Consider the following 72089-nt stretch of genomic DNA (forward strand, 5'->3'; position numbering starts at 1 on the left):
GTTGAAATAATTTGGAGCCTATCAGTTCATCCTCTCATTTAGAGTCATCTTACACCAAAACCAGCATTTAATGTGTTAAGATGACTACTCAGGAATAATGGATTTACTTAAAATATGCAGTCTATTCTGCAATATCCAGACATTTTGTTTTTTCTACCTTATATCAAGGAAGTCCAAAAGTCAAGTTTATCCAGAGGGAAAAAAGTGCTGTAACATGACACAAAGGCAAACAAAGACAACACTTACTGCTTTCACCTTCCAGACATGCCTTTGTAGAATTAGTATCTAGAAGAAAGGAGAGCAGGTATTAATCAATTGTATTGTCAGTCATTCATATATATTATTAGACAGTGGCACAAATGTGATTAACTATGTGTGCGTTAATATGATAGAAGATCTGCTAACACAGACAGGAGAGATACTCTGATTAAATGTATGAACACCAGAGTTTCAGGAATAATTGACTTTTTCTTAACATTAACCAAGGAAGTTCAAGAGGTAATTGATAGGTAAAAATTCATGCTTTCTGCTGCTGTTGTTAAGTGGCTTCAGTCATGTCTGATTCTGTGCGACCCCAGAGACGGCAGCCCACCAGACTCCCCCGTCCCTGGGATTCTCCAGGCAAGAACACTGGAGTGGGTTGCCATTTCCTTCTCCAATGCATGAAAGTGAAAAGTGGAAGTGAAGTCGCTCAGTCGTGTCCGACTCATGCTTTCTAATATATATATATTATACATATTATTTCTGTATATGTATACAATAACTTTTCTACTATGCTTGATACAGGCTTGATAAAGAACATCAAAAAAAAAAAAAGAAGAAGAGATGGAGAAACTGGAAAACATAAACTAAATGAAATGGGAGCACTGAATAGAAAATAGAAAAAGTGAAACAAACTATATAAAAGTAAAAGATTCTCATATAGTCCAGTTGCTTTTAAACATGGTTGCTTATTAGAAACATATCTGGAGCTCTGGCAAAAAAAAAAGCAATACCTGGGCATTTGTATTTTTCAAAAAATTCCAAGTTAATTCTAATACACATCTGGATTTTAACAAGTGTTTACAGGTTTTTCTATTAAACGGTAGTTTTGGTGATACAGAATTCTATTATTTTTCTGTTGACCAGTCATGAGTCAATGGTATTAAGTGAGTACTAGTTAATGTTAATGTTAGTCACTCAGTCATGTCTGACTCTTTGTGACCCCATGGACTGTATAGCCTGCCATGTTCCTCTGTCCATAGGATTTTCCAGGCAAGAACACTGGAGTGGGTTGCCATTTCATAATCACAATAGTGAAAGATGCTTTTCAGTTTTCACAATCAATAGTCAAACAAAAATTAAAAGAGAATTACAATTGCAAGCCATAATGGGAACATGATTAACCTAACAATATAAAACAATTACATACAGTTTGGGGGGTCAAGCAGAGTGACATGGGAAATGGGAGTGCATACATGCACATGTTTTCATCTGTCCAGCCAATCTGAATTATGACATTTTGATTTCATTTGTTTGACTTAGTTTGAATAGGATGCTAGATTTCTAATTTAAAAAAAAATAGATATGCAACAAGAAACAAATGTTTACTATTTAGCACAAGGAGCTATAGTCACTATCTTGTAATAACCTATAACAGAAAATAATTTCAAAACTAATATATGTGTATACGTGATTGACAAAAAAATTCTACATTTAGAAATTTGGTAATTTTTATCTTTGTCAGTTTTTCTAAATGGCCTATGAGTATCTAATAACAATGTATGAGATACAAAATGTTAAATATATTTGTATAGGATATAAGATTAAGATCAGATCAGATCAGATCAGTCGCTCAGTCGTGTCCGACTCTTTTCGACCACATGAATCCCAGCACGCCAGGACTCCCTGTCCATCACCAACTCCCGGAGTTGACTCAGACTTACGTCCATCAAGTCAGTGATGCCACCCAGCCATCTTATCCTCTGTTGTCCCCTTCTCCTCCTGCTCCCAATCCCTCCCAGCATCAGAGTCTTTTCCAATGAGTCAACTCTTCGCATGAGGTGGCCAAAGTACTGAAGTTTCAGCTTCAGGATCATTCCTTCCAAAGAAATCCCAGGGCCGATCTCCTTCAGAATGGACTGGTTGGATCTCCTTGCAGTCCAAGGGATTCTCAAGAGTCTTCTCCAACACCACAGTGCAAACGCGTCAATTCTTCGGCGCTCAGCCTTCTTCACAGTCCAACTCTCACATCCATACATGACCATAGGAAGAACCATAGCCTTGACTAGACAAACCTTTGTTTGGCAAAGTAATGTCTGCTTTTGAATATGCTATCTAGGTTGGTCATAACTTTCCTTCCAAGGAGTAGGTGTCTTTTAATTTCATGGCTGCAGTCACCATCTGTAGTGATTTTGGAGCCCAGAAAAATAAAGTCTGACACTGTTTCCACTGTTTCCCCATCTATTTCCCATGAAGTGATGGGACCGGATGCCATGATCTTCGTTTTCTGAATGTTGAGCTTTAAGCCCACTTTTTCACTCTCCACTTTCACTTTCATCAAGAGGCTTCTTAGTTCCTCTTCACTTTCTGCCATAAGGGTGGTGTCATCTGCATATCTGAGGTTATTGATATTTCTCCCGGCAATCTTGATTCCAGCTTGTGCTTCTTCCAGTCCAGCATTTCTCATGATGTACTCTGCATATAAGTTAAATAAACAGGGTGACAATATACAGCCTTGACGTACTCCTTTTCCTATTTGGAACCAGTCTGTTGTTCCATGTCCAGTTCTAACTGTTGCTTCCTGACCTGCATACAAATTTCTCAAGAGGCAGATCAGGCGGTCTGGTATTCCCAGCTCTTGAAGAATTTTCCACAGTTTATTGTGATCCACACAGTCAAAGGCTTTGGCATAGTCAATAAAGCAGAAATAGATGTTTTTCTGGAACTCTCTTGCTTTTTCTATGATCCAGCGGATGTTGGCAATTTGGTCTCTGGTTCCTCTGCCTTTTCTAAAACCAGCTTGAACATCAGGAAGTTCATGGTTCACAGATAAATTAATATAAATAGAAATCTATTATATTTAAATTATTAATAACATCATTCAAGATGCTCCCATTTTTATTTTTTCTGCGCTTGATAAAATATTCTCAGAGAAATGTTAATATGTCTCATTATGATTATATGTTTTTTTATTTTCCCATATATTTCTTCCGATTTTTGCTTAAGGTATCTTTGTTTCTTTGTTGTTAGGTGTCTAACTGTTTATGATGTTTATTTCTTTGTGAATTGTACCTTTTTTGGTATCATTTTTTTGAATTGTACTTGTTTTTTGAATTGCATCATTCAAAAGTTTCATCTTTGTTACATTTAAAAATAAATAATATTTTTTAGAAAGAAAATTGATCAGGAAGGGAAAAGTGCTATGCTGCTGCTGCTGCTAAGTCGCTTCAGTAGTGTCCGACTCTGTGCGACCCCATAGAAAGCAGCCCACTAGGCTCCTCTGTCCGTGGGATTCTCCAGGCAAGAATACTGGAGTGGGTTGCCGTTTCCTTCTCCAATGCATGAAAGTGAAAAGTGAAAGTGAAGTTGCTGAGTCGTGCCGGACTCTTAGCGACCCCATGGACTGCAGCCTACCAGGCTCCTCCGTCCATGGGATTTTCCAGGCAAGAGTACTGGAGTGGGTTGCCATTGCCTTCTAAGATTTAGAGCTATTTTTGTAATTTATTTTTAATTAGTTTTAGAAGAGGATATAAATGGATATGATGAATATATGAATAAGTACAGCCATGTCATGTTTTGGAAACCAAGTGTTTTCTCTGATGTTATTTCATTTGTTCTTCATTGCAGCCCCAGGACAAAACCAAGACTAGTGTTCAAACCTGATTTGATCATTGGATAAACTAAGAATCAGAGAAGATAAAGACTTACTTCAGAAATTCGGACTGGTGCATAGCAAACATCTATGCACATTCTATGTGCTTGGTTCCCACTGCTTTAAAAAGGTTCCTAGCCACAGGGAAAAGCACAAAATGATTCCTTCTGATGGGCGCTTTGGAGCCTTTGGTCTGTTAGGTGAACATGCAGGACATTAAATCCTGAGTCCAGTGAGTTACAGGACCACTGCCAGGGCCAAGGCACATCCCAGCTCTCTGCCCACACTGCATGGACATGTCTAGCATCAGCTCATGGGGGCTGCTTTGAGATGTCATGCCTGGATCACAAGTGACCCTAAGTCATCAAGGAAAGTGTATATTCTCTTGACTGTAATGCATCCTCCTTGGGCAGTAATTCACCCCAGTGTGTCCATCCGTACATCCCTCCAGACCTGGCATGTGCTAGGGCTGCAATAAAAATATCTTGAAAGACCTTTTCTAATAGCAAGAAATGTATTCATTATGTAGAATGGGAGTAAGTTTGTACACTTTAGCATCACCCAATCTTTGATTACAAATTTTATCTTATAGTGGTATGTAAAATACAAATTTCAAAAACCTAAGCCCTTAAAAAACCACCTGGTCAAATTATTCTTTTTGCTGAGCTGCAATTTGGCTCCCTTATACTAACACCATTTTGTCATTTAATAACTCATTGCTTTGGAATTGTAAAGGAGAACTGAATTGAGAATGACTTTGCCTGCTTAAGGACATTCCTGAAAGATGTATAAGTGTTGTTATTTCCTGACCAACCAAGATCCCAACAGTGAAGATCTGTTGTGTGCTAAGTTGCTCGATGCTTTCACATATGTTGTTTCATTTAATCCATACAACAACTCTAACACTTAAACATCATATGATCTTAATATTTTGGAAGATGAAACTGAGGGTGAGAAAGTAAGATTTTTTCTTTTCTATGTTTCAAAGCCTATCCTATTTTAATCCTATGGGGAGATAGCACCATTAAATGAAACATCATTTTATCAAGACATATTTGTTTGTTTTTCATTAACACTTAGCCGGAAAGGTGGGTATTGCCTTTGAAAAACAGTATTTGGGGAGGTTATATTTACATTTATATTCACTCACCTTCTTTTATTGAAGGAAAAATAATCTCTTGATCAATTCCTCCTATATTTTTCTTGTGTTTGACAACACATACATGTTGTTTATCCATAGAGTTTTTGGTCACGGTCAGCCAGCTGAACTTCATGTATGTGTCCTTGGTCTTCATGGTATTTCCCTGCTGGGATGGCAGAGCTCTTCTGTCATTTTTTGCTCTCCAAGAAACTGTAATAACATCAGGGAAAAACTTCTCCAGGAGACAAAGATATGTTCCAGCATTATCATGGTTGATTTCAGCAACTGAAGGAAGAAAAACAGTGGGCTTGGGGGAAGTGTCTGCCTCGAGGTTTCTCTCTGTAGGGCAATATGGAATAGTAATTAAAAAGAATGGTTAAAGAAACACCAACATGTTGTGGCTTGGAAAAACCTAGTGAGTAGTAAAAGAACAGAAGGCTACCGCTCACTATGGCCTTTCATCCACAGTACGTTGGTAGGTGCTTAGTACTGATTTATTTTTAATGGCTAGAGAAATTCAAGACTTCATGGAACTTTCCCAAAGTCACAGCTGTTAAGTAGCAGAGCTGGATTATAACTCGACCTTCACTTTTTCTCCATATGCAGAGATGGGGTGCATCTTGTGTGTGTGCCAAGTCGCTTAGGTCGTGTCTGACTCTTTATGACCTAATGACTATAGCCTGCCAGTCTCCTTTGTCCATGGGATTATGACTTTTAAATATCCCATATAAATACTCCACATCAAGACTTCCAACATTCATGAACATGTTTATTGATTGAACCCATGCTTCCTACAGTGGAAATGTGGAGTCCCAATCACTGGACTGCCAGGGAAGTCCCCAGTTATCTTTTCAAAAATCTCTTTTGTTCTATAATACTGGAGCCTGTTTTGAAGTGGATGGGTGGGTGGTGCGAATAGGGGTGGCGGGGGCAATGGGTAACTGATGGTTTCTGTATTGGTGAAAATCTTTGCTAGCTTCTAAACTACTTCCCTTTCCCATCCTGTGTTTTGCAATTTATGCTCTCTTTGTCCAAATAACACATTCTCATATTCTGCAACTCTGTGGAATCTCACTCTTCATTTAACTGATTCTGGAGTGAACCATAAAAATACCCAGTGAAAATTTATTGGTTTTTACAAAGCAATATAGTTACTTTTGAGAATGGGAATCAACACCCATGTGTACTTGACATGTGTACTGCGAAGTTGAACTTTGAGCTCCAGATGTGGATCCCATGCCCAATTCTGAAGTGATGAAATTCTCTTTATTTCTAATTTTACATGACCTTTCAATTTTATACCTGAACCACTCCAGATTTTGGAGTAGAGCAGCATGTTATTTATAGTGCCTTGATTGTATAATGTTATTTCCAAAACTTCTATTAAAAATGTATTATTAATCCCAAGCTCCTAATTTGGGATTAGCAGATACACATTACTGCATATAAAATAGATAAACAATGAGAACCTACTATGTAGAACAGAGAAGTATATTAAATATCTTGTAATAACCTTAAATGGAAAAGAATCTGAAAAATAATATACACACACACGAAAAAAAACTGAATCACTTTGCTGTACACCTGAAAATAACCCAACATTGTGAACTAACTATGCTTTCATGTAAAAAAAATGTATATTCAGAAAGGCTCTTATACTAAACTTATCAAGTAATCTACTTAGAATTTTTCCAAATTCAGAAAATGTTCACCAAAAGCACATTTTATTTTGGAATTTCATCTGAAATTTTAGCTTGAGTAATAATACACAATATTCTGGCTCTCGGTGTTTTCCCTATAATTTGAATTTGCCCCCTAAGGCTGCTGAACTGCTTTACTGCCACTATTTTCTTTTTTTTCACCAGCTGCATGAAGTATATATCTTGACAAGGGATCGAACCTGTGCCATCTGCATTGGAAGGTGGAGTCTTAACCACTGGACCCCTGGGAAAGTCCTTCACGGGGAAGTATCTTAAGAAGGGAGAAACTGGACTTCTCATCTGAGAAGAAAAGACATTTCTTGGGAACTTCTGCCTGTGCAGCAAAGTTCCTGGTTTTTCTTCTAAATCAGTAAGCAGACAGGGTTGATTTTTCACTCATGTTGTAAATAAAGTTGGGTTGTAATGTGCTATTTTAATTTTATACATCTTGCTTTTAGTACAAGTGGTATTTTACACATTATAAAAGCAAGACACTGTGATTTCTCCAACCATATACTTTGTTGATAGTGATTTAGGTCCTCCCTCTTTTTACCCCCTCTCATTTTTCTTTTACAAACTAAATAATTGAAGCTCTTTCATACTTAAATAAGAATTTTTAATTCATGAGATTTCTATCTATATTTAATTGACTTCACTTCTTGATCATTTTCTTTATAAATTAAAACTTTTTTCTGATAAGTATGAGCACGAAGCCCAAGCTTACTGGTTATATATTTTAAGCCAATAAATGTTGTTGTTAGAAATGATATCATTTAAATTAAAGGATTAAGATTTAAAGCACATAGAACAACAGGACATATTAAAAAAAAACATATTTTAATCTCATTTTTTCTTGCCACGTAAACCAAAGTCCACTAAAGAGAGACAGATACCTTCCAATTCAATTTTATGTGTGTGAGGGAACCATAAGATAACTTTCCATTTGTTAATAGTACAGCTGCATCCTCTGAAGAATTTCAATTCATCAACAGTTTAGCTACCAACACTCTGCCTCTTGGATGCAACTTTCCCTTTACATTTGAATAAACACCTATCCAACACATATGACGTGTTAGCCAACAAAACGTACGGTGCTCAGTCGTGTCCAACTTTTTGCAACCCCATGGAGTGTAGCCCGCCTGGCTCCTCTGTCCACGGGCTTATCCAGACACGAATACTGATGCATTAGACAACGTGCTAAATACTTCATCACAATGTCTCATTTAATTCTCATACAACCCCTGCTGGATAATACTGTTATACTATTTTACAGATTAGGAGACTGATTCCAGAGAATAACGTACATGTTCACATACGTAGTTAGTGGTGGATCGGAAGTTCCAGGTCAGCCTGACTCCAAAGCCCACTTTCTTTGGAAATACCCCTTCAGCATCAGGAAAGGAGACATGTTAACTCATAAAACTTACCTGTAATGACAAACTTCAACCCTGGGCCAAATACTTACATGATGATTATGTACATTATACATGAGCCTTTTATAGAAGTCCACACAGACAAGAAGCCAAATTTTTTATAATATTTGTACAGTGTTGTCTATGCTCTCCTTTACTATGTGAATTTGTGGTAAAATCTCTCCTAAATCTCTACATCTAATTCCCATCCACATTCCCATTTGGGGGGAATATCATTCCTATTTAATTATTTCTTACCTTCCCTCTACTACCTTGAAAAAAAAATTATATTCTTCTGATACCTACCTGTGACAATGAGTTTTGCTCCAACATTGAAGTTTTTTATGTAATTATTCCACAGTGATTCAAGTCATATCAAAATCTTTAGACTAATTAGCTTCTCTGATTTCTTCAAATTCTAGTAGAACTATGATGACTTGGAATTCAAGACACTAGGCTTCTGGTCCTGGTTCATTTCGCTCCTAACAAGCTCTGTGGTTGAGCAAATCAAGTAAACTAACGCCTTGGGTACCTTATTTATTTGAAAATGACCGTGCTACTGTTAAGTCAAATGACCATCCTTATTAGTGTTTTGGTGAGCTCAAAATGAAACAAGATCTGAAAAGTCATTTGAATAAAAATTATATAGAGGTAAGAGATTGTAAATATTACTACATTATCATTGATATTATTAGTAGTATTTTTATTTGTGATAGTTGTGTGGTCCAACATGACATTTTAATATCATGGGAGCAAAGCTTGCCTCTCTGATGGGAATTCAGTATCTGGGGTTTACAAGTAGATCCATAGCAACGGATGACTTGTTGGCATCCCTCTGTGTTTTGATATGTCTGGGATTCTCCAAGCCTGTATCACAGCTTTTCACACACCCAGTTAATAGGCAGTCATTTGTTCTGTCGTATTTGCTGCATTTCCAGGGTGAACAAAATCAAAGGGAACATTGGCTAAAGCCTAACGTATGCAGCCAGTATATGGAACTTCACTTCTGCTGTCCACAACAAATGGCTTTTTCCCCAACAACAGCACAATCTATGGGTAGCTCAAGATTTTACCAGAAATTTCAGCTTCAAAAAATCTATCCAGTTCATGTCCAAAGTTCAGCTTGCAGCTCCAGGTATGGGCCTTATGTCAAATGACCACAAAAGTGGCAGGATGCCTGGTACTCAAATTCTCCTTTGTTAAGTCGGATTGCTTCATTGGCTGCCTCATCTTATCAGCTGAGGGTCACCATTCATGAATGACATTACATTTTGGTGTCCATTGCATTGATGCATTGGGAGCACAAACATATTTGTTTGAAGACCATTTCCTCCATTTTATAAACTGGATATTGAAGGCAGTGTCCCCTTTTTACTTCATTTTCATACTAAAGACTTCCACATTGAAGTTCTTTTTTCTAATTTTGTGGTGGGAAAACATTTGAAAATTTGGTGTGCTTATTTTCGTCGGTTAATATAGGGTAGCTATTCCACTACATTTTTTTTCTTGCTTTCTCATTTCTTGTTTTTAATTCACTTCTTTTGGATTGAGATAGAACTGACACATATTCTGAATGTTTAATAAATGCACATTCATGTGACTTACATGCATGATCTTTGTGAGGGAAAGAGACGTCATTTCAGTGCTATGATTAAAAGCAAGAGCATTGCTTTCACATGTGAGCAGCAATACAAAGTATGAGCTATTACTAATAGTTAGTTACAGAATCCAGGTCAGGCTACAGAAGGGTAAATATTCAGGATATAAAGACATGACTTAATGTTTCAAATATCACATAATGATCCAGTCCTCTTACTTTGACAAGTCTCTACTGGATCCCAAACTATGCCACAGTAGCTAGTCATGTGACTTTAGGCAAGTAACTAAACTTCTCTAAACCTCAGTTTCTTTATCTATAAAATGGGAATGACAGGATTACTGGTGAGGAAAGTATAAGGCATTGAAACTACATATCATGGTGTCTGCTGCGAAGTCACTCCAGTCGTGTCCGACTCTGTGCAACCCCATAGACGGCAGCCCACCAGGCTCCCCCATCCCTGGGATTCTCCAGGCAAGAACACTGGAGTGGGTTGCCATTTCCTTCTCCAATGCATGAAAGTGAAAAGTGAAAGTGACGTCTCTCAGTCATGTCCGCCTCTTCGTGACCCCATGGACTGCAGCCCTCCAGGCTCCTCCATCCATGGGATTTTCCAGGCCAAGAGTACTGGAGTGGGGTGCCATTGCCTTCTCTGATCATGATGTCTATCCTTCAGTAAATGTTAATTAACATTAAAATTCTCTTTAATGGCATGGTTTGAGGCCATTTCATCAAAATCTTCCAAAACAAAACATACGTTTTTTTATAAGCAATAACTGTTGCACCAAGCTCAACAATCCAAGACGTCCTACTTCTGCATCCATGGACCATAGAAGACAGGTCTCAATTAAGCCAGAATCTAGAATGCGTTTCCACTAGAATAGAAGCTGTTTGGTGTTGAGACTTGTTCTGTGTCTTGTTCACTCTTCTGTCTGCAGCTCCCAGCACAGAAACTGTCCTCAATAAATATTTGCTGAGAGAATGAAAGAGCAAAGGAGAATGCCCAGCCATGAAGACACTTTCATGAACTTTGGAGCTGAAATGGCTCATTGAGCTCACAAACTGGTCCATGTCCAGACAATTTCACAAGAGATGAGATAGTTTAAATATCAAATAATCTCAGCCTCCTTCTAAGAAGCTAGAGTAATAAGAAGTGAGATTTATCAATGTTGTATAATCATTTACTGTAAGAATTTCCTTCCACTGCTCTTAGGGATGAGATGAAAATCAGGAATGTTGGTTTTGCAGGAGATTCAGGAGCACAGTATTTTATCTCACAATATAGAGAAGAGATAGTAAGAAAAGTGTTTCTCACTTAATAGACTGCTTACAAGAAAAGGAACTTGAACTATTAACTTATACCAATGTGATGATATAATATGCTATTTTGTTAGAATATAGAAAATAAACGAAGCAATAAGACAGACATGGTCTTCAGAATACTTTACTATCTAGCCTGAGTCTATTTCGTGTGTGTTTTCTAGAACACAAATTTCAACTGCTTACAAGCAGGGACAAGAATAAACCATTTACAAGGTGATTTAGTTTCCATATACAGTGACCAATAGCTGTAAAACTACTGTTTAGATTCTGAGACCAAGAATGTGGCAGCCATATCAGGGAGATCCCAGGTTTTTTCTACAAAGCATCTCTCAGTATTTTATGAATACAGTAAGAATAGAAAAATGATACTTACCAGGAGGAGTTACTATGATGTTAGCTCCTTCTCCAAATATCTTCCTCCAGCCTGAGCTATCACAATGGTAAAACCTCCTGCAATAATCCAGCCTTTTTCTACCTTTATAAAGTGACTAGAAGTCAAAAAACTTCATACTGGCAGTTTGTTCTGAATTCTTTTGGAAGTCCTTGGATATAGGTTTCACGGCATCCAATGTTTTATAAGTTTTCCTCTGATTTGTTGTTATTATTCAGTCACTAGGATGTATCCGCCTCCTTTGCAACCCTTGGACTGTAGCCCGCCATGGGATTTCCCAGGGAAGAATATGGAAGTGGGTTGCCATTTCCTTCTCCAGGGAATCTTTCTGACTCAGAGATCCACTGGGGAAGCCACTTTCCTCAGATAAATGGACCCAAATATCTGCTTTCCAAGGAGTAGTAATCACTGAAAACATTGGTGAAGATGAAAAGGATAAAAACAGGAAAAGAACACTTCACTGACACCAACTGGTTAACCACCTGGGTTTCTCAATTTCCAGGAACGGTATTCAAAGAATCAAGACTTTTTTTTTTTATTTCCTGGTGTTCAGTTCTGTTGAAACTGCTCAGAGTTTGCATCAGTTGAAAGGCAATTCTCTTTTCACAAACACAAGGGCTATTTAGTGATTTGGGAATGTATTGCTAAAAGGAGAAAAACCTTCAGTAACTGAAAATGCAAATACCCCATCAGCCATCACACGTGTACATGAGAAATGTGAACAAACTCTCCATTCATTGGGCAGCACAATTCTTTACCAAGGTAAAGGAAAATGAGAAAATAAGTCCTATGATGACTTATTTAATATTATTTTTCCTAGGATAAAGGAAGAAATTTGCAGAATTCTCTCTCCGTTGAAATAATACTTTCTTTAAACTAATACGTGAAAACAATATCCATTTCTCTGATAGTCAAAAGAAGTCTCTTCGTGGCTATTCTGTAATTTCAAGCCACTCATCTTGGGGCAGGGGGAAAGAAATTGCCAGGAGCAGCTGAGTACTCCTCTGAGCACAGATGAGCTGCCCATCTGCCAGGACCAGACAGGACAGGCTCTTACTGCCTCCATGTCTACTCCAGATGCACTTGTTCATGGTCTAAGTCCCGTGAGCAATCAGTTCCTCTGCCCCAAGGATGAAAGTATGAGGGTCAGGTTGGGCAACTGTCCATTCACAGGAGCTCAGCTCACAGTCCCAACACAATGGGAGGGGATGAGAAATTCATATGCTAATTATATTTAGATAGATTTTTTTTTTTTTAATTGAGAGTTCATGGGAATTTCCTGGCAGTACAGTGGTTAGGACTCTGCACTTTTACTGCTTTTACTGGGCTCAATCTCTGGTTGGGGAAATAAGATCTCATGATCCACAGAATGTCCACAGAAAAAACTGAGAATTCTAAGTTGTTAGTACTTCGGGCTGTCATATACCCTTTACATCTATTGTAGTCATGAATGATGTCCCCTCAGTTCCTTTCTGAAAACTTGTCCTGTGATTTTCCTTATTCCAAGACCATGAGCAGAATTATCGGGAGCTTTAGGAATTGTTTGTTTTTCAAAATGCATGAAAGATTTAAGCAATAAAATGCAAAAGAGTAACTAAAGAGTTATGTAATTAATAAGTTTTATTAAATATAAGAACAGTAAGAAGACAGAGTATAAGGTTTTACTAAAGGGCATAAAAGTAAACCTGCATAAATGGAGAGACATATCATATTCATGAAGGAAAAGCTCAATGTCATAAACATGCAAACTCTTCTTAAAATCATGTGTATAAATAGACTAATTCCAATGAGACTTAAGGTAGCATTTTATTTTTTTGTTCCATGTTGTAAAGATTGGGGCTGAGCTAGTTATATTTATTTTAAATTGATATAAAAAGTAAAATGAAATAATTTAAAAATTTTTATTAAAATAATGATTTTTAATAACTAATTTGGCATAGCAGCTCTTAACCCTTATTGCAAAGTTACTGACATAACATGATAATGGAGTAAGAATACTGAGACATGAATAAAACACAAATCCTCCAAGCATATGTTAATATAAAAATATAATTAAGACATTTTTAATTTTAGGGAAATGATGGATTGTCTTAAAATTAGTTATGAACTATTAATTATATGTTGGAAGAAAAATAGCTCTCTATCAAATACCATAAAGGTTAGGTTTGTATTAAAAGGCATCTAAAAGTGTGAGTTATAAAGAACAATGAATGAAGGTCACTCAGTGGGGTCCGACTCTTGCGACCCCATGGACTGTAGCACACAAGGTTCCTCTGTCCATAGGATTCTCCAGGCAAGAATACTGGAGCGGGTTGCCATTTCCTTCTCCAGGGGATCTTCCTGATCTAGGAATCAAACCTGAGTCTCCTGCATTGCAGGCAGATTCTTGACTGAGCTATGAGTAGGGGACTAACTGAGTCCTTGGGCAGAAAATCTTGGAATGGGAAGAGGACAGGAGACACCTTTACTTAATGTTTAATTTTTAAGAAGGAGAAATTCGGAGAATTTTTTCTCTTTTTTTTAAAATTGAAGCATAGTTGATTTACAATTTGTGCCAATCTCTGCTGTATAGCAAAGTGACTCGGTTTTACACATATATATGTTCTTTTTTTTTTCAACATTGTTTTCCATTATGATTCATCCCAGGATGTTAGATGTAGTTCCTTGTGCAATACAGTAGGATCTTGTTGTTTATCCATTCTAAATGTAATAGTTTACATCTGCCAACTCCAACAGAGAAGGCAATGGCAACCCACTCCAGTACTCTTGCCTGGAAAATCCCATGGGCGGAGGAGCCTGGTAGGCTGCAGTCAGACACGACTGAGCGACTTCACTTTCATTTTCCCTTTCCACTTTCATGCATTGGAGAAGGAAATGGCAACCCAATCCAGTGTTCTTGCCTGGAGAATCCCAGGGACGGGGGAGCCTGGTGGGCTGCCATCTATGGTGTTGCACAGAGTCTGACACGACTGAAGCGACTTAGCAGCAGCAGCAGCAGCCAACTCCAAATTCCTAGTCCATCCCTGTTCTCCTCTTCCTCCCTCTTGGCTACCACAAGTCTGATCTCTATGTCTTTGAGTCTGTTTCTGTTTCAAAGATAGATTCATTTGTGTCATATTTTAGATTCCACATATAAGTAATATCATATGGGATTTGTCTTTCTTTTTCTGACTTACTTCACTCAATATGATAATCTCTAGTTGTATCCATGTTGCTGCAAATTGCAGTGTTTTGTTCTTTTTATGGCTAAGTAGTATTCCATTATAGATATGTACCACATCTTCCTCATCCATTCATCTGTCAATGGATATTTAGGCTGTTTCCATGTTCTGGTTGTTGTGGATAGTGCTGCTATGAACATAGGGGTGCAGGCACTATTCAAATGACTGTTCTGTCCTGGTATATGGCCTGGAGTGGGGTTGCTGGGTCATACGGTAATTCTATTTTTAATTTTCTGAGAGACCTCCATACTGTTTTCCATACTGGTTGCACCAATTTACATTCCCACTGACAGTGTATTAAGATTCCCTTTTCTTCACACCCTTTCCAGCATTTGTTATTTGTAGACATTTTAACGATAGCCATTCTGACTGGCATGAAGTTACACCTTGTCGTAGATTCGATTTGCATTTCTCTAATAGTTAGTGATGTTGGGCATCTTTTCATGTGCCTAGTGGCCATCTGTATGTCTTCTTTGAGGAAATGTCTATTAAGGTGTTCAGCTCACTTTGCCTCTGGGTTGTTTGTTTTTTGTTTTTGTTGTATGATCTGTTCACATATTTTGGAAATTAAGCCCTTGTTGGTCACATCATTTATAAATAGTTTCTCCAGTTCTATTGGTTGTCTTTTTTTTTTTAGTGGTTTATTTTGATGTGAAAAAGCTTGTAAGTTTGACTAGGTCCCATTTGTTTATTTTTGTTTTTATTTCTATTGCCTTCAGAGACTGACCTAAGAAAACATTGGTATGAGTTATGTCAGAGAATGTCTTGCCTATGCTTTCTTCTAGGCAAGTTATGGTGTCAAGTTTTATGTTTAAATCTTTAAGCCATTATGAGTTTATTTTTGTGTATGGTGTGAGAGTGTGTTCTAATTTCATTGATTTATGTGCATCTGTCCAACTTTCCCAGCACCACTTGCAGAAGAGACTTTTTCCCCCCTGTTTTTATATTCTTGCTGGAGAACTTGTACTTTTTAGAACATTTCTAGGAATGTATCCATTTCTTCTAGGCAGTCTATTTTCTTGCCATGTATTGAGTAATTATTTGTAGTAATGAGTTATTGCTGTTTGCATTTTGGTGGTATCAGCTGTTAACTTCTTCTAATTTCATGTCTAATTTTGTATCTTTGAGTTCCCTCTCTCTCTCTCTTTTTTTTTCCCTGATGAGTTTGGCTAAAGGTTTACCAGTTTGTTTGTCTTTTCAAATAACCAGCTCTTGGTGTATTGATCTTTTCTATGATGTTTTTAGTCTCTATTTTACTTTACTCTGATTTTTATTCTCTTTCATTTACCTTTGTTTTTATTTGTTCTTTTTCCTAGTTCTTTTAGGTGTAAGAATAGGCTGTTTGTTTGAGGTTTTTCTTGTATCTTGAGGTAGGCTTGTATCACTATAAACTTCTCTCTTAGAATAGCTTTTGCTGTATACCACAGATTTTTTTTTATGGTGTTTTCCCGTTTTCATTGTCTTCAAGCATTTTTTATTCCCTCTGATTTCTTCAATCACACCTGGGTTGTGTATCGCAAACTGCTTATCCTACATATTTTTTTGTTTCTCGAACATACAGTGTCTCTACCTATAGCTGTGTCCTTAGAGAAACTGACCTGTATAAACAGAGACAGAGAATGGAAACTGAGGGAGAGATCATAAGGGTTCTGTGAGTACATGGAAAAGTAGTTATCACAAAGTGTAAAGAAAAACAGTGATATAATATGCATTAGTCAGTAATTGGGGGAGAAATTGGATCTCCACATTAAGATTGCTACCTTACACCCATACACAAAAATTCAAATTAAAGTTCATCAAGGAATCAAAAGGGCAAAACAAAGTCTTAACACCATTGGAAAAGTATAAATGAAAATATATTTATGCTTCAGGCTTTCCTAAAGCTGCAAATAGTTACAGTGTGGTTGCTGATGCAGTAGAGCAAGCTAAAGGCAGTGCATTTACTATGCAATTCCTTGCTGTCTGCAGTCACGGAGCTAAGAAGAATCTGAAGCTTTGACTTGTAGTGTGAGACTGTTTTTTTTTTTTTTTTTTTTTTTTTTATTTAATTCCGAGATTCTGATAGAGAAATGTGATGACCTGGAGAGCAGCAGCGCCCAGGATGCAACAAGACAGATGGGGCTTCGGGGTGGGGATAAGACCATGAACACTATTCTAGTAGGCATTCCTGTGCTAGTGCAGCAAGACTTACAATCAACCTGAAGAAGAATCACTAGGAGTCTACCAAAAAATGCACATTTTCAGCCTTCGTTCCATGATTCTGATTCACTCTGTTGAGTGCCACCCAGAACATGCACTTTTATTCCAATTCAGGTACTTCTGATGCAGGTGGTACATGGACCACAGTTTGAGAAACACTGTTCTAGAAGCTCAGACACTGGTACACATTTGGAAGAACCATATACACATGAGCTGACATTTCTGTATTTCAATATCAATTTTGCTTCCTTAAACCTAGCCCAATAAGGCAGCCACAACCCTTGGCTATATAACTTTTCAACTGAAATATATACCATTCTTTGATTGTTCACCCAAAGTGTTCTTTAATTTTAATTATTGAGAAAATTATGATCTGATAAGTCTCATTCTAGTTTGGCACTTGGCCTTGTTAATGGTAGGGAGTGGGGGTAGAAAGAAGCTTTGGCTTTACTTGTTGAAGACAGTTCTGGCTGTGGGCTGAACTTCAACAGAGGGTATAAGTAGAATACAACAACGGGGCTTCTCTTGTAGCTCAGTCGGTAAAAAAATCTACCTGCAATAATGCAGGAGACCTGGGTTCAATTCCTGGGTCTGGAAGATCCCCTGGAGAAGAAAATGGCAACCCACTCCAATATTCTTGCCTGGAGAATTCTTGCCGTGGACAGAGGAGCCTGGCAAGCTACAGTCCAAGGGGTCTCAAGAGTTGGACACAACTTAGTGACTAAACCACCAACCACAAACACCTAAAACAATCACTTTTCCCCCTACATTTTCACTAGATCAACCATGCCCTCGTTGATTATGTGAGAGAAATATCAGTTTGTCCAAAAGATAAATTGGATATCAGCTTGAGGTTCAAGAACTCCGAGTTTTCATTCCATCATTTCTCATTCTTCATACTCCTGGATAATAAAGATGCTCTATTCCCAGCCATTTTCTCATCAGGTGAATGGTTCAGTATTCTCTAGTCTTTCCATTTTCCTCTCCTAAATATCTCCCCTCACAGATAATCCTAGGTTCTCTGTCTGTCTTAAAGAGAAAATAATATGAACTCTACTAGCTTCTGGGAGATCTGAGAATATGCTGCCTGCCACACTGCTTGCCTACAGACAGGAGATGGAGGCCTGTTTTTAGGAAAAACTATGGCTATTGTGGGGAGGTAGAAGGTGGCCATCAAATATAAAGTTTGATTCATGGGCATTGAGTTCCGGGTTTTTCTTTGTTTAGAGCAAAAAGAAATTGGGGGAGGAAGTGAAGCGGCCGCTGATATCAGGGCTGTGATTTTCAGCCACAAGCAAAATTTCCAGTGCAGTGTACAGGAAGTCTGAACCAACGTGCTTATCCCAGATAGCACAGTAGTATATGCCGGAATCACTTGCTTGCAGATTTAGGATTGTAAATGTATAGCTCCTCCCTGTGCTCTTATAGACATGGTATTTTGTTCCACTGATTCCTGATTCAAGCACAGCCTTTGAGTTGTAGCTGTCGTAGTATAAAAGGCGTCGGGGGGCCGTCCCCTCCTCATGTTTGTACAAGTGGATATAGGTGGCCCCTTGTGTAAGATCACAACGGAAGGAAGCAGTCTCCCCAGTATTACTAGTGATTAACATCAAGTCGGAAGATACCTGCATGACTGCAATGGGAAAAGCAACAAAAAATAATGAGGAAGAGGAACCACTAATTTCTTAGGATGACCCTCTTCCCCACAACCTCCCCCACCTTCCCCACCCCCCACCCCTACCCCCACCACACACACATTGCCACAAAATATAGAAAAATTCCAGGAGCATCCAGGCAACACACTTACCGGGAGCCAGGACAACCAGAAGCAGTGCTGGGGCCCGCATCCTGCCCCAGCAGTGAGCTAGACTGGGATTCTGAGCAGATGTGATGGCAGAGAAGTCAGGGAGGATCTCTCTTAAAGACCACCGGGCTGATCCCAGAGTGGGTGGGTGCTGGGGGAGGCCTGGGGAGGAGCCTCGCCTCTCTGCACCAACCCTTTCTTGAGGGCCCTCCTGTGGCAGGCTGGGAGCTGCCATCTCCCCCATAGGAGAGGAGAGGCCTGAGCACTGAGAACTCAGAACTGCAAGCAGATGGATCAAATGCGAACTGAGGCGAGGAGAGCCATGGACCAAGCTTGCCTGTTGCCTCGTGGAGTGAGCAGTCCTAGTGAACAGGGGCTAAGTTCCCTGCAGTCCAGCATTTCAGTGTTTATGCTGCTGCCACGGTCTTGTCCGGTGACTCTTTATATTCCTTCCCCGAACTACCTTTCCTTTTACCCCTGTAAGCAAACTCGGAGCCAACAACCAGAGAATCCAATAAGAACTGAACCTGCTTTATTATAAGAAAGTAAGATTGATTATGTCAGTCTACATTTGACTGTCCTTAAAATTAAATGGATGTGTGTTCGTGTGTGTGCATGTGTTATAAATCTATTGGAGAGAGGATTCATGTTCATCCTCAAGTAAAAGACTGCCTCATACAGAGTGTCCAGATTTCATGAAAAAATAAGGAGCCTCACAATAGTTGGAACAGACAAACTAAAAACATATATTTTTTCTGAAATTCAGGGACATGCAAATCAAAACTACAATGAGATATCACCTCACCCATGTCCGAATGGCTATTATTGACAAGGCTAGAAATAAAGTGTTGAAGATGGGCAGAAAATAGAACCCTTGTGCACTGTTGGTGGGGATGTAAATTGGTGTAGTCGCTATGAAAAACGGTATGGAGTTTCCTCAAAAAGTTAAAAATGAAACTACCACATGATCCAGCAATTCCACTTCTGAGTGTTTATCTGTAGAAAACAACAACACTAAGAGATGCCTGCACCCTTATGTTCACTGTTTAGAACAGCCAAGGCAAGGGAACAAGCCAAGTGCCCATCAACAGAAGAATCAAGTACCTGTGGTGTGTGTGTATATATATACACATATATTATACACATATATATGTGCAAGTAATCCCATTATGTGGGCCCTCATTATGTCATGGTTTTAGACAGCTCTCCCAACTTCTGTACAGCTCTCCTCTTGACCAGTTCTTTCTTTACCACTCAATTTCTCTACCTCCCTCTGTTAGTCCATCTCTGTGCACAGATCTTTTCAATTTCCTATTGCTACCCCACACCCTCTTTCTTTCCAGCTCTGACTTTCTTCCCTCTCTTTCTCTTTCTCTCTCTTCTGTTTTACAATTTCCTTCCTCGTCTCTATTTCTGTCACTTTCTGTCTCTCTTCTCGCCCATCTCTACCACCTGCCTTTCCTTTTCTAGTTCTCTATTTTTATTTCTTATTGATTTGACTTCTCTCTCTCTCCCTCTCTTTCCATTTTCTTTCATGATCAGCCTAACTACTTTAAATTTTCTGTGATTCCAACCTCTGCGATATCTCAGGATTGGCGTCTGGTAACTGACGATTCTATGTTACCATGTTGTGATGTTCCTGGTTACCCAAAGGTAAGGACTTTGGGATTATTTCCTGCGCATTTGGAATATCATGTTATGGACTTCAGGCAGTGTTTAATACTGTGGAGTGTTCTGAGTTTTTTGTCAGCCGGGCATTGGCCCAGTCGTGGAATGCTTTCGCCGGGCAGGTCCAGATAGTGCAATTTTCAGACTTTGCAGTGCTATTCACACCACATTGTGTGTCCCACCCCGAGTGGTTTCAAATCAAAATTTAAAGAACATGGTTGTGATTACATAGCCATATTTTTATAATGTGGATTTTTAAAACATTTTCCTTATAGGTATACATCGGTGAAGAATGAAAACTACGTCAGAGTCCCACATTTCTGAATAAGGATGACTTAGTTCATTAAGGATTTTTTTTGTACATTCCTTTACAAAAAAACGTTACTGACATAAACTTTGCCAACAACTTTACTGACATAATGACATATTATGGTAATGGTGTAAGTATATTGAAACATAAATGAAACAATGAAACAGATATGGTCCTTAAAATAGTTGAATATCTAGCCTGAGTCTATTGTGCATTTGTGTGTGTTTGTGTATTCTAAAAGATGAATTTCAGTGGCTTACAAACAGGAAGTAGTTTTGTTTGCATGTACATCCATATACAGTGACCACTAGCTGCAAAATTGCTGTTCGCGTGCTGAGGCCAAGTGTGGCAGTCAGATAAGGGGGATTGTAAGTTTTTTGTTTTTTTTTCTGAAAAGCATCTATCAGTCTTTCATGACTAAGGTAAAAATAGAAAAAAGTTACTTACCACAGGGAGCTACTATGAGCTTAGTTCCTTCCCCAAACATCTTCCAACCTGAGCTGTCATACTGGTTCAGGCTCCTACCATGATCTCAGCCTTCTCCTACCTTCATGGAGTGACTAGCAGTTTAACAACTTTGGGCTGGCAATTTGACCTTCTGAGTTCTTTTGGAAGTCCTTGATGATGGGTTTTATGGCATCTGATATTTTATAAGTTTTCCTCAGATCAATGGGCCCAAATATCTGTTTTCCATGGTGGACTAATCATTGACAATACTGATTAAAAATGAAAAGGATAAAAGCAGGAAAAGAAGACAGTAGTAGGTTAACCACCTGTTCTGCTTTCCCATATTTCCAGGAAGAGTATTCAAAGAATTAAGAATTTTTTTTAAATTTCCAGGTGTTCATCTGTGTTGAAACTGCTTGGAATTCACATCAAAGGAAAAGCTCTTCCGTCCTCACAAACACCAGGGCTGCTCAGTTAGTGATTTGGGAATATATTTCTGAAAGGAGGAAACTCTTCAGTAACTGAAACTGCAAATTTACTAATTCAAGTGTACTTGAGCAATGTGGACAAAGTTCTCCATTCATCGAGTAACATAATTGTGTTTTTGGGGGAGGGAGAGTATTGTTGACTTATAATGTTGTTAGTTTCTAAAATGAAAACCAGTAATACATATTTTGCAAATTATTGGAGAAAGGAGAATGACTTTTTTTAATCTTAAACAATAGAGAAAAGAAAATTCAGAAAAGTGTTTGTCACTTAATAGAGCATTTACAACAAAGTGATTCAATTATTACATATATACTGTAAGAGGATCCAACCAGTCCATTCTAAAGGAGATCAGTCCTGGGTGTTCTTTGGAAGGACTGATGCTAAAGCTGAAACTCCAGTACTTTGGCCACCTCATGCGAAGAGTTGACTCATTGGATAAGATCCTGATGCTGGGAGGGATTAGGGGCAGGAGGAGAAGGGGACGACAGAGGATGAGATGGCTGGATGGCATCACCGACTTGATGGACATGAGTTTGGGTGAACTCCGGGAGTTGGTGATGGACAGGGAGGCCTGGCATGCTACGACTCATGGGGTCGCAAAGAGTCGGCCACGACTGAGTGACTGAACTGAACTGACTGATGTATATATATACATATTCTTTTCCAATATATTTAATACAGGGTATTAAATATAGTTCCCTATATGCCAAAGCCTTTGACTGTGTGGATCACAATAAACTGTGGGAAATTCTGAAAGAGATGGGAATACCAGACCACCTGACCTGCCTCTTGAGAAATCTGTATGCAGGTCAGGAAGCAACAGTTAGAATTGGACATGGAACAACAGACTGGTTCCAAATAGGAAAAGGAGTACGTCAAAGCTGTATATTGTCACCCTGTTTATTTAACTTATACGCTGAGTACATCATGAGAAACGCTGGACTGGAAGAAACACAAGCTGAAATCAAGATTGCCAGGAGAAATATCAATAACCTCAGATATGCAGATGACACCACCCTTGTGGCAGAAAGTGAAGAGGAACTCAAAAGCCTCTTGATGAAAGTGAAAGTGGAGAGTGAAAAAGTTGGCTTAAAGCTCAACGTTCAGAAAACAAAGATCATGGCATCTGGTCCCACCACTTCATGGGAAATAGATGGGGAAACAGTGGAAACAGTGTCAGACTTTATTTTGGGGGGCTCCAAAATCACTGCAGCCATGAAATTAAAAGATGCTTACTCCTTGGAAGGAAAGTTATGACCAACCTAGATAGCATATTCAAAAGCAGAGTCATTACTTTGTCAACAAAGGTCCGTCTAGTCAAGGCTATGGTTTTTCCTGTGGTCATGTATGGATGTGAGAGTTGGACTGTGAAGAAGGCTGAGCGCCGAAGAATTGATGCTTTTGGACTGTGGTACTGGAGAAGACTCTTGAGAATCCCTTGGACTGCAAGGAGATCCAACCAGTCCATTCTGAAGGAGATCAGCCCTGGGATTTCTTTGGAAGGAATGATGCTAAAGCTGAAACTGCAGTACTTTGGCCACCTCATGCGAAGAGTTGACTCATTGGAAAAGACTCTGATGCTGGGAGGGATTGGGGCAGGAGGAGAAGGGGAAGACAGAGGATGAGATGGCTGGATGGCCTCACTGACTCGATGGACGTGAGTCTCAGTGAACTTCGGGAGTTGGTGTTGGACAGGGAGGCCTGGTGTGTTGCGATTCATGGGGTTGCAAAGAGTCGGACAGGACTGAACGACTGATCTGATCTGATCTGATGCTCTACAGTAGGACCTTGTTGTTTATATATTTTATATATAGTAGTTTGTATCTGCTAATCCCAAACTCCTAATCTATCCCTTTCCTGCCCCTTTCCCTTTTGGGAGCTATAAGCTTGTTTTCTATGTCTGTGAGTCTGTCTCTGTTTTGTAAATAAGTTCATCTGTGTCATATTTTAGATCCACATGTAAGTGATATCACACGGTGTTTGTGTTACTCTGTCCGACTTCATTCAGCATAGCATCTCTAGGCCCATCCATGTCACTGCGAATGGTGTTATTTAATTCTTTTTTAGGGCTGAGTAGTATTCCACTGTGTATATATACCACCTCTTCTTTATCCATTCATCTGTCAACGAACATTAGGTAGGTTCCATGTCTTGGCTATTGTAAATATTGGTGCTATGAAATTTGAGTGCATACATCTTTTTGAATTATAGTTTTGTCCAGATATATGCCTAAGAGTGAGATTGCTGGATCATATGGCAATTCTATTTTTAGTTTTTTAAGGAACCTCCATAATGTTCTCCACAGTGTCTGCAGCAATGTACATTCCCAACAACAGTGTAAGAGGGTTCCTTTTCTTCACCATCTCTCCAGCACTTGTTATTTGTAGATTTTTTAATGATACATTCTGACCAGTGCGAGGTGAATCTTCATTGTTTTGATTCGCATTTCTGTAATAATTAGTGACAGGCAACACGATTCTTTACCACAATAATTAGAAATGAGAATACAAGTTCTGTGATGACTTATTATCTTTCATAGGATAAAAGAAGAAATTTGTAGAATACTATTTTCCTTGAAATTATAGATTCCTTATTTAAACTAAAATTTGAGAGCTAAGGCCAGTTTTCTCACGATGAAAGAAGAAATGTCTTCCAGACTTCTCTGTAATCTTAAGCCACTCAATTGGATAAAGAGAAAAAGAAATTGCCAGAAGCAACTGAATGCTTCTCTGAGCACAGATAAGCTATCCATTTGCCAGGACAGAGACAGGACTGACCCTGATTTCCCCAAGTCCACTCCAGACCCACCCTATCATTTTAAATCCCTTACTGCATCAAGCATACTGCCTTCCCTATGGAGATAAATCTATATGATTGATATTATTGGTACAAAAGAAAAATGTTAAAATAAATCTGTAATTCTTGAATATAGTGTTTACACTATATTTTCAAAACCAGTTACACTCCTTAGCTCCTTTTATGTAAATGATGGTATTTTGAGCCAAGAAACAAGTCTCCACAGAGATCAGGATGTGACATAAGGATGGATGATCAGATAGAAAATGATAGAGCTGGAATGCAAATATTTCTGTAATACCAAGTGCCCACAGTGTGCTACAGAAGGGAACACAGAATCATTCAATACTGATTTTCATTCTTTTAAAATCAATTTTTCGTTCCTCTTGGAATATAGTTGATTAACAATGTTCTGTCAGTTTCAAGTGTAGAACAAAGTGATTTTAATTCTAATTTTGCCTATTACCTGCTTGATTTATTAGCTATCTAACACTCAGTGTTCTAACTCTGAAAATGTAGTAAGAACACCTATGTCTCACATCATTATAGGGAAGATGCATAGCACAATCCAGAAATAACACAGGAGTTCAGTAGATCCGTGATCTGTATCTCCTTCCTCTCTGCTCCTTCTCTTTTTGGAAGGAGGCAGGTCACAGAGATACCACTGAGGGGACCTAATGTGGACTGGGGTACACCTTTTGCATCCCCTTAGTGCCTTGACTTGAATGATATCATTGGTATCTCCTGACATAAGAACTTTCTGTCAGGGGTGCTAGAGATCTCAGCCTTGCCTCCCAGTATGCACTCTGTGATGGAGCTTCATGGTCAAGGCTGTGTGTGGGGCAGCCACACCCATCTTTGACCTTCAGGGAGATTCCCACCCATCTCACACCTAACGTGAGCAAGGAAGGAGCTGACTGTAAATGTCCTATTTTTCCTGTGCCAAAGAGGTATGGAAAATTAATGTCAGAAAAGTTTGATTCAAAAATTAATAACTATATACCAATAAAGTTTTTAAAAAATTAGTAAAAATCTATTACTCTTCTACTCTATCACACTGCCCTCAATGAACATAACCTAGGGCATCAGCACAATGCACAGCCATGCCTTTGCCATCCTACATCCCTCACTTGGAGAGAGACAGACTAGCTGAGGCTTCCCAAAGTAAGTGACAGTCTTGGGACCATTTCTTTCATCCTGGCAGTGATTACCCTGAAAACAAGATCACCCAATAAAGATATACTCTAGGTTTCTAAATATGTCTCAGTAGGATTTTCATGCAGAAAAGAGCTAATCTATCACCGTAGAAGTTGCAACTGACATTAAGTGGTATAATTCCAAGAGAGAGACATTTTGGAGTGGTTATATTCTGCTTTAGACCTGAGAAAACTGATGCCTAAAAGCATGAAGATCTTGCTCAAGGTCACAAGCTCATAAAGGAAAAGCCAGAGTCAGTGAGGGGTGAGAATAGGGTTCACGCCATAGTTGAGGTTCACAGCAGAGGCACTGGGCTGTCCCTTCCCGGGGACTGTGGACCACGTATTAATAGCTCTGTAAGAACATGGGTGACGAGCTGGTTCTTCTTGTTGGCCACATTGTCACCAGTTCAAAAAATTCACTCTCTGTGGAGTTAGGCATTGATGTGACTGCAAGAACAGCAAAGAGTTATATTAGGATGATGGGGAAGATGAAGTAAACGAACGTGAAACAGAGCTAGAGTAAGTTTCTGTCCCCTTTAGCTCCACCTCTTCTAACACATACTGGGGGATCTTAGCTTTGAATTAGGCCTTCAGTGAAGGGTTGGGCTCTTTCAGAAGGAAAGCATATATCAATTATACATTTCTAACTGCAAAATGAGAGCTCAGGGAGGTAGACAATGAGTTTAGAAATCTTTTATTATTTGTTTTACCATTGCTATTAAGCTGTACGTAAACTTTGAATTTCCACTTGAAAAGGTCTAAATTCAGCTTAAACTTCAAAAAGATTTTCTTTCTCTCCCTCATACAGCATCAGGGGCTTTCCTGTTTTGGGCTTGAAGATTCAGTGACACAGGCTTTCTTTGTTTTTTCTTCTTTTCATAAGAAGGTAGTGAATATAGTGATAAGTGATTTGTGTGATTTTCCTACAAATACAGAGATCAGAGGCATATACTTTTAGCTGTTCAACCCCCTCATTTTATAGAAGAGAGCAGAGTAGCCAGAGATTCGCTCAAAATTCCATATGTGGTGACATTCAAGGAGACGTGTATAACAGGATATTGAATATAGCTCCCTGTGCTATACAATAGGACTTTTTTTGCCAATCCATTCTATATATAATAGCTTGCATCTGCTAATCCCAAGCTCCAGTCCTTCCCTCCCCGACCCTCCTTCCCCTTGGCAATCGCATGTCTGTTCTCTGTGCCCCTGAGTCTGTTTCTGTTTCATAGATGGGTTCATTTGTGCCATATTTCAGATTCCACATATATGTGATATAAAAGGGTATCTGTCTTTCTGTTTTTAACTTATTTCACTTAGAATGATAATCTCTGGTTGTATTCATGTTGCTGCAAATGGCATTATTTTATTCTTTTTTATGACTGAGTAGTATTCCATTGTGTATATGCACCACATCTTCTTTATTCATTCATTTGTTGATGGAAGTTTAGGTTGTTTGCATGGTTGGGCTATTGTAAACTATACTTCAATGAAAATAAATTAAATTAAAAAAAAAAAACAACAAAAGAGAGAAGTGTAAAGCAGAAAACCTGATGTCTCATCCAGGGTTAACTGCATCACCATGAGGATTTTTATCAACTCAAACTCATGAGTGCCAGGCATGCCAATAGAGGAGCACACTGAGACATTGCCAATATTGTTTCCTGGGCTTCTAACTGCTGTCTCTTCGCCCGCAAAATGGTAACAATGGGTGAACAACTTAGAGACTGGGATCAGGCATATACTTCCAGGCTCAGCTTTCAAACATTTTGTGGCAGATCTAGACTGTCCTTCACCCTTGAAATCATTTATGTGACATTTTGTCTGTGCATCCTTCAAGGGAAATGGTCAGATTTTTATATTGTCAGTCAATACCAGAGCTGTCCGTTAGAAATAAATGTGAGTCACCAATTCAAGCCATAGATGAAAATGTTTTGGCTTCTGCATTAAAAAAATGAATGTTAGGACTATTTTTCCTTAGTCCAAGATGTCCAAAATATTTCAACAGTAAGTCAATATAAAAATAATTAAAGAGATATTCCACTTTTTTTTTTCTGCAACTATCTTCAATATATAGCTTGTGTTGTAGACATACAGCCCATCTCAGCGTGGACTCTTGAACTAAATACATTTCAAGGGCTCAGTAGCTGGATGTGTTGAGTAGCTAGTGGATTGAGCAGCCCAGATTCTCCTCCAAATGCTCCAGACAAGCTGAACTGGACAATCTTTGGAAAAGTCCCTGCCACCTGCACAGCTTTTTACCTGGGTCAGCTTCAGCTCCCATCAGATTTTATCTGCAGAAGCTCTAGAGTAGGGGGGAGTCGTCAGGATACTGAGAGATCACCCCAAGGCAACCTAAGGGACCTGGAGGCGGTGGCAGTTGCCAGGTCTGGGAGAGCAGTGGGTCTCAGCGCTTTTTGTGCAGATCCCGGGGCTGCGTGCACTGCTGTGCCGATTCCCAGGTAGCACAGTAGTACAGTCCTTCGTCGCTCTTCGCCAGCTTCCTCAAGGACATGGTGCAGCTCTTGCCATCTGTGCCGTGGGCCGCGTTGACTTTATCACCTCTTAGGACCGAATCCCACTGCACATCCCGCTTGGACAAGGCTAGATAGAGAAGCCTCTCAGGGGCCTGGCCCTCCAGTTGGCGGAACCAGTGGACGTAATCCACAGACTTACTGATCTGACAGGGCATAGTGATAGCTCCACCCGCGTGCCCCACCATCACGGACCGCTGGAACACCCTGATCTCCTGCTGGATGCCTGCAAGGGATGAGATGAGGGCAGGTTGAGTCCGCAGCCTCCGGATGCATCCCGCCCGGCCCACGGGGAAGCTGCAGGGACTCACCTGGAACCACGAGGGCCCAGAGGAGGGCCAGGCGGCCCAGCACGGCTCTGCCCCCTGCTAACTGATTTATGTTCATTGTTTTATTAAATCCTGAAACCTTGTGAGATAAATAATATCTTCGGTTTAGAAATGGGGAAAGCTGGGGCTATTTTACTTCATTTTATTTTAACTTTTATTTTAGAGTATAGTATAGTTGATTTACAATGTTGTGTTAGTTTCAGCTGTACAGCAGAGTGACATATATATGTATGAATATATGTATGAATATATTCATACGTGTATGAATATGAATCCCTTTTCAGATTCTTTTCCCATATAGTTTATTACAGAATATGGAGTAGAGTTCGCTGTGGTATACAGTAGGTCCATGTTGTTTATTTTATATATGGTGGTGGTTTAGTCTCAAAGTTGTGTCCTTTGCTTTGCGACCCCATGGACTGTAGCCTACAAGGCTCCTCTGTCCATGGGGATTCTCCTGGCAAGAATACTGGAGTGGGTTGCCATGCCCTACTCCAGGGGATCTTCCCAACCCAGGATCGAACCTGGTCTCTTGCATTGCAGGCGTATATTTTTACCAATTGAGCCACCAGGGAAGCCCATTTTATATATTGATGCTGGGAGGGATTGGGGACAGGAGGAGAAGGGGACGACAGAGGATGAGATGGCTGGATGGCATCACTGACTCGATGGACGTGAGTCTGAGTGAACTGGGAAAGTTGGTTTTGGTCAGGGAGGCCTGGCGTGCTGCGATTCATGGGGTTGCGAAGAGCTGGCCACGACTGAACGACTGAACTGAACTGAACTGAACTGAGTGTGTATATATTAATCTCAAATTCCTAATTTATCCCTTCCCCAAAGGAGATGGTTTTTAAGTCACTGCATGCCCAAGAAGAATTAGGTTGGGATTTGAAGCCAGGTCTGGCTGGAGACAAATCTCATGCTCTCTTTGGCCACTTTATGCCCACAGAGCAGTGAGTGCCCTGCTAATTAGGGAGGAGAAGACAAACCCAGAACAACCATCCTTGCTGAAAGGGTCCTGCTAGTATCTGAGCCAGCATTGGGTTGTATCCTCCAAGGTTCCCATCAGAGGGGGACTAAATCTTCCGAATAATATGATAGCTGTGTATTTTTGGCAAGGGGTTTCACCTCCTTTTTTCCGTCTGTGAAAAGGGAAGTCATGGGGTTGTATGGAGAGTAAACAGGCTCATGTGAACACAGTGTGTAGTCCAGTCCCAGAGGCTGAGAAAGAGCTCCGGAGATGGTAGGGCTTATTGTTTACCTTGGACCCAGATGTGTGTGCATGCTCAGTCATTCTGTTGTGTCCAACGATCTGTGACCCCAGGGACTGCACCCACCAGGCTCCTCTACCCATGTGATTCTCTAGGCAAGAATACTGGAGTGGGTTGTCATGCCCTCCTCCAGGGGATCTTTCTGACCCAGGGGTCAAACCTAAGTCTCCTGTGTCTCCTGCATTGCAGGTAGATTCTTTACCTTCTGAGCCACTAGGGAAGACTGAATCTGGACAGTTTCTAGTAAATGATGTCTGGGGTCCACTTAATTTGGAAATTATAGGGAAGATTGCAGTTTTGGAGAATCAGGTGTGTGTGTGTGTGTGTGTGTGTGTGTTTAAAGGAGGACTCCTAAATTGAACGAGAGGTCAGTGAGGACCAGGGGACAGGGCCACGTCCCCCTAACTTTGCATCATATCCTCAGAAATTTTAAGATAGGGCACTGGGAGCGATCAGCTGAAGGATCCACCCGAAATGAAGCTTTGAGAATAAAGACAGCAATCACTTCCACCTGAAATACAGGTTCCTTTCCAGTTATATTAATTGTACCCAGGGCCTCCTTAGTATGTACTTTTTTTTAATCACTCAGTCGTGTGTATAGCTATGCTAATTTTCAGGCTAATTTTGCCTTGAAGCCCAGGAGAAGGGGTGGTGAGGGTATGGTGAGGAAAGGGGACTTGGGTTGGGCAGGGAAGCTGTGAGTCCCTCAGCACGCACACCAGGCCTAGTTCCTGAGCTTCTCTTCTGCAGCACAAAGTCAGACGTGCTCAGCTGCAACCTAGATGCAAGACTCAGTGTCCTGAAATGAAGGCTTTGGTGAGGTGTGAGCCAAATAAAAAGCTAATGGAATACTTGCTGAAAGAGTATTCCAGGACTATCACTTACAGCATCCTGAGATGTATAGCCCAGCTGTGGTAAAATGTTAGGTAGAAAATAAAGTGACAATTGAGGTGACATCTACATAGACAAACAACAGTGTCAGAAAGACCAGCAGTGGCGGTTGGAAGCCTTGTACTGCATCGGTGGTACTCAACATACTTCAGCCTGTCTTCCTTCAGTAGTGTTCAGACATAAAACAAAAATGTGGGCGTGGAAATAGTAGATCCCTTTCTAAAATTTATTCTAAAAATAAATCCTTCGATAGCCTTCCATATGGTTCTTTAAGTGTCTAAAACACAGTCCATGTTCAGCACATAAACTTCTAAATGAAAACATAGGGCAAAATGTAGCATTTTGCCTTTTTACACCGTATCTCAAATATTCTTATTTTCTCTCTTTCTAACCATGAAAAAACCCTCACTGAAAGTCACCAACAAAGAGAAAAACACCAGAGATGAGATCTTCCTTTTGAAGGCTGAAAAGGTGCCATTCACCGCTGATGTTATTGAACAGCTAATAAAGAATTTATTGATTGTAATATCTCACCACATAGTGCCATATCCATATACATTTAATCACCTGCCTGAGGATGGTAAGATAATGTCATGGTCCACCCTGTATTCAGAGGAGACTGAATCTGATCTCTTAATGAAAAGATGCCAGTAGTATTTCATCGTAAGCAAAATATCTTTTTGACTTGCAGAATGGAATTCTTGTTTCATGTCTGAGATTTCTTTTATATTTCTTCTAGTGTATGTGCTCAGTTGTTCCTAACTCTTTGGGACCCCATGGACTGTAGCCCACTGGATTCCTCCATCCATGTAATTTTCCAGGCAGGAATACTGGAGAGGTTGCCATTTCCTACTCCAATATTTCTTAAGACCCTACATTTGTCTTGCTTTAAAAAAAAAAAAAACAACCTCATGCACATGCCCTTTTTGTACAATTTTAAAAAGTAACAACTTCCTACATATCAAAATAATTAGTTTTATTTTTCCTGTTTTTCATCATACATTTGGCCTAATGTTTTGGAATAAGGGGGACACAAGGGATTATGAATACACACCAAAGCTCTCCAGAAACAGTATCTTTCTCTTAAGAGAATGATCTAAATCAGTCTGGATACTCTTCTTTGAAACTACACCATGAAATCATTGCCATCATTTTCCCTTGTATTTAGATAGTTTGAATTAAAATAAACTCAATTATATAGTGAGCTATTCTTTTAAAAAAAGAATGTTCAACATAATGCTTCATAGGAAGGCAGCATGTCTACTCGTTTTTGGATTTTCTTTTTTATATTCATTGTTATTCAAGAAACACTTAGTTGTGTATAGGTAAAATGGCACTGGTTTGGGTGGAAACAGTGATTTGTGTGGATCTAATTGACTCCACCCATGCTCAGTCTAAGAATGGGCCACAGGACAGAAATGCAGCTGGAGGCTCCCTGGGGAGCTGGGGCCTCATCAGGGGGAGCTTCTTACATGGAGAGAGGGGAGGGGGGAGCTCCAGGGTCTGGCCTTGGACTAAAACCTCAAGACTTCAGTGGTGTCATTACAATGAGAGTATCTTGTCTGAGGAGTGAACCTGTGTCTACACCACGATCATAGCTGGGGCCTGAGCCAGACATCAGTGTGTGATTTTAACCTGAGAAAGAGCTCTCCTCCCATCTTGGGCTGGACCAGTATGACTCGGCTAGTCTCCCTAGGAGGGCACCACCCCCTAGGTGTTGGCTTTCAGAGCAGAGACAAGAGGAATGAGGATGTGACTTGAATGTGCCCTGTGGTTGGACTGTGAGAGCTGAAGCCTTGACCTCAGCCATGAAGCCCTGCTTCCCTCTGGGACTGGATGGATGGAGTGCAGGGTCTGGACCCCACTCTGGACCTGCTAGGTGTGTCTGTGGGGGGACACCTGCTCTTCATGCTCACATTGCTGAACAACCCTCTGCTATTCACCTGTCACACTGTCATCTGATTTACTGTCCCCTAGTAAGCCTTGCTCAGGTTGACTCTAAAGTCATTTAGTTCCTTTACGGGGTCTTGGGTGACTCAGTATATGACACTCAATTGCACAGGTCAACCCTGGTCTTCTGTGTCTATTTTCTCATGAGAAAAAAAGCATCTCACATCAGTCCATGCAGCTTGGTTCAGGGATTGGGTCTTGTGTCCTCCCATCTACACTGAGAAAATGAAACCAAGATGTACCAGTCTCAGTAAGTCACAGACTAAGGAAGAACACAAGTGGCTGGAGGAGTGTCAAGGATGATCTTAGTGCTGTAAGGAGTCCTGTCTGCTTTTTCCTTCAGGGTCAAGGGCGTGGTCGAAGGTGCAGCGTCTGAACATTCTGGGTGTAAGTTTCCCAACTCACTTAGGAGCTAATTGGAGGAACTGTATATTTAAATGGGCTTCCCTGGTGGCTCAGCAGTAAAGAATCTGCCTGCAATGCAGGAGGCAAAGGAGACTTGGGTTTGGTCCCTGGGTCAAGAAGATCTCCTGGAGGAGGGCATGGCAACCCACTCCAGTATTCTTGCCTGGAGAATCCCCATGGACAGAGGACCCTGGCAGGCTGCAGTCCTTAGGGTCACAAAGAGTCAGACACCACTGAAGCAACTGAGTATGCACGTGCATATACTTCCCTAATGGGGAACCATGACCCACAGCCTACTATGTTTGATAACAATTATATGCCTGTGTAGAGAGAACTTTTCTTCCATTAGTTGTGACCTTTTGAAAGTGAGCAAAGTTGGTAGTGGTTTAACTGTGCTTATACTTTTTTGACACCTCAACTACCCCTTGAACAGTCTCAACCAGTAGGGCCTGTTTGACTTTAAATAGTTTCCACAAATCAACCAAAATGTGGTTTCGAGCATGTGAACAAAACTGAAGCCTGGGAGGATGAAACCCCATCAGCCACACCAGCGCACTCCTGCTGCCACTCAGGCTGTCACCCCACCCGCACTGCCCTCCCCTCTCTACCCCTCCCAGGCCAGGGCAGCCCAGGGCAAGAGGGGCAGGAAGTTGGACACCACAGGAGACGCTGTCCAGTATGGTCCTGGCCGGAAAATCAGCTGCACGAAACTTCTCAGAGATTTGCAAATTTCCCCTTTTCTAAATTTTTATTGCTTCCTTTTTAAAATTTACTCTTTATTTAATAGTAGTGTATAGTTGATTTATAATGCTGTGTTAGTTTCAGGTGTACAGCAAAGTGATTCAGTTATGCATATACATATATCCATTCTTCTTCAGATTCTTTTCTCATATAAGTTATCACAGAATATTGAGTAGAGTTCTTTGTGCTATGCAGTAGGTCCTTGTTGATCATCTGTTTTATATTTAGCAGTTTGTATATGTTAATCCTAAACTCCTATATATCCCTCCCCCAACTTTTCCCCTTTGGTAACCATAAACCTGTTTTTTAAGTCTGTGAATCTATTCTTTTTTTAATGTAAGTTTATTTGTAGAATTTTTTTTTTACATTCCATATATAAATGTTGTCATACGATATTTGTCTTTCTCTGATGTACCCCACTTGGTATGATAATCTCCAGATCCATCCATGTTGCAATAAAATGACCATATGATGCAGCAATCCCACTCATGGGTGTATATCTGGAGAAAGTCATAATTTGAAAAGATACTTGCACCCTAACGTTCATCACAGCAGTTTGTGCAATAGCCAAGGTAAGTTTCCCCTCCTGGCTTCTGTACTTACTACATTATTTCTTCCCATTGAATAAATATTTCCAAATCTCTAAGATGAAGGCAATGTATTTTACCTAAAGAGGACTAATCAAGTTAAGGGGAACCAAGGGATCAATCTAAGGCCTTCCCTCATAGCTCAGTCGGTAAAGAATCTGCCTGCGATGCAGGAAACCTATGTTCGATTCCTGGAGTGGGAAGATTCCCCGGAGAAGGAAATAGCAACCACCCCAGTATTCTTGCCTGGAGAATCCCATGGACAGAGGAGCCCAGCAGGCTATGGTCCATGGGGTCTCAAGAGTTGGACAAGACTTAGCAACTAAACCACCATTGTTTATCTGGTTGGTCTCTTTTTGTTTTCAAATGGGAACTTTTGTTTAATTGCCTAAGAACTTGTTTCATACACACTGAAGCCGATTATACACAGAGAAACAAACAATAAGCTTTTCCAATTTTAAATAAGACAGTGTTTCAATTCTGATACATAAAAAATTTCCTTTAAAAGGATTCATTAGAGGAAATAGAAAATGTACACTAACTTATTTTTTCTTCCTTCTACCATGAATTTAACTTTTTGTTCTATGTCTGTACTTACAGAAATACACAGAAACACATGTAATGAGTGTCCTGTGTATTAGTATTATTACTCAATAGGAAAGATGGTTGAAAGACATGAACAAATATTTCAGCAGAAAAGAAAAAGAAGTTGTAAAACCACACACATAGAATAAGGCAGGATTTCCACCATGTCGACAACCACGGGAGTAGATATGTGGAAACCAGAGTATATACGTAAGAAAAAGACAGATACAATCACAAATTCTTAAGAAAATTCTCTCCGAATCCTTGGAGGAAGCCTTTAGTAAAGAAGCAGTGTGTGTTTTGTCCTGTCGTAGTTTGTTTTTTCCCAGCAGAAAGTGAACCAAGGGAAAGCCATGTGATACTAGATTACAAAATGTGAGCTCCAGGTTCAGAAAAACCTGAATGACTCTTATTTACAAAATAGTGACCGTGAACAGACAAATTAACCTCTCCAACATATAAACTGTGAACTTTAACTGTTGCTCCTTCCAGGGGTTCTTAAATGATTAATGGGATTACCTGATGAACAGTAGAAACGGAGTCTCTGTTCCATCTACATCTAATTTCTTTGCAGGGAAGTTAGCTTAGAAATGAATCTCAGTGCATTTGTGTATGTGAGGAATCTATTGTTCCTACAGTAGATTAGGAACTACTGACAATAGATACTAATGTCAAGAACTTGCATGGACCAGGCATCATGGACTCATCTAATCCTCACACTCCAGGAGACAGGGCTCTGTAACTTCATTACACAGATGAGGAAATGATGACACAGAGCGCTCAAAGAGCTATCTGAGATCACACAAGTGCTAATACAGACTCAGGGTTCAAACCCAGGCCCTCGACGGTCACAGTCTGCATGCTTCATCCTCCACCCGATGCTCCTCTGGTGTTGATGCAGGTCTCATCAGGGGTTAACACGAGGACCTGGAGTCAGGCTTGTGAGACCCTAGCACAGATCTGAGCACACGCAGTGCAAGTCATGCTGGGTGTTATATTGTCACTATCCGAATGCCCCAACCCAATGATTCTGCCTCTGGTGACTCTGAAAGAGAAGGAACACGGGCACCTTTGTTTGGCTCCTGTTGGACCAGATCCACCGGTCATCTTGCAGCCGGTGCCCCAGAGAAAGCACCATAACCACCATCTCAGTGAGACCTACAAATGTGGTGTTGACCATTATTACAATCAGCGCTGAATTTGATAGCCTGGTTATCATGCTGTTTCTCACCTTGTTAGATTTCATGAAATTAAAGTACACAGACAAAACGGGGGCTTGTGATTCTTTTGTATTTATTGTGCATGTTATGAAAATCTAAGTACAGAATTCGAGCAGCAAAGCTGACTTCCCCAGGGTGTGTGACAGGGAGGGTCAGGGTCGTGGTCTGGGTGGAGGTGCTGAGGGAAGAGACAGGGAGCTGCTCACAGTGTGCGCTCAGGAGTTGAAAGGACTTGGGGGTGGGACAATTATGACATCATAGATAAATACACATCTGAACTGAGATAACCCAAACCAAAAAGCAAGCAGAGGATTTCTGGGACTGTAGATGATGAAGAAAAGTTGACCTCTCGGTAGCCCCCCCATTACGAGATCTTCCCGTCACAGCAGACGCTTGTTCTCCTAAACACACAGGAAACGATGACAACAAAGTAGACTGCGCTCAGGAGCAGGAGTAAGAGGTAGGTGTAATAGGCGGAGGTGTTCATGAGCTGCAGCTGCAGGGTACCTAGGAGAAGTCATTTTGGTTAGTTTCAAGTGTTCTTTGGAGAGGAGAGCACATATTCACGGAAGTGGTCACAATGATTTCTGGTGATCTGCAAAGAAGTGGCACCCCTGCACCCCAAACCCAAAGAAAACAGATGCAACCATCATGAGCACCACCACCACCAGAACAACTCAGAATCTAGTTGACAATTCCAGTCAATCAACGACCTCAACTAAATTCAACAGAACCTTCCCAAATATTAAAAAGCAAGGTTGTGTTTTTAAAGAATGAGTCCAAATGGGAAAAATATCTATCATAAATAGCATTTTGCATTTTTTGCCCCATCACATCTCTGAGTAACAATAACAGGTGACGTTTCTTAACCCCTAACCAAATGTCAAACACTTATTCTGAGAGCTTTGCATGCAAGATTCTAATCTTAGTTAAGTTTTCAAATAACCTATGAGATTATCATTTTCAACCCCCTTTTACCAGTAAACTGAGGACAGAAAGAAATAATTTGCTTGGTGTCACACATTTCGAAAGCACCAGAAATCACATTTCAATCCCAGCAACCTGAATCTGAAGAAGGTATTCTTAGCTGCTCTGTAGTCCTGCATTTCTGTGTGCAATAAATATCCCAGACATCAAAGTTAAGCATAAACAGCAAGTTGAACTGCTGATGTGGAAGCATCTGAGCCATTACATGTTGTGCACCAGTGAGATTCCTATGAAGGGGATAAACCAGGGAAATGTGGTTGTGACACAGTGAGGTGGGTGGAAGGTTTTAGTAAAGAGAACTTTGTACAAAATGGAAGAGAGTGGTTAGTCCAAAATCCCCAAAACCTTAGGAGCTCATGCCTCAGTCATCTATCTTTCTTAGATATCTAACCTTGTGCCCTTGATGTTATAGGATAATTGCACTTACTCTCCTTCGACGTTTTGCAAGAAATACATGATGTCAAGAAGCAGTTAACAATGATACTGGGCCTGACTTGCTACTCAATGGACTACAAGGCTGAGTTTCTTCCTGTATGTTTCCCTTTTCTATGCTTTACCTTCATGGAGTCAGAACTCCAGAATCACTAGTATGTGATGTGGAAAGGATCTCAGGAGGAGGGACATGCTCATCACTCATGGCCATGAGTCAGGTCAGATGTTAGCTGAGTTCCAGGCCCCCTGACACACTGGGAACAGAGGAGGGATCAGCAGGACCATTGCCAGTGCTTCTAAATCCACTGAGAACCTTCATGTAGGGATAAGAGGTCACCAACTAGTACTGATCCTGTGCCAGCTAAATGGATACCCTGTGGGAGACATTCCACATAGGTGACCTTATCTCTGTAATAACTGAGTTGGGTGCAATTGTTCCCTATTGGCAGAAGAGGGCACTATTGCCCAGAAATAGAAGTAATGTACCCACCTTCGTGCAACTAATAATAAAAGAACTGGGGTTAAAGTGCTGTCTGTGATAGTTGGAAATTCACGCACTTATACCCTGCCCATGGGTCCACCCTGTTTCAGGGCCTCAGTCTTAGGATTCTTTTTCTATATCTTAGAGATGGAATAGAGAACTGAGTAAGTGTCTGAACCATGGATTCAGATGGCCTTTGTTGAATCCTTATATCTAGCTATGGAGCTTGGTACAAGGGATTTAAGTAATTTTGGCTAATGGCCCTCATTGAAAAGTTATGGGAAAATGTTGCACCACCTCATAGGAGTGTTATGATGCAAAAAAATATTCACATAAGATACAGCACAACACCTTATGTATATCAAGCTCTCAGCAAGTGTCAGTTCATGTATTAGTTACCAGCAAGGGCTAAAACTCAAAAACAATCTAGAAGCAACTTGATATCAAGTTTCTGCAATTATTACAAACAAAATCTACACAACTGGGTGAAGCCCGCTGTTGAAATAATTTGGAGCCTATCAGTTCATCCTCTCATTTAGAGTCATCTTACACCAAAACCAGCATTTAATGTGTTAAGATGACTACTCAGGAATAATGGATTTACTTAAAATATGCAGTCTATTCTGCAATATCCAGACATTTTGTTTTTTCTACCTTATATCAAGGAAGTCCAAAAGTCAAGTTTATCCAGAGGGAAAAAAGTGCTGTAACATGACACAAAGGCAAACAAAGACAACACTTACTGCTTTCACCTTCCAGACATGCCTTTGTAGAATTAGTATCTAGAAGAAAGAAAAGCAGGTATTAATCAATTGTATTGTCAGTCATTCATGTATATTATTAGACAATGGCACAAATGTGATTAACTATGTATGCGTTAATATGCATGTATATATAATAGAAGATCTGCGAACACAGATAGGAGAGATACTCTGATTAAATGCATGAACACCACAGTTCAGGAATAATTGACTTTTTCTTAACATTAACCAAGGAAGTTCAAGAGGTAATTGATAGGTAAAAATTCATGCTTTCTGCTGCTGCTGCTAAGTTGCTTCAGTCATGTCTGACTCTCTGCGACCCCAGAGACGGCAGCCCACCAGGCTCCCCCATCCCTGGGATTCTCCAGGCAAGAACACTGGAGTGGGTTGCCATTTCATAATCACAATAGTGAAAGATGCGTATCAGTTTTCACAATCAATAGCCAAACAAAAAATAAAAGAGAATTACAATAGCAAGCCATAATGGGAACATGATTAACCTAACATATAAAACAATTACATACAGTTTGGGGGGTCAAGCAGAGTGACATGGTAAATGGGAGTACATACATGCACATGTTTTCATCTGCCCAGCCAATCTGAATTATGACATTTTGATTTCATTTGTTTGACTTAGTTTGAATAAGATGCTAGATTTCTAATTTAAAAAAATAGATATGCAACAAGAAACAAATGTTTACTATTTAGCACAAGGAGCTATAGTCACTATCTTGTAATAACCTATAACAGAATATAATTTCAAAAGTAATATATGTGTATAAATGATTGACAAAAAAATTCAATTTTTAGAAATTTGGTAATGTTTAGTGAAAAAGTTGGCTTAAAGCTCAACATTCAGAAAACCAAGATCATGGCATCTGGTCCCATCACTTTATGGGAAATAGATGGGGAAACAGTGGAAACAGTGTCAGACTTTATTTTGGGGGGCTCCAAAATCACTGCAGATGGTGACTGCAGCCATGAAATTAAAAGACGCTTACTCCTTGGAAGGAAAGTTATGACCAACCTAGATAGCATATTCAAAAGCAGAGACATTACTTTGCCAACAAAGGTTCGTCTAGTCAAAGCTATGGTTTTTCCTGTGGTCATGTATGGATGTGAGAGTTGGACTGTGAAGAAGGCTGAGTGCCGAAGAATTGATGCTTTTGAACTGTGGTGTTGGAGAAGACTCTTGAGAGTCCCTTGGACTGCAAGGAGATGCAACCAGTCCATTCTGAAGGAGATCAGCCCTGGGATTTCTTTGGAGGGAATGATGCTGAAGCTGAAACTCCAGTACTTTGGCCACCTGATGCGAAGAGTTGACTCATTGGAAAAGACTCTGATGCTGGGAGGGATTGGGGCAGGAGGAGAAGGGGACAACAGAGGATGAGATGGCTGGATGGCCTCACTGACTCAATGGACGTGAGTCTCAGTGAACTCCGGGAGTTGGTGTTGGACAGGGAGGCCTGGCGTGCTGCGATTCATGGGGTCGAGAAGAGTCGGACATGACTGAGCGACTGAACTGAACTGAATGTTTATCTTTGTCAGTTTTTCTAAATGGCCTATGGATATCTAATAACAATGTATGAGATATAAAACGGTAAATATATTTGTATAGGATATAAGATTAAGATAAATTAATATAAATAGAAATCTAATATATTTAAATTATTAATGACATCATTCAAGATGCTCCCATTTTTATTTTTTCTGCGCTTGATAAAATATTCTCAGAGAAATGTTAATATGTCTCATTATTATATGTTTTTTTATTTTCCCATATATTTCTTCTGATTTTTGCTTAAGGTATCTTTGTTTCTTTGTTGTTAGGTGTCTAACTGTTTATGATGTCTATTTCTTTGTGAATTCACAAAGAAATACCTTTGTACCTTTTTTTGGTATCATTTTTTTTGAATTGTACTTATTTTTTGAATTGCATCATTCAAAATATTCATCTTTGTTACATTTAAAAATAAATAAATAACATTTTTTTAAGAAAGGTAATTGATCAGGAAAGAAAAAAGTGCTATAGGATGTCTTAAAAGCAAACATAAGCAAAACTTACCACTTCCATCTTTCAGACAAGCTTTTTTAGAACCAGTATCTGTAACTTATAAAAACAAAGGAAGCAAGTGTTAATCAATTGTCCACACTCATTATTTTACAGTGAGTGCATATGTATGTATAATATGGTGTCTGTGTATATATACATACACATATGTATATAATCTATTGACAGATGACAGTAGAGATGATCAGTAAAACTATAACAATGATGAGCCCCACAATTTCAGATAATTGGTCTCTTCCACTTTAAACAGAGAAGTTCAACAGGAAGAAAGAAAGACTAAAACATGACATAAGGATAAATCTGTACAAAAACTTACTGCTTTCATCGGTCAAACAATCATTTGGAGGCTCAGTAGTAGGAGGCTCAGTAGTAGGAGGCTCAGTCGTAGGGACAAGTGAGGTGATAACTACAAGAAATGAGAACAAGTATTAATGAATCATCTGTGCCCATTATTTGATACTGTGAGTATGTTTCAGCAGTAAAGAATCCACCTGCAGGGCAGTAGTCACAGGAGACACAGGTTTGGTGCCTGGATCAGGAAGATCCCCTGGAGGAGGGCACAGCAACCCATTCTGATAGTCTTGCCTGGAGACCCACGGACAGAGTAGCCCGGTGGTCTACAGTCCATGGGGTTGCAAAGATTTGGACATGACTGAAGCGACTTCGCACGCATACACATATGTTTCTACGTGTGTGTATATTGCAATCAGAGAAGGCGATGGCACCCCACTCCAGTACTCCTGCCTGGAAAATCCCAGGGACAGGGGAGCCTGGTGGGCTGCCGTCTATGGTGTTGCACAGAGTCGGACACGGCTGAAGCGACTTAGCAACAGCAGTAGCAGTATATTGCAATATATATGCATGTGTAATATACATATATTCCCTTACAATGACTTTATTCACTAAAAGATAAACAAATCTCTTATTAACATGCATTGGTTGAGGCAGAAACAATAAAGTAATAAAGTTTTATAATCAACTCTATGTGTTTAAGTTCTCTTTCTCAGTGAAGGTTGGTCAATAACTAGGACCAGATTAGATTTATTTCTCTGTAAAATCATTTCATTAATATGTACTTCATGTTATATTCTTAGCTTTTATCAAAAACAAAATAATTTTAAGAAACAGCATTGGAAGTTTGCTATAGAATAACATTAACCGAAATGCCATCATTAGCTTTACAGCCATTAGAAACCCTTGGAATGCATTTGTTTCAGAATTGTGTTCAGGTAAAACACATTATGAACTGGAATATCTCTCTAATATGGTAACCGTCACAATGAAACTTATATACTTATTTTTTTCTCGTTACAAGAAAAATTAAAACTAGTACTTTTAGTGTCCTTAAGTAGGACACTTAAAGCCACGATTACATTAAACTGCAAATTTGCTTCTTTCCGTTAGAATAAAAATTAAAATTTAGAGCTATTTTTGTAATTTTATTTTTCATTAGTTTTAGAAGAGGATATAAATGGATATGATGAATATATGAATAGGTACAGCGATGTCATATTTTGGAAAGCAAGTGTTTTCTCTGATGTTATTTCATTTGTTCTTCATTGCAGCCCCAGGACAAAACCAAGACAAGTGTTCAAACCTGATTTGATCATTGGATAAACTAAGAATCAGAGAAGATAAAAACTTACTTCAGAAATTCAGTCTGGTGCACAGCAAACATCTATGCACATTTTATGTGCTTGATTCCCACGGCTTTAAAAAGGTTTCCTGCTGCTGCTGCGAAGTCACTTCAGTCGTGCCCGACTCTGTGCGACCCCATGGACGGCAGCCCACCAGGCTCCCGTCCCTAGGATTCTCCAGGCAAGAACACTGGAGTGGGTTGCCATTTCCTTCTCCAATGCATGAAAGTGAAAAGTGAAAGTGAAGTCGCTCAGTCGTATCCGACTCTTAGCGACCCCACGGACTGCAGCCTACCAGGCTCCTGCATCCATGGGATTTTCCAGGCAGGAGTACTGGAGTGGGGTGCCACTGCCTTCTCCGAAAAAGGTTTCCTAGCCACAGGGAAAAGCACAAAATGATTCCTTCTGATGGGCGCTTTGGAGCCTTTGGTCTGTTAGGTGAACATGCAGGACATTAAATCCTGAGTCCAGTGAGTTACAGGACCACTGCCAGGGCCAAGGCACATCCCAACTCTCTGCCCACACTGCATGGGCATGTCCAGCATCTGCTCACAGGGGCTGCTTTGAGATGTCATGCCTTGATCACAGGTGACCCTAAGTCATCAAGGAAAGTGTATATTCTCTTGACTGTAATGCATCCTCCTTGGGCAGTAATTCACCCCAGTGTGTCCATCCGTACATCCCTCCAGACCTGGCATGTGCTAGGGCTGCAATAAAAATATCTTGAAAGACCTTTTCTAATAGCAAGAAATGCATTCATTATGTAGAATGGGAGTAAGTTTGTACACTTTAGCATCACCCAATCTTTGATTACTAATTTTATCTTATAGTGGTATGTAAAATACAAATTTCAAAAACCTAAGCCCTTAAAAAACCACCTGGTCAAATTATTCTTTTTGCTGAGCTGCAATTTGGCTCCCTTATACTAACACCATTTTGTCATTTAATAACTCATTGCTTTGGAATTGTAAAGGAGAACTGAATTGAGAATGACTTTGCCTGCTGAAGGACATTCCTGAAAGATGTGTAAGTGTTGTTATTTCCTGACCAACCAAGATCCCCAACAGTGAAGATCTGTTGTGTGCTAAGTTGCTCGATGCTTTCACATATGTTGTTTCATTTAATCCATACAACAACTCTAACACTTAAACATCATATGATCTTAATATTTTGGAAGATGAAACTGAGGATGAGAGAAGTAAAATTTTTTCTTTTCTATGTTTCAAAGCCTATCCTAATTTAATCGTATGGGGAGATAGCTACCATTAAATGAAACATCATTTTATCAAGACATATTTGTTTGTTTTTCATTTACACTTAGCCGGAAAGGTGGGTATTGCCTTTGAAAAACAGTATTTGGGGAGGTTATATTTACATTTATATTCACTCACCTTCTTTTATTGAAGGAAAAATAATCTCTTGATCAATTCCTCCTATATTTTTCTTGTGTTTGACAACACATACATGTTGTTTATCCATAGAGTTTTTGGTCACGGTCAGCCAGCTGAACTTCATGTATGTGTCCTTGGTCTTCATGGTATTTCCCTGCTGGGATGGCAGAGCTCTTCTGTCATTTTTTGCTCTCCAAGAAACTGTAATAACATCAGGGAAAAACTTCTCCAGGAGACAAAGATATGTTCCAGCATTATCATGGTTGATTTCAGCAATTGAAGGAAGAAAAACAGTGGGCTTGGGGGAAGTGTCTGCCTCGAGGTTTCTCTCTGTAGGGCAATATGGAATAGTAATTAAAAAGAATGGTTAAAGAAACACCAACATGTTGTGGCTTGGAAAAACCTAGTGAGTAGTAAAAGAACAGAAGGCTACTGCTCACTATGGCCTTTCATCCACAGTACGTTGGTAGGTGCTTGCTGCTAAGTCACTTCAGTCATGTCCGACTCTGTGCGACCCCAGAGATGACAGTCCACCAGGCTCCCCCGTCCCTGGGAATCTCCAGGCAAGAACACTGGAGTGGGTTGCCATCTTCTTCTCCCATGCATGAAAGTGAAAATGAAAGTGAAGTCGCTCAGTCGTGTCCAACTCTCAGTGACCCCGTGGACTGCAGCCTACCAGGCTCCTCCATCCATGGGATTTTCCAGGCAAGAGTACTGGAGTGGGGTGCCATTGCCTTCTCCTGTTAGGTGCTTAGTACTGTTCTATTTTTAAAGGCCAGAGAAGTTCAAGACTTCATGGAACTTGCCCAAAGTCACAGCTGTTAAGTAGCAGAGCTGGATTATAACTTGACCTTCACTTTTTCTCCATATGCAGAGATGGGGTGCATCTTGTGTGCGTGCCAAGTCCCTTCAGTCCTGTCTGACTCTTCATGACCTAATGACTATAGCCTGCCAGTCTCCTCTGTCCATGTGATTATGACTTTTAAATATCTCATATAAATACCCCACATCAAGACTTCCAACATTCATGAACATGTTTATTGATTGAATCCATGCTTCCTACAGTGGAAATGTGGAGTCCCAATCACTGGACTGCCAGGGAAGTCCCCAGTTATCTTTTCAAAAATCTCTTTTGTTCTATAATACTGGAGCCTGTTTTGAAGTGGATGGGTGGGTGGTGGGAATAGGGGCGGCAGGGGCAATTGGGTATGATGGTTTCTGTATTGGTGAAAATGTTTGCTAGCTTCTAAACTACTTCTCTTTCCCATCCTGTGTTTTGCAATTTATGCTCTCTTTGTCCAAATAACACATTCTCATATTCTGCAACTCTGTGGACTCTCACTCTTCATTTAACTGATTCTGGAATGAACCATAAAAATAAATACCCAGAGAAAATTTATTGGTTTTACAAAGCAATATAGTTACTTTTGAGAATGGGAATCAACACCCATGTGTACTTGACATGTATACTGTGAAGCTGAACTTTGAGCTCCAGATGTGGATCCTATGCCTGATTCTGAAGTGATGAAATTCTCTTTATTTCTAATTTTATATGACCTCTCAATTTTATACCTGAAGCACTCCAGATTTTGGAGTAGAGCAGCATGTTATTTATAGAGCCTTGATTGTATAACGGTGCTTCCAAAACTTCTATTAAAAATGTATTATTAATCCCAAACTCCTAATTTGGGATTAGCAGATACACACTACTTTATATAAAATAGATAAACAATAAGAACCTACTATGTAGAACAGAGAAGTATATTGAATATCTTGTAATAACCTTTAATCGGAGAAGGCAATGGCACCCCACTCCAGTACTCTTGCCTGGAGAATCCCATGGATGGAGGAGCCTGGTAGGCTGCAGTCCATGGGTTCGCAAAGAGTCAGACATGACTGAGCTACTTCACTTTCACTTTTCACTTTCATGCATTGGAGAAGGAAATGGCAACCCACTCCAGTGTTCTTGCCTGGAGAATCTCAGGGACGGGGGAGCCTGGTGGGCTGCTGTCTCTGGGGTCGCACAGAGTCAGACACAACTGAAGTGACTTAGCAGCAGCAGCAATAACCTTTAATGGAAAGGAATCTGAAAAATAATACACACACACAAAAAAACGGAATCACTTTGCGGTATACCTGAAAATAACTCAACGTTGTGAACTAACTATACTTTCATGTAAAAAAAATGTATTTTCAGAAAGGCTCTTATACTAAACCTATCAAGTAATCTACTTAGAATTTTTCCAAATTCAGAAAATGTTCACCAAAAGCACATTTTATTTTGGAATTTCATCTGAAGTTTTATCTTGAGAAGGAGATCAACCCTGGGATTTCTTTGGAAGGAATGTTGCTAAAGCTGAAACTCCAGTACTTTGGCCACCTCATGCGAAGAGTTGACTCATTGGAAAAGACTGTGATGCTGGGAGGGATTGGGGGCAGGAGGAAAAGGGGACAACAGAGGATGAGATGGCTGGATGGCATCACGGACTCGATGGACATGAGTCTGAGTGAACTCCGGGAGTTGGTGATGGACAGGGAGGCCTTGCGATTCATGGGGTCACAAAGAGTCAGACACGACTGAGCGACTGAACTGAACTGAACTGAATAATACACAATATTCTGGCTCTCGGTGTTTTCCCTATAATTTGAATTTGCCCCCTAAGGCTGCTGAACTGCTTTACTGCCACTATTTTCTTTTTTCCACCAGCTGCATGAGGTATATATCCTGACAAGGGATCGAACCTGTGCCACCTGCATTGGAAGGTGGAGTCTTAGCCATTGGACCACTGGGAGAGTCCTTCACGGGGAAATATCTTAAGAAGGGAGAAATTGGACTTCTCATCTGAGAAGAAAAGACAATTCTTGGAAACTTCTGCCTGTGCAGCAAAGTTCCTGGTTTTTCTTCTAAATCAGTAAGCAGACAGGGTTGATTTTTCACTCATGTTGTAAATAAAGTTGGGTTGTAATGTGCTATTTTAATTTTATACATCTTGCTTTTAGTACAAGTGGTATTTTACACATTATAAAAGCAAGACACTGTATTTCTCCAACCATATACTTTGTTGATAGTGATTTAGGTCTTCCCTCTTTTTACCCCCTCTCATTTTTCTTTTACAAACTAAATAATTGAAGCTCTTTCACACTTAAATAAGAATTTGTAATTCATGAGATTTCTATCTATATTTAATTGACTTCACTTCTTGATCATTTTCTTTATAAATTAAAACTTTTTTCTGATAAGTATGAGCATGAAGCCCAAGCTTACTGGTTATATATTTTAGAGCCAATAAATGTTGTTGTTAAAAATGATATCAATTAAATTAAAGGATTAAGATTTAAAGCACATAGAACAATAGGACATATAAAAAATAAACATATTTTAATCTCATTTTTTCTTGCCATGTACCAAAGTCTGCTAAAGTGAGACAGATACCTTCCAATTCAATTTATGTGTGTGAGGGAACCATAAGATAACCTTCCATTTGTTAATAGTACAGCTGCATCCTCTGAAGAATTTCAATTCATCAATAGTCTGGCTACCAACACTCTGCCTCTTGGATGCAATTTTCCCTTTACATTTGAATAAACACCTATCCAACACATATGACGTGTTAGCCAACAAAACATACAGTGCTCAGTTGTGTCCAACTTTTTGCAACCCCATGGACTGTAGCCCGCCTGGCTCCTCTGTCCACGGGCTTATCCAGACACGAATACTGATGCATTAGACAACGTGCTAAATACTTCATCACACTGTCTCATTTAATTCTCATACAACCCCTGCTGGATAATACTGTTATACTATTTTACAGATTAGGAGACTGAGTCCAGAGAATAACGTCCATGTTCACATACGTAGTTAGTGGTGGATCGGAAGTTCCAGGTCAGCCTGACTCCAAAGCCCACTTTCTTTGGAAATACCCCTTCAGCATCAGGAAAGGAGACATGTTAACTCATAAAACTTACCTGTAATGACAAACTTCAATCCTGGGCCAAATACTTTCATGATGATTATGTACATTATACATGAGCCAGAAGTCCACACAGACACGAAGCCAAATTTTTTATATTTGTACAGTGTTGTCTATGCTCTCCTTTACCATGTGAATTTGTGGTAAAATCTCTCCTAAACCTCTACATCTAATTCCCATCCACATTCCCATTTTTGGGAAATATCATTCCTATTTAATTATTTCTTACCTTCCATTACCTTGAAAAAAAATTATATTCTTCTGATACCTACCTGTGACAATGAGTTTTGCTCCATCATTGAAGTTTTTCATGTAATTATTCCACAGTGATTCAAGTCATATCAAAAACTTTAGACTAATTAGCTTCTCTGATTTCTTCAAATTCTAGTAGAACTATGATGACTTGGAATTCAAGACACTAGGCTTCTGGTCCTGGTTCATTTTGCTCCTAACAAGCTCTGTGGTTGAGCAAATCAAGTAAACTAACGCCTTGGGTACCTTATTTGTTTGAAAATGATGGTGCTACTGTTAAGTCAAATGACCATCCTTATTAGTGTTTTGGTGAGCTCAAAATGAAACAAGATCTGAAAAGTCATTTGAATAAAAATTATATAGAGGTAAGAGATTGTAAATATTACTACATTATCATTGATATTATTAGTAGTATTTTTATTTGTGATAGTTGTGTGGTCCAACATGACATTTTAATATCATGGGAGCAAATCTTGCCTATCTGATGGGAATTCAGTATCTGGGGTTTACAAGTAGATCCATAGCAACGGATGACTTGTTGGCATCCCTCTGTGTTTTGATATGTCTGGGATTCTCCAAGCCTGTATCACAGCTTTTCACACACCCAGTTAATAGGCAGTCATTTGTTCTGTCGTATTTGCTGCATTTCCAGGGTGAACAAAATCAAAGGGAACATTGGCTAAAGCCTAACGTATGCAGCCAGTATATGGAATGTCACTTCTGCTGTCCACAACAAATGGCTTTTTCCCCAACAACAGCACAATCTATGGGTAGCTCAAGATTTTACCAGAAATTTCAGCTTCAAAAAATCTATCCAGTTCATGCCCAAAGTTCAGCTTGCAGCTCCAGGTATGGGCCTTATGACAAATGACCACAAAAATGGCAGGATGCCTGGTACTCAAATTCTCCTTTGTTAAGTTGGATTACAGTTTGGTGCCCATTGCATTGATGCTTTGGGAGCATAAACATATTTGTTTGAAGACCATTTCCTCCATTTTATAAACTGGATATTGAAGGCAATGTCCCCTTTTTACTTCATTTTCCTACTAAAGACTTCCACATTGAAGTTCTTTTTTTAAATTTTGTGGTGGGAAAACATATTTGAAAATTTGGTGTGCTTATTTTGGTCGGTTAATATAGGGTATCTATTCCACTACATTTTTTTCTTGCTTTCTTATTTCTTGTTTTTAATTCACTTCTTTGGATTGAGATAGAACTGACACATATTCTGAATGTTTAATAAATGCACATTCATGTGACTTACATGCATGATCTTTGTGAGGGAAAGAGACGTCATTTCAGTGCTATGATTAAAAGCAAGAGCATTGCTTTCACATGTGAGCAGCAATACAAAGTATGAGCTATTACTAATAGTTAGTTACAGAATCCAGGTCAGGCTACAGAAGGGTAAATATTCAGGATATAAAGACATGACTTAATGTTTCAAATATCACATAATGATCCAGTGTTCTTACTTTGACAAGTTTCTACTGGATCCCAAACTTTGCCACAGTAGCTAGTCATGTGACTTTAGGCAAGTAACTAAACTTCTCTAAACCTCAGTTTTTTTATCTATAAAATGGGAATGAAAGGATAACTGGTGAGGAAAGTATAAGGCATTGAAACTACGTATCATGGTGTCCGCTGCTAAGTCACTCCAGTCGTGTCCGACTCTGTGTGACCCCATAGACGGCAGCCCACCAGGCTCCCCCGTCCCTGGGATTCTCCAGGCAAGAACACTGGAGTGGGTTGCTATTTCCTTCTCCAATGCATGAAAGTGTAAAGTGAAAGTGAAGTCGCTCAGTCGTGTCCAACTGTTAGCGACTCCATGGACTGAAGCCTACCAGGCTCCTCCATCCATGGATTTTCCAGGCAAGAGTACTGGAGTGGGGTGCCATTGCCTTCTCCGATCATGGTGTCTATCCTTCAGTAAATATTAACTAATATTAAAATTCTCTTTAATGGCATGGTTTGAGGCCATTTCATCAAAATCTTCCACCAAACAAAAGATATGTTTTTTATAAGCAATAACTATTACACCAAGCTCAACAATCCAAGACATCCTACTTCTGCAGCCATGGACCATAGAAGACAGGTCTCAGTTAAGCCAGAATCTAGAATGCGTTTCCACTAGAATAGAAGCTGTTTCGTGTTGGAACTTGTTCTGTGTCTTGTTCACACTCTGTCTGCAGCTCCCAGCACAGAAACTGTCCTCAATAAATATTTGCTGAGAGAATGAAAGAGCAAAGGAGAATGCCCAGCCATGAAGACACTTTCATGAACTTTGGAGCTGAAATGGCTCATTGAGCTCACAAACTGGTCCATGTCCAGATAATTTCACAAGAGATGAGATAGTTTAAATTTCAAATAATCTCAGCCTCCTTCTAAGAAGCTACAGTAATAAGAAGTAGGTTTATCAATGTTGTATAATCATTTACTGTAAGAATTTCCTTCCACTGCTCTTAGGGATGAGATGAAAATCAGGAATATTGGTTTTGCAGGAGATTCAGGAGCACAGTATTTTATCTCACAATATAGAGAAGAGATAGTAAGAAAAGTGTTTCTCACTTAATAGACTGCCTACAAGAAAAGGAACTTGAACTAATAACATACCAATATGATGATATAATATGCTATTTATGTTGGAATATAGAAAGATAAACGAAGCAATAAGACAGACATGGTTCAGAATACTTTACTATCTAGCCTGAGTCTATTTCGTGTGTGTTTTCTAGAACACAAATTTCAACTGCTTACAAGCAGGGACAAGAATAAACCATTTACAAGGTGATTTAGTTTCCATATACAGTGACCAATAGCTGTAAAACTACTGTTTAGATGCTGAGGCCAAGAATGTGGCAGCCATATCAGGGCGACCCCAGGTTGTTTCTACAAAGCATCTCTCAGTGTTTTATGAATACAGTAAGAATAGAAAAATGATACTTACCAGGAGGAGTTACTATGATGTTAGCTCCTTCTCCAAATATCTTCCTCCAGCCTGAGCTATCACAATGGTAAAAGCTCCTACAATAATCCAGCCTTTTTCTACCTTTATAAAGTGACTAGAAGTCAAAAAACTTCATACTGGCGGTTTGATCTGAATTCTTTTGGAAGTCCTTGGATATAGGTTTCACGGCATCCAATGTTTTATAAGTTTTCCTCTGATTTGTTGTTATTATTCAGTCACTAGGATGTGTCCGACTCCTTTGCAACCCCTTGGACTGTAACCTGCCATGGGATTTCCCAGGGAAGAATACTGGAGTGGGTTGCCATTTCCTTCTCCAGGGAATCTTCCTGACTCAGGGATCCACTGGGGAAGCCACTTTCCTCAGATAAATGGACCCAAATATCTGCTTTCCAAGGAGTAGTAATCACTGAAAACATTGGTGAAGATGAAAAGGATAAAAACAGGAAAAGAACACATCACTGGCACCAGCTGGTTAACCACCTGGGTTTCTAAATTTCCAGGAACGGTATGCAAAGAATCAAGACTTTTTTTTTATTTCCAGGTGTTCAGTTCTGTTGAAACTGCTCAGAGTTTGCATCAGTTGAAAGGCAATTCTCTTTTCACAAACACCAGGGCTGTTTAGTGATTTGGGAATGTATTGCTAAAAGGAGGAAAACCTTCAGTAAGTGAAAATGCAAATACCCCATCAGCCATCACACGTGTATACTTGAGAAATGTGAACAAAGCTCTCCATTCATTGGGCAGCACAATTCTTTACCAAGGTAAAGGGACATGAGAAAATAAGTCCTATGATGACTTAGTTAATATAATTTTTCCTAGGATGAAGGCAATCGCACCCCACTCCAGTACTCTTGCCTGGAAAATCCCATGGACGGGGGAGCCTTGTAGGCTGCAGTCCATGAGGTTGCTAAGAGTCGGACACGTCTGAGCGACTTCACTTTCACTTTTCACTTTCATGCATTGGAGAAGGAAGTGGCAACCCACTCCAGTGTTCTTGCCTGGAGAATCCCAGGCATGGGAAGCCTGGTGGGCTGCCGTCTGTGGGGTTGCACAGAGGCGGACGTGACTGGAGTGACTTAGCAGCAGGATAAAGAAAGAAATTTGCAGAATTCTCTTTCCGTTGAAATAATACTTTCTTTAAACTCACACTTGAAAACAATATCCATTTCTCTGATAGGCAAAAGAAGTCTCTTCGTGGCTATTCTGTAATTTCAAGCCACTCATCTTGGGACAAGGGGAAAGAAATTGGCAGGAGCAGCTGAGTACTCCTCTGAGCACAGATGAGCTGCCCATCCTCCAGGACCAGACAGGACAGGCTCTTACTGCCTCCATGTCTACTCCAGATGCACTTGTTCATGGTCTAAGTCCCGTGAGCAATCAGTTCCTGTGCCCCAATGATGAAAGTAAGAGGAGGTCATGTTGGGCAACTGTCCATTCACAGGAGCTCAGCTCACAGTCCCAACACAATGGGAGGGGATGAGAGATTCAGATGCCAATTATATTTAGATAGATTTTTTTTTTTAAACTGAGAGTTCATGGTAATTTCCTGGCAGTACAGTGGTTAGGACTCTGCACTTTTACTGCTTTTACTGGGCTCAATCTCTGGTTGGGGAAATAAGATCTCATGATCCACAGAATGTCCACAGAAAAAACTGAGAATTCTAAGTTGTTAGTACTTCAGGCTGTCATATACCCTTTCCATCTATTGTAGTCATGAACGATGTCCCCTCAGTTCCTTTCTGAAAACTTGTCCTGTGATTTTCCTTATTCCAAGACCATGAGCAGAATTATCGGGAGCTTTAGGAATTGTTTGTTTTTCAAAATGCATGAAAGATTTAAGCAATAAAATGCAAAAGAGTAACTAAAGAGTTATGTAATTAATAAGTTTTATTAAATATAAGAACAGTAAGAAGACAGAGTATAAGGTTTTAGTAAAGGGAATAAAATTAAACCTGCATAAATGGAGAGACATATCATATTCATGAAGGTAAAGCTCAATGTCATAAACATGCAAACTCTTCTTAAAATCATGTGTATAAATAGACTAATTCCAATGAGACTTAAGGTAACATTTTATTTTTTTGTTCCATGTTGTAAAGATTGGGGCTGAGCTAGTTATATTTACTTTCAATTGATATAAAAAGTAAATATAAATTAATTTAAAATTTTTTATTAAAATAATGATTTTTAATAACTAATTTGGCATAGCAGCTTTTAACCCTTATTGCAAAGTTACTGACATAACATGATAATGGAGTAAGAATACTGAGACATGAATAAAACAAATCCTTCAAGCATATGTTAATATAAAAATATAATTAAGGCATTTTTAAATTTAGGGAAATGACGGATTGTCTTAAAATTAGTTATGAACTATTAATTATATGTTGGAAGAAAAAATAGCTCTCTATCAAATATCATAAAAGTTCAGTTCAGTTCAGTTCAGTTCATTCGCTCAATCCTGTCCAACTCTTTGGACCCCATGAATAGCAGCACTCCAGGCCTCCCTGTCCTTCACCAACTCCCAGAGTTCACTCAGACTCACGTCCATCGAGGCAGTGATGCCATCCAGCCATCTCATCTTCTGTCATCCCCTTCTCCTCTTGCCCCCAATCCCTCCTAGCATCAGAGTCTTTTCCAATGAGTCAGCTCTTCGCATGAGGTGGCCAAAATACTGGAGTTTCAGCTTTAGCATCATTCCTTCCAAAGAAATCCCAGGGCTGATCTCCTTCAGAATGGACTGGTTGCATCTCCTTGCAGTCCAAGGGACTCTCAAGAGTCTTCTCCAACACCACAGTTCAAAAGCATCAATTCTTCGGCACTCAGCCTTCTTCACAGTCCAACTCTCACATCCATACATGACCACAGGAAAAACCATAGCCTTGACTAGACAGACCTTTGTTGGCAAAGTAATGTCTCTGCTTTTGAATATGCTATCTAGGTTGGTCATAACTTTCCTTCCAAGGAGTAAGCGTCTTTTAATTTCATGGCTGCAGTCACCATCTGCAGTGATTTTGGAGCCCAGAAAAAGAAAGTCTGACACTGTTTCCACTGTTTCCCCATCTATTTCCCATGAAGTGATGGGACCGGATGCCATGATCTTGGTTTTCTGAATGTTGAGCTTTAAGCCAACTTTTTCACTCTCCACTTTCACTTTCATCAAGAGGCTTTTTAGTTTCTCTTCACTTTCTGCCTTAAGGGTGGTGTCATCTGCATATCTGAGGTTATTGAGCTTTCTCCCGGCAATCTTGATTCCAGCTTGTGTTTCTTCCATCCAGCGTTTCTCATGATGTACTCTGCATATAAGTTCAATAAGCAGGGTGACAATATACAGCCTTGATGGACTCCTTTTCCTATTTGGAACCAGTCTGTTGTTCCATGTTCAGTTCTAACTGTTGCTTCCTGACCTGCATACAGATTTCTCAAGAGGCAGGTCAGGTGGTCTGGTATTCCCATCTCTTTCAGAATTTCCCACAGTTTATTGTGATCCACACAGTCAAAGGCTTTGGCATAGTCAATAAAGCAGAAATAGATGTTTTTCTGGAACTCGCTTGCTTTTTCCATGATCCAGGGGATGTTGACAATTTGATCTCTGGCTCCTCTGCCTTTTCTAAAACCAGCTTGAACATCAGAAAGTTCATGGTTCACATATTGCTGAAGCCTGGCTTTGAGAATTTTGAGCATTACTTTACTAGCATGTGCAATTGGGCGGTAGTCTGAGCATTCTCTGGAATTGCCTTTCTTTGGGATTGGAATGAAAACTGACCTTTTCCAGTCCTGTGGCCACTGCTGAGTTAGGTTTGTATTGAGTTAGGTTTGTATCATAAAAGGTTTGTATTAAAAGGCATCTAAAAGTGTGAGTTATAAAGAACAATGAATGAAGGTCACTCAGTCGGGTCCAACTCTTGGGACCCCTTGGACCGTAGCACACAAGTTTCCTCTGTCCATAGGATTCTTCAGCAAGAATACTGCAGTGGGTTGCCATTTCCTTCTCCAGGGGATCTTCCCGACTTAGGAATCAAACCTGGGTCTCTTGCATTGCAGGCAGATTCTTTATCGCCTGAGCTATGAGTAGGGGACTAACTGAGTCCTTGGGCAGAAAATCTTGGAATGGGAAGAGGACAGGAGACATCTTTACTTAATGTTTAATTTTTAAAAAGAAGAAATTTGGAGAATTTTTTCTCTCTTTTTTTTAAAATTGAAGCATAGTTGATTTACAATTTGTGCCAATCTCTGCTGTATAGCAAAGTGACTTGGTTTTACACATACATATGTTCTTTTTTTTTCAACATTGTTTTCCATTATGATTCATCCCAGGATATTAACTGTAGTTCCTTGTGCAATACAGTAGGATCTTGTTGTTTATCCATTCTAAATGTAATAGTTTACATCTGCCAACTCCAACAGAGAAGGCAATGGCAACCCACTCCAGTACTCTTGCCTGGAAAATCCCATGGGCGGAGGAGCCTGGTAGGCTGCAGTCAGACACGACTGAGCGACTTCACTTTCATTTTCCCTTTCCACTTTCATGCATTGGAGAAGGAAATGGCAACCCAATCCAGTGTTCTTGCCTGGAGAATCCCAGGGACGGGGGAGCCTGGTGGGCTGCCGTCTATGGGGTCGCACAGAGTTGGACACAACTGAAGTGACTTAGCAGCAGCAGCAACTGCCAACTCCAAATTCCTAGTCCATCCCTCTTCTCCTCCTCCTCCCTGTTGGCAACCACAAGTCTGATCTCTATGTCTATGAGTCTGTTTCTGTTTCAAAGATAGATTCATTTGTGTCATATTTTAGATTCCACATATAAGTAATATCATATGGTATTGGTCTTTTTCTGACTTACTTCACTCAATATGATAATCTCTAGTTGTATCCATGTTGCTGCAAATTGCAGTGTTTTGTTCTTTTTATGGCTAAGTAGTATTCCATTATAGATATGTACCACATCTTCCTCATCCATTCATCTGTCAATGGATATTTAGGCTGTTTCCATGTTCTGGTTGTTGTGAATAGTGCTGCTATGAACATAGGGGTGCAGGCACTATTCAAATGATTGTTTTGTCCTGGTATATGGCCTGGAGTGGGGTTGCTAGGTCATACGGTAATTCGATTTTTAATTTTCTAAGCGACCTCCATACTGTTTTCCATAGTGGTTGTACCAATTTACACTCCCACTGACAGTATTAAGATTCCCTTTTCTTCACACCCTTTCCAGCATGTGTTATTTGCAGACATTTTAATGACAGCCATTCTGACTGGCATGAAGTTACACCTTGTTGTAGATTTGATTTGCATTTCTCTAATAATTAGTGATGTTGGGCATCTTTTCATGTGCCTAGTGGCCATCTGTATGTCTTCTTTGAGGAAATGTCTATTAAGGTGTTCAGCTCACTTTGCCTCTGGGTTGTTTGTTTTTTGTTTTTGTTGTATGATCTGTTCACATATTTTGGAAATTAAGCCCTTGTTGGTCACATCATTTATAAATAGTTTCTCCAATTCTATTGGTTGTCTTTTTTTTAATGGTTTATTTTGATGTGAAAAAGCTTGTAAGTTTGACTAGGTCCCATTTGTTTATTTTTGTTTTTATTTCTATTGCCTTCAGAGACTGACCTAAGAAAACATTGGTATGAGTTATGTCAGAGAATGTCTTGCCTATGCTTTCTTCTAGGCAAGTTATGGTGTCAAGTTTTATGTTTAAATCTTTAAGCCATTATGAGCTTATTTTTGGGTATGGGGTGAGAGTGTGTTCTAACTTCATTGATTTATGTGCATCTGTCCAACTTTCCCAGCACCACTTGCTGAAGAGACTTTTTTCCCCCTGTTTTTATATTCTTGCTGGAGAACTTGTACTTTTTAGAACATTTCTAGGAATGCATCCATTTCTTCTAGGCAGTCTATTTTCTTGCCATGTATTGAGTAATTATTTGTAGTAATGAGTTATTGCCGTTTGTATTTTGGTGGTATCAGCTGTTAACTTCTTCTAATTTCATGTCTAATTTTGTATCGTTGAGTCCTCTCTCTCTCTCTCTCTTTTTTTTTTCCTGATGAGTTTGGCTAAAGGTTTACCAATTTGTTTGTCTTTTCAAATAACCAGCTCTTGGTGTATTGATCTTTTCTGTGATTTTTTAGTCTCTATTTTATTTTACTCTGATTTTTATTCTCTTTCATTTACCTTTGTTTTTATTTGTTCTTTTTCCTAGTTCTTTTAGGTGTAAGATTAGGCTGTTTGTTTGAGGTTTTTCTTGTATCTTAAGGTAGGCTTGTATCACTATAAACTTCTTTCAGAACAGCTTTTGCTGTATACCACAGATTTTTTTTTTATGGTGTTTTCCCGTTTTCATTGTCTTCAAGTATTTTTTATTTCCTCTGATTTCTTCAATCACCCCTGGGTTGTGTATAGCATACTGCTTATCCTACATGTGTCTTTGTTTCTCATACATATAGTGTCTCTACCTATAGCTGTGTCCTTAGAGAAATTGACCTGTATAAACAGAGACAGAGAATGGAAACTGAGGGAGAGATCATAAGGGTTTCTGTGAGTACATGGAAAAGTAGTTATCACAAAGTGCAAAGAAAAACAGTGATATAATAATGCATTAGTCAGTAATTGGGGGAGAAATTGGATCTCCACATTAAGATTGCTACCTTACACTCATACACAAAAATTCAAATTAAAGTGGATCAAGGAATCAAAATGGCAAAACAAAGTCTTAACACCATTGGAAAAGTATAAACGAAAATATATTTATGCTTCAGGCTTTCCTAAAGCTGCAAATAGTTACAGTGTGGTTGCTGATGCAGTAGAGCAAGCTAAAGGCAGTGCATTTACTATCCAATTCCTTGCTGTCTGCAGTCACGGAACTAAGAAGAATCTGAAGCTTTGACTTGTGGTGTGAGACTTTTTTTTTTTATTCTGAGATTCTGATAGAGAAATGTGATGACCTGGAGAGCAGCAGCGCCCAGGATGCAACAAGACAGATGGGGCTTCGGGGTGGGGATAAGACCATGAACACTATTCTAGTAGGCACTCCTGTGCTAGTGCAGCAAGACTTACAATCAGCCTGAAGAAGAATCACTAGCAGCCTACCAAAAAACGCACATTTTCAGCCTTCGTTCCATGATTCTGATTCACTCTGTTGAGTGCCACCCAGAACATGCACTTTTATTCCAATTCAGGTACTTCTGATGCAGGTGGTACATGGACCACAGTTTGAGAAACACTGTTCTAGAAGCTCAGACACTGGTACACATTTGAGGAACCAATGCACAAGAGACCATATACACGTGAGCTGACATTTCTGTATTTCAATATCAATTTTGCTTCCTTAAACCTAGCCCCATAAGGCAGCCACAACCCTTGGCTATATAACTTTTCAATTGAAATATATACCATTCTTTGATTGTTCACCCAAAGTGTTCTTTAATTTTAATTATTGAGAAAATTATGATCTGATAAGTCTCATTCTAGTTTGGCACTTGGCCTTGTTAATGGTAGGGACTGGGGGTAGAAAGAAGCTTTGGCTTTACATGTTGAAGACAGTTCTGGCTGTGGGCTGAACTTCAACAGAGGGTATAAGTAGAATACAACACCGGGGCTTCTCTCATAGCTCAGTCAGTAAAGAATCTACCTGCAATAATGCAGGAGACCTGGGTTCAATTCCTGGGTCTGGAAGATCCCCTGGAGAAGGAAATGGCAACCCACTCCAATATTCTTGCCTGGAGAATTCTTGCCGTGGACAGAGGAGCCTGGCAAGCTACAGTCCAAGGGGTCTCAAGAGTTGGACACAACTTAGTGACTAAACCACCAACCACCAACACCTAAAACAATCACTTTTCCCCCTACATTTTCACTAGGTCAACCATGCCCTTGTTGATTATGTGAGAGAGATACCAGTTGGTCCAAAAGATAAATTGGATACCAGCTTGAGGTTCAAGAACTCCGAGTTTTCATTCCATCATTTCTCATTCTTCATACTCCTGGATAATAAAGATGCTCTATTCCCAGCCATTTTCTCTGGATAATCATCAGGTGAATGGTTCAGTATTATCTAGTCTTTCCATTTTCCTCTCCTAAATATCTCCCCTCACAGATAATTCTAGGTTCTCTGTCTGTCTTAAAGAGAAAATAATATGAACTCTACCAGCTTCTGGGAGAGCTGAGAATATGCTGCCTGCCAGACTGCTTGCCTACAGACAGGAGATGGAGGCCTGTTTTTAGGAAAAACTATGGCTATTGTGGGGAGGTAGAAGGTGGCCATCAAATATAAAGTTTGATTCATGGGCATTGAGTTCTGGGTTTTTCTTTGTTTAGAGTAAAAAGAAATTGGGGGAGGAAGTGAAGCAGCCGCTGATATCAGGGCTGTGATTTTCAGCCACAAGCAAAATTTCCAGTGCAGTGTACAGGAAGTCTGAACCAACGTGCTTATCCCAGATAGCACAGTAGTATATGCCGGAATCACTTGCTTGCAGATTTAGGATTGCAAATGTATACCTCCTCCCTGTGCCCTTATAGACATGGTATTTTGTTCCACTGATTCCTGATTCAAACACAGGCTTTGAGTTGTAGCTGTCGTAGTATAAAAGGCGTCGGGGGGCCGTCCCCTCCTCATGTTTGTACAAGTGGATATAGGTGGCCCCTTGTGTAAGATCACAAGGGAAGGAAGCAGTCTCTCCAGTATTACTAGTGATTAACACCAAGTCGGAAGATACCTGCATGACTGCAATGGGAAAAGCAACAAAAAATAATGAGGAAGAGGAAGCATTAATTTCTTAGTATGACCCTCTTCCCCACAATCCACCCCCTCCTCCACCTTGCCACAAAATACAGAAAAATTCCAGGAGCATCCAGGCAACACACTTACCGGGAGCCAGGACAACCAGAAGCAGCGCTGGGGCCCGCATCCTGCCCCAGCAGCGAGCTAGACTGGGATTCTGAGCAGATGTGACAGGCAGAGAAGTCTCTTAAAGACCACCAGGCTGATCCCAGAGAGGGTGGGTGCTGGGGGAGGCCTGGGGAGGAGCCTCGCCTCTCTGCACCAACCCTTTCTTGAGGGCCCCCCTGTGGCAGGCTGGGAGCTGCCATCTCCCCCACAGGAGAGGAGAGGCCTGAGCACTGAGAACTCAGAACTGCAAGCAGATGGATCAAATGCAAACTGAGGGGAGGAGAGCCATGGACCAAGCTTGCCTGTTGCCTCGTGGAGTGAGCGTCTTGAATGGGCCTAAGTTCCCTGCAGTTCAGCATTTCAGTGTTTATGCTGCTGCCACGGTCTTGTCCGGTGACGTCCTTATATTCTTTCTTTGAACTACCTTTCCTTTTACCCCTGTAAGCAAACTCAGAGCCAACAACCAAAGAATCCAGTAAGAACTGAACTTGCTTTATTATAAGAAAGTAAGATTGATTATGTCGGTCTACATTTGACTGTCCTTAAAATTAAATGGATGTGTGTTCGTGTGTGTGCATGTGTTATAAATCAATTGGAGAGAGGATTCATGTTCATCCTCAAGTAAAAGACTGCCTCATACAGAGTGTCCAGATTTCATGAAAAAATAAGGAGCCTCACAATAGTTGGAACAGACAAACTAAAAACATATATTTTTTCTGAAATCCAGGGACATGCAAATCAAAACTACAATGAGATATCACCTCACCCATGTCCGAATGGCTATTATTGACAAGGCTAGAAATAAGGTGTTGAAGATGGGCAGAAAATAGAACCCTTGTGCACTGTTGGTGGGGATGTAAATTGGTGTAGTCGCTATGAAAAACGGTATGGAGTTTCCTCAAAGAGTTAAAAATGAAACTACCATATGATCCAGCAATTCCACTTCTGAGTGTTTATCCGTAGAAAACAACAACACTAAGAGATGCCTGTGCCCTTATGTTCACTGTTTAGAACAGCCAAGGCACGGGAACAAGCCAAGTGCCCATCAACAGAAGAATCAAGTACCTGTGGTGTGTGTGTATATATACACATATATATGTGCATATAATACCGTTGCTGCTGCTGCTAAGTCACTTCAGTCGCGTCCGACTCTGTGCGACCCCATAGACGGCAGCCCACCAGGGTCCCCCGTCCCTGGGATTCTCCAGGCAAGAACACTGGAGTGGGTTGCCGTTTCCTTCTCCAATGCAGGAAAGTGAAAAGTGAAAGTGAAGTCGCTCAGTCGTGTCTGACTCTTAGTGACCCCATGGACTGCAGCCTACCAGGCTCCTCCATCCATGGGATTTTCCAGGCAAGAGTACTGGAGTGGGGTGCCATTGCCTTCTCCATGTAATACCATTACATGGCCCCTAATTATGTCATGGGTTTAGACAGCTCTCCCAACTGCTGTACACCTCTCCTCTTGACCAGTTCTTTCTCTATCATTCTGCTTCTCTACCTCCCTCTGTTAGTCCATCTCTGTGCACAGATCTTCTCTATTTCCTATTGCTACCCCACACCCTCTTTCTTTCCAGCTCTGACTTTCTTCCCTCTCTTTCTCTTTCTCTCTCCTCTGTTTTACAATTTCCTTCCTCCTCTTTATTTCTGTCACTTTCTGTCTCTCTTCTCGCCCATCTCTACCACCTGCCTTTCCTTTTCTAGTTCTCTATTTATATTTCTTACTGATTTGACTTATCTCCCTCTCCCTCTCTTTCCATTTTCTCTCATGATCAGCCTAACTACTTTAAATTTTCTGTGATTCCATCATCTGCGATATCTCAGGATTTGCGTCTGGTAACTGACGATTCTATGTTACCAAGTTGTGATGTTCCTGGTTCTATAAGGTAAAGACTTTGGGATTATTTCCTGTGCATTTGGAATATCATGTTATGGACTTCAGGCAGTGTTTAATACTGTGGAGTGTTCTGAGTTTTTTGTCAGCCGGGCATTGGCCCAGTTGTGGAATGCTCTCACCGGGCAGGTCCAAATAGTGCAATTTTCAGACTTTGCAGTGCTATTCACACCACATTGTGTGTACCACCCCAAGTGGTTTCAAATCAAAATTTAAAGAATATGGTTGTGATTACATAGCCATATTTTTATAATATGGATTTTTAAAACATTTTCCTTTTAGGTATACATCGGTGAAGAATGAAAACTACGTCAGAGTCCCACATTTCTGAATAAGGATGACTTAGTTCATTTTTGTTTATTGTAGCCAGAATGTCTCCACGTCAGGCATGATTTAGTGACAAACCCTAACTTCTGAGGGCGGCAAGGGCAGCAGTCCCGGGAGGTGGTACTGTCCTTGTCTCCACTGGCAGGGAAGACTGAGGGTGAGTGACTGGTCCAGGATCCCACAGCTGGCAGGGGCAGAGCCAGGACTCAGGCGCCCCATCTGTACCAGCATCCACCCTGGTCCGCACAGGATGGTCATCTCTGGAGTGTGTTGGAGCTTCTGAGATGACAGGTGTGGTCCGGTCACAGCAGTCGGGCTCCACGTGCCTCCAGGTCAGGGCACATTGTTCAGTCCCTTCAAATCATCAAAGGAAGCATTTCAACCTCACAAATATGAGCAAATAAACAGTCAGTTGTAAAAGCCGTAACTCTGCTTAATTATTTAACCACAGAAGGGAAAGAGTAGATCTTAAAACTTCATCTCATAAGAAACAAAGATTCTGTATCTACATTCAGTGAGGGATGTTGACTTAGTGTGGTGACCATTTCAAAATATGTACAAATATTGAATCGTTGTGTTGTGTAACTGAGCCTAATGTAACATTTTATGCCAATTTTATTTTTTAAAATACATTGGTTTAAAAAAAGAAAGGAAAAGTAGTGGACTGAATGGAGTAGTTGGGGGCACTGGTATAGGGACAGACAGATGGCAGAGGCAGCCATAGTCGTGGCAAACAGAGGCCCTGCCTGTATCAGTGTATCCAACACGCTTCGTCCTCTCTTTTCCACAGCAGTGTTCAGACATAAAGCAAAAATGTGGGTGTGTGAATAGTAGATCCTTTTCTAAAATACTTCATAATAAATTCTTGAGTGACCTCAACCATGGTCTCTTCAGTGTCACAGCTCATGTTTGTCACATAAGCTCATGTTTGGTACATAAGCTTTGTTATAAGAACACAGAGTAAAATGTAGCTTTTTGCCCTTTCATGTTACACCTCAAATATTTAATGTGTTCTGTCTTTTTCTGCATGAAAAGACCCTTCATTGAAAGTCATCAGATGGGGTCTCCTTTTTTGAAAGTTGAAATGAAGACACCCACTGCTGATGTTATTGAATGGCTAATAAAGAATTTATTTATTGTGTTATCTCACAGACATGGTATCATATTCCCAAACATTAAAGTGTTGCCTGCCCATGGCTCGTACGATAGTGTCATGAAGTGAAGTGAAAGTCATTCGGTCATGTTGAACTCTTTGCGACCCCATGGACTGTAGCCTGACAGGCTCCTCTGTCCATGGAATTTTCCAGGCAAGAATATTGGAGTGGATGGCCATTCCCTTCTCCAGAGAATCTTCCCAACCCAGGGATAGAACCCAGGTCTCTCTCATTGCAGGTGGATTCTTCCATTTGAGCCACCAGGGAAACCTTGCTGCTGCTAAGTCGCCTCAGTTGTGTCCGACTCTGTGTGACCCCATAGACGACAGCCCACCAGGCTCCCCCATCCCTGGGATTCTCCAGGCAAGAACACTGGAGAGTGGGTTGCCATTTCCTTCTCCAATGCATGAAAGTGAAAGTGAAGTCGCTCAGTCGTGTCCGACTCTTAGCAACCCCATGGACTGCAGCCCACCAGGCTCCTCCGTCCATGGGATTTTCCAGGCAAGAGTACTGGAGTGGGGTGCCATTGCCTTCTCCAAGGGAAACCTTGGACCCCCTATATTCAGTGAGACTGAGTCTGATCTCTTAATGAAAAGTTACAGAAAAGTCTTGTGCTGTCTTTCTAATCAAAAGACCTCTTAATATATTGGAATGGCATTACATTGTAAGCAAAATCTCTATTTTGATTTGCAGAATGGAATTTTTGTTTCATGTCTCAGATTTCTTTAGTATTTTTTCAACATCCTACATTTCTCTTCTATTTTTTAGCTCATGAACATGCAATATATGTACAATTGTAAAAAGTAATAAAACTGAATATATCAAAACGATTAGTTTTATTTTTCTTGTTTTGCATTATGTATTTGGTCTAAAGTATAAGAATTACAAGAGGAAGACAAGATGGATTGTGAATACATATAAAAAAATACCATTTTGTATTATGTATCATGAAATAATCACTGTCTCTTGACATATCGCCTAAAATAGTCTGAGTAATCTTATTTTGAACTAACTCTATGAAATCATTCTCCCTTGTGTTTAGCTAGTTTGAATTAAAATGAACTCAATTATATTATGAGTTGTTTTGTTAAACAGGAACATTAAACTCAATGCTTCATAGGAAGACAGTGTTATCTGTCAGTTTCCTTTCATTATTCATTGTCATTCAAGAAAAATCCAACTGTGTGTGATGGAAATGGTGCTGGTTTGGGTGGAAACTGGCCACCCATATCTAATCGGCTCCATCTGTGCTTGGTCTAAGAATGGGCCACAGAATAGAGGTACAGCTGGAGACTCCCTGGGAGCCTGGGGCCTCACCAGGGGAGCTTCTTATATGGAAAGAGGTGGACAGGGAGCTCCAGAGTCCAGCCATGGACTAAAACCTCAAGACTTCAGTGGGGTCGTCACAATGAGAATATCCTGTGTTGGGAGTGGACCCACGTCTACACCACGACCATAGCTGGGGCCTGAGGTGGACATCAGTGTGTGACTTTAATCTGAAAAGAAGCTCTCCCCCGATGCTCAGGGTGGATGAGAAGGATGTGGCCAGCCCTCCTAGGAGGGCAAAGACCCCAGATGTTGGCTCTCAAATTTTCCTTTAAAAGGCTCCATTAGAGAAAATAGAAAAAATATACAATCATTTATTTTTATCTCTTGTACTATGAATTGAACATTATTTTATGCCTATGCCTTTTATAGAAATACACAGACACACATAGAAATGAGGGTCTTACTTGTTGATATAGTTACCTAATAGAAAATATGGTTAAACAAGAGACAAGAGGAATAAGGATGTGACTTGAATGTGCGGTGAGGTCAGACTGTGCGAGCTGAAGCCTTGATCTTAGCCATGGGGCCCTGCTTCCCTCTGGGGCTGGCTGGATGGAGTGTAGGGCATGGACTCCTACTCTGGACCTGCTGGGTTGTGGGGGACAGCTGCTCTTCACGCTCACGTTGCTGGGCTACCCTCTGCTATTCACTCATCACACTGTCATCTCGTGTCAGTGCTCCTAGTAAGCCTTGCTTGGGTTGACTCTGAAGTCATTTTGTCCTTTTGGGGGGACTTAGATGGCTCAGATTCCATTGCACAGATGAGGTTAGGGCCTCCATATCTCTGTTCTTATGAGGAAGAAAGCATCTCACATCTGTCCACACAGCTTGGTTCAGGGATCGGGTCTTGTGTCACGCCATCTGCACTGAGAAAATAAATCAAGAGGTATCAACCTCAGTAAGTCACAGATGATGGAAGACCACGGGTGACTGGTGGAACGTCAGGGATGACCTTAGTGCTGCAAGGAGTCCTGTCTGCTCTTTCCTTCAGGGTCGTGAGCCTGGTTGAAGGTGCAGCATCTGAATATCGTGGGTGTAAGTATCCCAATTCATCTAGGAGCTCATTGGAGAAACTGTATACAGAAACAATGGGGAATCTGGATCACAAAGCCAAGAGTATGTGTGATAACAATCACATGCCTGTGCAGAAGGACCTTTTCTTCCGTTAGCTGTGACCCTTTGAAAGTGAACAAAGTAAGTTGTGGTTTAATTGTGCTTATTTTCTTGTGACATCCCAGCTACCCCTTGCACAAACCCAAACAGTAGGGGCTAGTTTGAGCATTTTCCACGAATCAACCACATTTGATAGAGCAGGTGAACAAAGAAGCCTGAAAAAGTGAAACCCCACCAGCTGCACCAGCACCCTCCTGCTGCCACTCAGGCTGTCTCCCCACCCTCCCGCCCTCCCCGCTCTGCACCTAGCAGGCCAGGGCAGCCCAGGGCGAGAGGGGCAGGAAGTTGCTGAGAAGCTGGAAGCCACAGCAGACACTGCCCTTGGGGCCCTGGTGGAGAAATCAGCTGCACTAAATTTTCAGCTATTTGCAAGTTTACCCTCTCGCCTTCTATGCTTAATACACTGTTCCTTCCCAATGAAGAAATAGTTCCAAATCTCTAAGATGAGGGCGGTGTGTTTTGTCTAGAGAAGTCTGATGAAATTCATGAGAACCAAGGAGCTGACCTAGATTAGATTTCATCTATCTTGTGGCTGGTTGTTTATTTATTTTCAGATGGAGACCTCCTTTTGGTTTCACATGAATTTGTTTCACACACACTGAAGCTGAGTGTAAACAGACAAGCAAAAAGCTTTCCCAGGTGTAAATGAGACATTGTTGTAATTCTAGTACGTAAAAGATTTTCTGTTAAAAGGATCTATTAGAGAAAATTGGAAAAATATGCCATCACTTATTTTTTTCTCACTTTTCCTATAGATTGGACATTTTTTTATGCCTTTGCCTTTTTTAGAAATACACAGACACACCTAGAAATGTTGTACACATAGACACACATAGTGGTGTACTTGTTCGTATTGTTACCTAGGAGAAAATATGGTTAAAGGACAGGAACATTATTTCATAGAAAAGGAAATTTAATAGACTTAAATATGTGAAAAATGCATATCTCACTCATAATAAAAGAAAAGAAAATTAAAATATCAAACATATACTACTGTTTACTCATCCAATTAGCAAAATCCTGACATTTCACAGCACTCTCCTGGCATTCACATATCTCTGGTACAAATGCAAAATGGTGATATCTCCACTGGCCATATCTATTAAAATGACCAATACACACAGTCTTAATGACATAAAACACTATTAGAATTTTAGCATTTGAAAAATGTAGCGAAATGTGTAAATAAAACAGTAGTGTATTATGAGGAAATGATTTTATGTTATTTTACATTCACCAGCAAAATATGATCTAGCTGTCTAAGCATCTCTACATTTACAGTAAAGGAGCTCTCAGTGGAGAGAAGTACAAAACAATATATTCTGTATTCCACCTTTGAGCATAAAGAGGGAAATTAGAATATATACACTTGCATATATTTATTTATATGTACACTCATATTTACTATAAAGGATGCAGAGAAAACAAAATCATTGACTTGAAAGAGGAGGAGAGGTAGAGACTAATGCATTTTTTTAGAGGGTTTTGATTGATTTTCGATCCACGTAAAGATATTATCTGACAATTTTAGAAGGTCCCTGAAATGCAGGTTATTTTTTCAATGACACTTCCTGACCAAAGTTCCATTTCTTTAAATAACTATATTTTTTGAAGACGCATAGTAGGCTGTTATAGGACATTGTTTACTTTTCGGTTTCTTCTTGGTGATTATGGTTCATTGGGGGCTGCAGTAAGTGGTGCTGCAGTGAATGAATGTCTGGGCACATAAATCTTAGTACATACATTTTGTTTCCTTAGGAAACTGATGAGTGAATGGTAAGATAACTTTCTGCGTAAAGCATGTGGTAGCTTGTGTAATGAACTCTGTGATGGTTCCTTGGTGCCTGAGACCTGAGCTGGCAGTGCTGAAACTGTTTCAGTCACTTGATGCCTCAACCCCTGGCTGCACGTTAGAATTACTGAAGGAGCATTTTTAAAGTCTGATGAAGGCTGTAACTTTTTTCTTATACAGTTATGTATTTATCTGTTTACTATGTCTATGTATTATTTATTTATCTATCACTGTAATCATTTATTTACAGCTATAATAAGAGAGCCACTGGTATAATGAAACAGCAGCAGGATTTCCGTCAGGTGGACTTGGCCCGTGAAGACTCGGGCACTGCTCTGTGTTTAACTTTGGGCATATTTCATAGACTCTCTGGGACCTCCTCTTCTTATCAGTGAACTGGAGACACTAGGTGACAAAATAGAGGCTTGGCGATCAGAGAGACCCAGCTCTAAAATGGCTGTGACGAGCACATACCTCCACGTCTTCAACTGTAAACTGTGAACTATAACTGTACCTTCCTCCAAAGGGCTCTAAGAGGATTAAAAAAACTACCTAGTGAAGAGTAGAAACTGAGTCCCTGCTCTATCCATATCTAACCTGTCTGCAGGGGAAATGAGATTAGAGATGGCTTTCAGGGCTTATGGGTATGTGTGGAATCTACTGTTTCTCCAGCAGAGGTACCAACAGTAGAAGCTATAACGCTGTGGAGGACTTGCACGGACCGAGCATCGTTAACTCATCAATTCCACATGCTCCAGGAGATAGGGTGCTGCAACTTTATTACACGGATGAGGAAATGATAGCACAGAGAGTTCCAATAGTTGCCTGAGGTCACACAGATACTAATATAGACATCCAAGCCCACGAGGGTCAGAGTCTGCATGCTTTACCCTCCACTCGCTGCCTCTGTGGGGTTGCTGCAGTTCTCATGGGATTAATGTCCAGAGCAGGAGGCAGCGCCTGTGAGACACTAGAACAGAGCTGAGCACACCCAGTGTAAGTCTTGCTGGGTGTCACACTGTCACCACAGGAGCATCCCAAACCAATGGGTCTGAATCTGGTGACTCTGAAAGAAAAGGAACGTGGGCACCTTTGTTTGGCGGTAGTTTCACTTGGAGCCAGTGCTCCAAAGAAGCACCGTAGCTACCATCTCAGGGAAAGACTTAGAAATGTGGTGTGGACTGTTACTACAATCAGTGCTGAATTTGACAGCTCGGTTGCCGTGCTGCTTCTTACCTTGGTTAGATTTCATGAAATTAAAGTACAGAGACAAAGGAGACTTCTGAATGTTTTTACATTTTTTGTGCCTATTATGAAAAGCAATGATGTGAAAAACTGTTATGCAATAATGACATCATAGATAAACACACATATGAACTGAGATATCTTAAACCCACCAAGAAAGTAGAGCGTTTCTGGGACAATAGATGATGAAGGAAAGTTGGCCTCTTTGTAGCACCCCCCCGTCACGAGATCTTCCCATCACAGCAGACGCCTGTTCTCCTAAACACACAGGAGGTGATGACAACAAAGTGGACTGTGCTCATTAGGAGGAGTAAGAGGTAGGTGTAAGAGGCAGAGGTGTTCATGAGCAAAATACAGGCTTGGCGATCAGAGAGACCCAGCTCTAAAATAGCTGTGATGAGCACATACCTCCACGTCTTCAACTGTAAACTGTGAACTATAACTGTACCTTCCTCCAAAGCCGCAGGGTACCTAGAAGTCATTTTGGTTAGTTTCAAGTGTTCTTTTGAAAGGATAGGGCATATTATTGAAAGCAGTGATCACAATTATTTATTTTTGGTGACCTACAATGAAATAGTACTTCTCATATCCCAAACCCCAAACAAAACATGTACAACCACCATGACCACCTCCACCAGGAAAAATCAGAATCCAGTTGACAATTCAAGTCCATCAACAACCTCAGCTAAATTCACTAGAACCTTCCAAAATATTAAAAAGCAAGATTATGTTTTTATTGAAAGAGTCCAAAGGGAAAAGATTTGTGATAAATAGCATTTAGCATCTCCTTCATCTCTGAGTAATAATAACAGGCAATATTCATTAAGAAAGTGAAAGTATTAGTCACTCAGTCGTGTCTGACTCATTGTGACCCCATAGAATATAGCCCACCAGGCTTCTCTGTCCATGGGATTTCCCAGGCAAGAATACCGGAGTGGGTTGCCATTTCCTTTTCCAGGGGATCTTCCCAACCCAAGGATTGAACCTGGGTTGCCTGCATTGCAGGCAGATTCTTGACCATCTAAACCACCAGGGAAGCCCACTAACCAAATATCAAACACTTATTCTGAGAGCTCTGCATGCAAAATCCTAATCTTATTTAAGTTTTCATATAACCTATGAAATTATTATTTTCAACCCCATTTTACCAGTAAACTGAGGACAGTTGTCTGGTGTCACACATTTGGAAAGTACCAGAAACTACATTTCAATCCCAGCAACCTGATTCTGAAGAACACATTCTTGGCTGCTCTGTAGTCCTGCATCTCATGTGCGATAAATACCCAGACATCAAAGTTAAGCATAAATAGCAAGTTGAATTGCTGATACGGAAGTATCTGAGCCATTACATGTTGTACATCAGTGAAATTCCTGTGAAGGGTATAAACCAGGGAAACCTGGCTGTGACACATTGGGGTGGGCGAGAGGTTTTGGTAAAGAGGACATTTCACAAAATGGAAGAAAGTCTTTAGTCCAAAACTCCTGAAACATCAGGAGCTCATGCCTCACTTATCTATCTTTCTTGGATGTCTAACATCGTGACTGTGATGTCATAGGATAACTGCCCTTATGCTCCTTTGAAGTCTTGCAACAAATATATGATGTCAAAAAATAATTAACAACAACACTGATGATGAGCCTGACTTAGCTACTCGATGGACCACAAGGCTGACTTTCTTCCTATATAAGTTTCGCTTTTCTATATTTTATCTTTATGGAGTCAGAACTCCAGAATCACTACCACTTGGTGTGGAAAGGATCTCAGAAGGTGATATGCTTGTAACTCACTGCCCAGGGTCAGGTCAGATGTTAGTTGAGTTCCACGCCCCCTGACACTGGGGATGGAGGAGGGATCAGCAGGACAAGAGCCAGTGCTTCTAAATTCACTGAGAACTTTCATACAGGGAGAGGGGGCCACCAACTGGTACTGATCCTGTGCCAGCTAAATGGATACCCTATGGAGACATGCCACGTAGGCAATCTTTGTAGTGATAGAGTTCAGTGCAATTGTTCCCAGTTGGCAGAAGAGGGCAGTATGGCTCTGAAATAGAAGTAATGTACCCACATTCGTGCAACTTGTAATAAAAGAACTGGGGTTGAAGTCCAGGCTGCAATAATTCAGAAGCCCATGTACTTACACCCCTGCCCATGGATCCACCCTGTCTCAGGGCCTTAGCTCTGGGATTCTTGTTCTATCTCTGTATCTTAAAGGAGGGATAGAGAACTAAGTGTGTGAACCGTTGATTCAGATGGCCTGGGTTGAGTCCCCCGATCTGGCTACATGGCTTTGCACAAGGGACTGAGACAACTTGTATTGACCTGTATATAAACAGGTTAAAAGTTCTGTGATATCTTCCCCAAATAGTGATTTTCACATTTAAAAAGTTGTCTGTAACTGTTTCCTGGCAATAATGAGCTTGCAGAGCCTATTCAAGCCACTCACGATTTGAGATAATGATATAACCACATCATCAGTCTACAAAACAGTGTTCATCTTTCTCCTCTCTGTGGGACTGTGTCCAACTCATCGGAAGTGGTGTCTTATCATTAAGAATCAAGTTAGCAAGAATGGTGGGGGTGATCGCTTCACTTCGCCCTTGTGGAAAAATTTAGCTCTTCTATCAGAAGTTCACTTTTGATAAATTTAAGAATTGTTCTAGAGCAGAGACTGCCACCATGTCCTACCTGCTGTCTGCTGCACACAATGGAGGTGTTGCTCCAGGACCTTACTTCAGGCGTTTAAGCTCCCCCATCCATTAAATCATTGATGTCTCTTAAAAAAAAAGAAAAGAAAAAATAATTGTTCTATTCTGCTATTCTAGTTAAGAATAGTTGTTATGTACTTTTAAAATTAGTATGTTTACAACCCAGCTATCCCACTGTGTGCATACACACCGAGGAAACCAGAATTGAAAGAGACATGTGTACCCCAATGTTCATCACGGCACTGTTTTCAATAGCTAGGACGTGTAAGCAACCTAGATGTCCACTGGCAGATGAAAGCATAAGAAAGATGTGGAACATATACACAATGGAGTATTACTCAGCTATTAAAAAGAATGCATTTGAATCAGTTTTAATGAGGTGGATGAAACTGGAGTCTATTTTACAGAGTGGTAAGCCAGAAAGAAAAAACACCAACACAGTATATTAACGCATATATATGGAATTTAGAAAGATGGTAATGTTGACCCTATACATGAGACAACAAAAGAGACAAGAATATAAAGAACAGACTTTTGGACTCCGTGGGAGAAGGCGAGGGTGGGATGATTTGAAAGAATA

General features: G+C 40.2%; 1 protein-coding gene and 2 gene segments (V, D, J or C); all 3 read right to left on the minus strand.

The window, feature by feature from the left end:
• Positions 1–5010: 5010 nt before the first annotated feature.
• Positions 5011–18684, minus strand: LOC129658551 (M1-specific T cell receptor beta chain-like; the record flags this gene model as incomplete). The annotated part of the gene is made up of 5 exons (XM_055589469.1): positions 18645–18684; positions 18168–18470; positions 17170–17179; positions 11400–11455; positions 5011–5333 (listed from the first exon to the last, which is right to left on the minus strand). Coding segments are annotated over exons 1-5 (732 nt in total), but the record flags the coding sequence as incomplete, so codon positions are not given.
• A 9270-nt stretch (positions 18685–27954) lies between these two features.
• Positions 27955–28468, minus strand: LOC129658337 (T cell receptor gamma variable 4-like). The segment is given in 2 exon segments: positions 27955–28307; positions 28393–28468. Coding segments are annotated over 2 exon segments (429 nt in total).
• Positions 28469–36370: 7902 nt separating this feature from the next.
• Positions 36371–59912, minus strand: LOC129658552 (T cell receptor gamma constant 2-like). The segment is given in 9 exon segments: positions 36371–36567; positions 38704–38742; positions 40787–40831; positions 41109–41198; positions 43821–44150; positions 50991–51046; positions 58420–58429; positions 59426–59728; positions 59873–59912. Coding segments are annotated over 9 exon segments (1056 nt in total).
• Positions 59913–72089: the final 12177 nt, after the last annotated feature.

The sequence above is a fragment of the Bubalus kerabau genome, chromosome 8 (genome assembly GCF_029407905.1).
Source record: "Bubalus kerabau isolate K-KA32 ecotype Philippines breed swamp buffalo chromosome 8, PCC_UOA_SB_1v2, whole genome shotgun sequence".
Lineage (NCBI taxonomy): Eukaryota > Metazoa > Chordata > Mammalia > Artiodactyla > Bovidae > Bubalus > Bubalus kerabau.